The 72,089-nt window shown below is 35.3% G+C and overlaps 1 protein-coding gene and 1 long non-coding RNA gene across 3 annotated transcripts; one reads left to right on the top strand and one right to left on the bottom strand.

Moving 5' to 3' along the window:
• The first annotated feature begins 42,124 nt into the window (after positions 1-42,124).
• Positions 42,125-71,805, top strand: TMEM106B (transmembrane protein 106B). Of its 2 annotated transcripts, none has more exons than XM_072783984.1 (8): positions 42,125-42,211; positions 48,869-49,090; positions 52,501-52,564; positions 58,069-58,228; positions 63,443-63,583; positions 63,869-63,918; positions 65,015-65,068; positions 65,937-71,805. In XM_072783984.1, exons 1-8 carry the CDS (start codon positions 42,187-42,189, stop codon positions 66,073-66,075), a joined length of 855 nt encoding a protein of 284 aa, XP_072640085.1. In that variant the 5' UTR covers positions 42,125-42,186; the 3' UTR covers positions 66,076-71,805. The 2 variants fall into 2 exon arrangements, with proteins under 2 accessions (XP_072640085.1, XP_072640086.1); XM_072783985.1 differs by lacking the exon at positions 42,125-42,211 and adding an exon at positions 45,832-46,047.
• On the bottom strand, positions 44,727-45,826 carry LOC140608966 (uncharacterized). The gene is made up of 2 exons (XR_012010959.1): positions 45,729-45,826; positions 44,727-45,617 (listed from the first exon to the last, which is right to left on the bottom strand). It is a non-coding gene; the product is annotated as an uncharacterized lncRNA (long non-coding RNA).
• Positions 71,806-72,089: the final 284 nt, after the last annotated feature.

Genomic DNA, 72,089 nt, shown 5'->3' with positions numbered 1-72,089 from the left:
AAATGCCCCATAGAAAAGCACAAGAGTACATTTCAAACTTTAATTGAAAATTTAATGATTACTAATCACAAAACTATATTCTGTCTTTATCTTTTTATATTCCATTGTAAGAAATTACATAAGTGAAATACCCTCATGAAGTAATGAGTATCCCAAACTATAGCCCTTGTTTTCTCTGCCAGCTACGTCTCAACAATCATTTTTTACTCTCCAATATATTTAATGCAAAGAAATAGAAAATAGTGTGGCAGAAAAGTAAATAATTTGTTCTCCAAGTATGTTAACAGTGAGTATAAAAGTCAGATTTGTAATGCTATCCGACAGAGGCCAGAGACTCTGTCCATGGGAGATATGCTTGTGGTGACACAATCCATCATGTTGCCATTATTTGACAGTCACAGACAAGAAGAAATACCTAGGAATTACAAATGAATTTTCTCACTAGCAATTTATAGCAATTTGCAGAACATTGTAATTGGTACATTTTCTTCACATACGTTCCATATATTACAATTTTAAAAAGAAGCTGATTTTTGTAAGGTTGTTTTATTCAAGAAGATATTTACCAACAGAATAGTTTAATGTGTTAATGAATTGAGTCAAATAATTCTTCCCTCTTGTCTGAGCCAGTGTTTCTCTTCTTGAGCAATGGGTAGCTTAGATGATTGATAACAGAATCCACAACCTTTCACCTCCAAGTCACGTATTTAAATCTAACCTAGTTGAGCAATGAGAGACATTTGTTTCCATAGGCAGCTCATGAGAGGCTTGCGTGTAATGAATGGTTAGTCTCTATTTGCTTATTGGACTTGAATGATAGTTACCTGAATTAGAAATATTTTCTGCTCTGAGTAAACACCTAGATTATCATACTAATATTCATTTTCAAGGCCCTAAAGTTAATATATTATATTAATTGGTATTCAGTTTCTGACTAGAATTTTACTCTCTAAGGCAAAAATATCTTCAATATTTTCAATGTTCTAAATATTAAATAAGTATTATTTTAGATATTTAATAATTAAAACTTACACGTGGTATAATAATGAAGGAGAGCAGAATTGCCTACCCTAAAATGTCTTTTTGGCATAAGGATTGTATTAAGCTGATTATTTTAAACTGCAGACTGGAAAAGTTCTGTAAAACAAGAAACTACCCTTTTATGAGACATTTACATTTATAAGGGAAATCTCCATTGTTAGGATGTCTGCCTCTCTGTACTAGAAAGAAAAGGATGACTCTAAATTCCTAGAAACTCTTATCAATAGATCATGACCTGAGGCAAAATCCAGAGTCAGTTGCTTAACAGACTGGGCCACCCAGGCACCACCAGCTTTTGTAATATTTTAAATCCATTTGTTATTTGAGGAACTTAAAAGTAAACTCACAAAAGTATGTTTTCTGAAGACATCTCAAAATAAGGGAAATATCTTCCTCTATTAAACAAACATGTGATCCAATGAGTGAGTTAGTCAGAAGTGAGTCAGGTTAATTGGGGCCTCTTTACTAGAAGCTTTCAAAATATATGTAATGGTAGGGACGCCTGAGTGGTTCAACGGTTGAGTACCTGCCTTTGGCTCAGGATGTGATCCCAGATTCCCAGGCCTGAGTCCTGCATCAGGGTCCCTGCATGGAGCCTGCTTCTCCCTCTGCCTGTGTCTCTGCCTCTCTCTCTCTCTGTGTCTCTCATGAATAAAAAAATAAAATCTTTAAATAATATTTGTATGTAATGGAAGAAAAAGTTATTTGCACAGATAATTTTTAAAATATATGTTATCGGGGCAGCCCGGGGGGCTCAGTGGTTTAGCCCTGCCTTCAGCCCAGGGCCTGATTCTGGAGTCCCAGGATTAAGTCCCAGGTCAGGCTTCTTGCATGGAGCCTGCTCCTCCCTCTGCCTGTGTCTCTGCCTCTCTCTCTCTCTCTCTGTCTCTCAAGAATAAAGAAATAAAATATTTTAAAAAATAAATAAAATAAAATAAAATAAAGTATATGTTACCTGCAAGAGCCTCCTCTGTTCTTAATATAGTCTCTATACTCACCATACTGGTTAAGATTGTCATTAGAACTATTTTAAAATATTCCATTTGCCCCTCCTGGCACACAGTGGGGTAAGTATAATGCTTCCTTGACCCTATGGAAGCTATGTGTGGATATAAGACTTGCTTTTTCTTTTTTTTTCTTTTTTTTAAGATTTTATTTATTTATTCATGACAGACACAGAGATAGAAAGAGAGAGGCAGAGACACAGGCAGAGGGAGAAGCAGGCTCCATGCAGGGAACCTGAGGTGGGACTCGATCCCGAGTCTCCAGGATCACAACCTGGGCTGAAGGTGGCGCTAAACCGCTGGGCCACCTGGGCTGCCCATTACTTGCTTTTTCTAATAAAATGTGAGTGGAGATTACATGTGTCACCTTTCCCGCTGTTGCCATGATCACAGAAACATGAATCCACCAGATGCAGATCTTTCCTACCAACTTGCTTTGCACATGTACCACGTACAATAAATTTGTTTTTAAATATTAAGCACTTGAAATGTAGGGGCTATTCATTACCAGGGAATAATATGGCCTATCCTGACACATAACACAGATATCATATTTTGTCTCTAAGATTGTAAAGGCAGAGAAGCCTGAAGAGGACTAAAATATATAGCATAAGAACGTATCAAGGCAAAGCAAAAAAAAAGGGGGGGAGGGGGAGAATCAGAGCAAGATCTATGCAGGGAGAATTACATAAATTATTAGGAAGGAGGGCAGCCCAGGTGGCTCAGCGGTTTAGCGCTGCCTTCAGCTCAGAGTGATCCTGGAAACCTGGGGATCTAGTCCCACGTCAGGCTCCCTGCATGGAGCCTGCTTCTCCCTCTGCCTGTGTCTCTGCCTCTCTCTCTGTGTGTCTCTCATGAATTAATAAATAAAATCTTTAAAATAAAATAAAAAATAAAATAAAAAAATTATGAGGAAGGAGGCAAAATAAAGAGATCTTCATTGTCTAGCAAATGAGAAAAAGAGACATGAGAACTGATTCCTCCAGAGATTTTTAAAGATGTAAAAATATTATATCATATATAGTATATGACCTGTGCCCCTTTATTTATTTTTTTTTTGACCTGTGCCCCTTTAAAGCCTTCTCCTTTGTAGGGGCCAAGGGTAGGCCATCCCAAAATAGGCCACTTTGGCATAAACATGATTTTTAGCTAAAAGCAGTCCAAACCCAGCAGATTCAGAAAAAGTCCTTTACCTTCCCTTCAACTGCCTGCTTTATCAGGAAAAGAGCTATTAATAGAGATTCCTCTTTACCTAAGAAACTTATCTGTGTAGTAGGACACCTTTATTTTTCAAACATCACCTTTACCTTCCTGCTAATGGTTTTTTACCCCTTTGTATCTTCAGACCCCTACCCCTCTCCTTAGCTCATATAAGCATCATATTGCCTGACCGTCTTTGGAATTTCCATTTCTTTGTGGATTCCTCATACATACACTATTAAATTTGATTTTCTCCTTTTAATCTGTTTCATGTCCATTTGACTCTAAGTCCAGCCAGGACCTTGAAAGCTAGAGGAAATTCTTCCTCCCCAACACCTCTAATGGGACTTTAGTAAAATCTTTCTCTCACTATTCCTCTGCGAGTATATTCTCTTTGAGGGACTGGAAAAAAAAGTTTCAAGGTTACCACAGGAAAAAACAGAAGCTGCAATGGAAGGCAACCAACACAATTTCTTTCCTAGAAGATAAGTCAGAGTTGTATTTTATGTGGTTAGAAAATCTACAGCCTTTTGTTGTGAAGGATATTTAGGTATTCCCAAATACTGCTAATGCTAATATTGATTCAACCAATGATTGTGAATATGTGTTTTGGAACTACAGGAATAGGAAAAATGTGTGTGGTGGGAGGGGAGAAACCAAAGAGAAAAAAATGAAACCTCAGCTATGGAGGAATTCACTAGATACCTGCAACTGAAAATCAGGAAATATCACCATGTACTTGTTATTTAGAAATGAGGACTAGGGATACCTAGGTTGCTCAGTGGTTGGGTGTCTGTCTTTGGCTCAGGTCATGATTCTGGGTTTCTGGAATGGAGTCTCTCATCAGGCTCCCTACAGGGAGCCTGCTTCTCCCTCTGCCTATGTCTCTGCCTCTTTCTGTGTCTCTCATGAATAAATAAATAAGATCTTTAAAACAAAAGAGAGAGTATAGAAAAATCAATCAATCCTTCAAAAAGATATATTTGACAAAAATTGTATAAATAAAATTAAAGAAGCAAAATCTTGTTCACACTTTTTCTTTTTTTTTTTTTTTAAGATTTTATTTATTTATTCATGAGAGAGAGAGAGAGAGAGAGGCAGAGACACAGTCAGAGGGAGAAGCAGGCTCCATGCTGGGAGCCTGATGCAGGACTCGATCCCAGGACTCCAGGATCATGCCCTGGGCCAAAGGCAGGCGCTAAGCCACCCAGGGATCCCCTTGTTCACGCTTTTTCATTTTTAATCATCTAAATTTGTTTTGATGTCTTTAATTTGTTTAATGTTTAATATTGTTATTATCAAAGAAAATATGTGCTCATTTTATAAAACTTAGAAATTACAGAAAATTATCATTCTAATTTGGTTACACTTCCCTAGCCAATGTCCAAAGTTGAGCCACCCAGGGATGCCCTTGTTCATGCTTTTTCATTTTTAATCATCTAAATTTGTTTTGATGTCTTTAATTTGTTTAATGGTTAAGGTTGTTATTATCAAAGAAAATATGTGCTCATTTTATAAAACTTAGAAATTTCAGAAAATTATCATTTTAATTTGGTTACACTTCCCTAGCCAATGTCCAAAGTTGTTCTACCTCACACAGGAAATGATCCAAATGAATGAAGGAACCACTCACCTAAACATCACTGTTTTGCTTGAATACTGAGACTTTCTTCATCTCAGTCTCCACAGGACAAAATAAAGTGCCAGCCAAATAACTAATTATAAATTGAAAATATCCAATTGACAATTGAATGTAAGAGGAATCGATGAAGATTATCAGAGCACAGAGCAATGCATATTATTCAGAAAAGATTTGAAATGATTAAGGAAATCATTACCTGTGATGATTTACACAATTATATTCTAATGTGCCATTAGTCTACTCCATCGAAGGCTTTTTGATCAACCAATCTAGTAAAGAAAATAATCAAAAAAGGAAATGGCCAGTGGTAGATATTCTCCTCTTTTTTTCCCCTTGCTTTATTTCTTCCTCCCTCTTTCCCTCCCTCCCTTTTCTCCTTCCTTCCTCCTTTTTCTGCAAGGAGCAAGTGAGGGAAAGGTAATTCATAGTAAGTAAAAAGGTTTCTCTTCAGGAAACAGTCGTTTTAGGCTCAGGATTCAGCATAGAATCAATCTAACAGGGGTGGGAGTGGGGGGATTTACCAGGCACTTTTTCCAATGGCTATGACCTCCAGGACTTACCATTCTTGTTGATGTTGTTTTTTGACTTGTAGTTTTCTAATGTTTCCCACTCAATCGATTATTGCCTTTAGAAGTAATTTCATGGCTTTTAGAGTACTATAGCTTTATCTTTCTAACCTTCATGCTGCTGTGAAAGATTGGTCTCATTTCTTGTTAATTCTGATTCTTCTTTGAGGTTATGCTTTCCTTCTCCAAGGGAATCATCAGGCATCATTTTATTAGTCTTACACATCATGCCACCTCTGGGGAATTTGTACTAGCTAATTCATCTTTCCTGACAATTGCCAAAATAAATGGTAGCCAGAGCACTTGTTTTATTTCTGTGAACTTATTTTATTGCTCGCCACCTTTCACAGCAGTGAGCAGTCATAAAAACCAAATAGACAAGAATTTTCTTTTTTTCCAGGATTATATCTAATGGTCAGTTTTAAATCATTTTAGTTGCAAAACTTTTTAAAGAATAGTTTAACCCTACATTTTTTATCTGACATATTCATTTCTTCTTGTATTTGGCAACAAAGGGTAATGGAAGAAACAATTCACTAGTATTAGAGTCTGCATTCTGGTCCCAGCCCTATATATGACTCACACAATTTACCTAAGTCCTCCAAGCCTCAGTTTTATAATCTATAAAATAGAAGAACTGACCTCTGACGCCTGCTGAGGTTTTAAGAGACTGTATTTCCAGTAAGAAAAGATACTGTCCAATTGTCATATCTTTAAATACAAACAAGCTCACCTAAGAGTATATTTTACCTTCCGTTTATTAAAATGTGTCCAGAAGATAACATCTAAATGTCTCAGTTTCTCAAAGATCTGTCTTATTATGAAACACTCTTTTACATATACATAATTAACAGACCAGAATTACAGAAAGTTACAAAGTTTGGAATAAAGTAGTAATTAGATATTTTTTAATTCTTCCTACAAAATCCAGCCTTCAGAGCCTAAAATATTTACTATCTGGCCCTTATCAGAATAATTTTTCTAGCCCTTACAATTAATAAATAAATGAGAGAGAAAGGACTATAGGGGAGAAGAGTACATCACCCCAAAATGTGCCACTTTTGCATGTGGATTGCTCTGAGCCAAAGGCAAGTAGGACCCAGCAGACTCAGGAAAGATTTAGTTTCCCTTTTTAATCTCTCCTTTAACTTCCTATACCTGGAAGAGCTATTAACAGAGGTAACTTTTTATATCAGAAAGACTTTTCTGCATGGCACGGGAAACTTCTGTTTACCACACATTTGCTTTTCTCATTTTCCTATGAATTGTCTTCCTTCTCTTGGAAGCCCCAGTCCCCTATCCCCTTCTTCTTAGCTCAGATAATACAGAAGCCTCAATTAGCCTGATTATATGAGAGCCTCTCATGTCTTTCGGTGCTTTTATACTGTATGAAATTAAATTTATTTTTCTTCTGTAAATCTGTCTTTTGCCAAGTTAATTATTAGAGTAGTCAAAGAACTTAAAGGGAAGATGATAAAAGTTTTCTACTATTGCAGGATAAATCTTCCTTACCAAATTCCAAGGAGTAAATATAGAAGTGTAAGAAGTAGAAAATCACCATTAGAAGACAACAGTGATAAGATTCCCTGATGGGTGGCAAAACTTTAAGGTAAAACAAGATAGTTGCATAGTGTCAAAATACCCTGTCCCATACATATTGATTATTATGATCATTTTAACACATACACAAAATTTGTACATTCCTCCCTCCAGAGAATTGAGAGTTCAATTCCACTCTTTTTAGTGTGGACAGGATTTAATGACTCAGGTGGAAAGATAGGAAAAGAAAAAGATAGGAAAAAAGCGACTTCACAGTGAAGAAACCAGGTAGATACAATCTCAAACAAGTAATAAGATTAAGCTTACCCATCATTGTACGTATTGGCATCATGTGCTTTTGGTAGGATGTAGGGAGAAGGGCATTTCATCTAAGTAGTATTCTTCCCCAAGACATAGAATCCCAGTGTAATCATGAGAAAACATCAGTTGTGCCCAAATTGGGGAACATTCTATAAAATATCTAACCAGTTATCTTCAAAACTCTCAAGGTCTTAAAAAATATACCGTGAGGGACACCTGGGTGACTCAGCAGTTGAGTCTGTCTTTGGCTCAGGACATGATCCCAGAGTGCCAGGATCGAGTCCCGCATCGGGCTCCTCTGTAGAGCCTGCGTCTCCTTCTACCTATGTCTCTGCCTCTCTGTGTCTCTCATGAATAAATAAATAAATTTTAAAAATATATATACGTATATATGTGAGTATATATATATATATATATATATATATATACACACATATATATACTGAGAAAATGCTATAAACTGGTGGAAACTAAGAAATATGCCTCTTTTAAATGACCCTAAATTATTGATTCCATTCAAACATGTTTTCTGCAAGGCACCCAGAATGTACATCAGACATTCATTGGCATCTTACTGCTTATGACTGTGGGAGAATTTATTTAATAGCCAAAGTGCATAAACATGAGACTGTGTCTTTATAACATTACAGGATTATAAAGGTGTCAGGTTATAATGTGAGTCTGAGTTGAACACAGCATGCTGAAGCTAATGTATATTAATATATAAAACAATGTAGCTATGACTATTCCTTTTTTAAATAGGACATAAAATATGAGTATCATATGAGAAAAAGAAACACTGAATTGAGTTCCATTATGAAAAAGAGATAACTCTAAAAATTAGAACTTTTTTTTTAAGATTTTATTTTTTAAGTAATCTCTCCAATCCAACATATGGCTTAAATTTACAATCCCAAGATCAAGTGTTTCATGTTCTATCAACCGAGCCAGCCAGACACCCCTAGAACTTTGCTTCTAATTCTGCTGATTTTTCTTTCTTTTTTTTTTTTAAGATTTTATTTATTTATTCATGAGAGACACAGAGAGAGAGAGAGGCAGAGACACAGGCAGAGGGAGAAGCAGGCTCCACAAAAGGAGCCCAATGTGGGATTCGATCCCAGGACTCCAGGATCATGCCCTGGGCCAAAGGCAGGTGCTAAACCGCTAGCCACCCAGGGATCTTGATTTTTCTTTTAAAAATATCTATTATAAGAAAATGAAAGACAAAGTGTGGATAAATGTTTTATAATAATCTACTTCTATATGATAATACTTCTTGACAAAGTGATGATGTGCCTCAATGCTAAAAACCCTATGAAGTTAAAAAATAAACTCTTGAAATATACGTTTCATTATAATTGCATATACTAGTAAAATAATTTTTCCTAACAGCAGAATATGAGGAGGTATCTCTTTCCTTTCTGTTCTGTCTTAAAGAGAAAATAGGCCAAACATTACTAAAACATATTCAATTTTTTGTTAATAATTTCATTTTTTTTAAGATTTTATTTGTTTATTCATGAGAGACACACAGAGAGAGAGGCATAGACACAGGCAGAGGGAGAAGCAGGCTCCATACAGGCAGCCCGACATGGGACTTGATCCAGTGACTCCAGGATCATGCCCTGGGCCCAAGGCGGTGCTAAACAACTGAGCCACCCAGGCTGCCTTTGTTAATCATTTCTTATTGAATTTGAATCATACAAGAACAAAAGATGCCTTATACCCTGGACAAAGATATTTAAGTGTGAATTGCGTTACTTACACTGTAACAGATAAGAGAAATCTCTGGTTACTAGGGCAAATTATGGTTCTTTTAGGAAATTTACCCTAAAGCCCCTACTCAAAAAGCTGTATTGACTACCTGACTACCTTCATCCCAGTATGCTGACTTTGTTTATGGAATTGCATGTTTGCTAGTGAGTGACACTGACATTCAACAAGAACTTGGCACCAACCTAACTTGATCTCCATGGTCACTCATGATTCAGTCAAGCTAATTGTCGATCCCTTCAGCTGTGACCTCTTTGACAATGGGACACTTGAATAAAAGAGCCCTCTATTTCAGGTGCTTAGTGCGATGCCCCACTCATTTTCTTTCTTTCTTCTTTCATTTCTTTTGTTTTGCTTTTTTGATAGGAATATTTAAGTTCTCTCTTTGCAAATTTCAATCATACAATACAGGGTTATCAAATATTATCACCAGGTTTTATATTAGGTCTTCAGACTTTACTCAACTTACAGCTGGAGTTTATACCTTTTTACCAACTTCTCCCTATTTTCCTCATTCCTCAAGCCTGGGTAATCACTTTTCTACAAACAACCTGATTGAAAAAAAAAATGGTCAGAGGAGCTGAGTTTTCCAAAGTTTTCCCTTTGTATGTCTACAAATGGCCAAGAGGTATATGAAAAAGTATTCAATATCACTAATAATCAGAGGAATACAAATCAAAACCACAATGAGATTTCATCTCACAACGGTTAGAATGGCTATCATCAAAAATACAAGAGATACGGGAAGCCTGGGTGGCTTGGCAGTTGAGTGCCTGCTTTTGGCTCAGGTCATGATCCCGGAGTCCTGCGATCGAGTCCCACATCGGGCTCCCTGCATGGAGTTTGCCTCTCCCTCTGTCTGTGTTTCTGCCTCTCTCTGTGTCTCTCATGAAAAAAAAAAAAAAAAAAAAAGGAGGTAACAAGTGTTGGCAAATATATGGAAAAAGGGGAACCATTGTGTACACTTGGTGGGAATGTAAATTGGTGTAGCCACTTTGAAAACATATAGATTTCTAAAAAAAAAAAAAAAAAAAAAAAAAATAGAACTACCTTATGACAATTCAATTTCCAGGCATTTATCCAAAGAAAATTAAAAAATTCACTTAAAAACATACATGCACCCCCATGTTCACTGCAGTATTATTTACAATAGTAAAGATATGGAAACAACCTAAGTATCCATTGACGAATGAAGGAATAAAGAAAATGTGATATATTTATACTATGTAATATTATTCATAAAAAAGAATGAAATCTTGCCATGTATAACAACATGGATGGACCTTGAAGGCATTATGCTAAGTGAAGTAAGTTAGCAAAAGACAAATATATCATCTCACTTACAGGTAGAATAAAAAAAAAAAGTTCATAAATACAGAAATAAATTAGTAGTTTGGGCGCCAAAGTGGGGGGTGGGGAGGGATGATGAAATAGGCAAAAGGTGTCAAAAAGTACAAACTACCAGTTATAAAATAAATAAGTCATGGCGATATAATAATGTATAACATGGCAGAAAAAAAAAAACATGGCGACTATAGTTAATAATACTTATTGCAGATTTGAAAGTTGCTAGCAGTAATTCTTTTTTATTTTATTTTATTTTATTTGCTTATTCAGGAGAGACACAGACAGGCAGAGACATAGGCAGAGGGAAAAGCAAGTTCCCTGCAGGGAGCCTGATGCCTGACTCTATCCCAGCACCCCAGGATCATGACTGAGCCAAAGGCAGATGCTCAACTACTGAGCCCCCCCAGGTGTCCCAAGAGTAAGTCTTTAAAATTTCCTATCCCAAGAAAAATAAATTCTGTAGTAAAGTATGGCAACAGATATTAACTTAACTTATTGCAGTTATCTTTTTGCAATATATGCAAATACTGAATCATTATGTTGTACATCTGAAACTAACATAATATTGCATGTCAATTATACCTCAATAAAAATAAAGTTTAAAAAATAATTAAATAGAGGTGGCTGGGTGGCTCAGTCAGTTAAGTGATTCTTGATTTGAGCTCTAATCATGACCTTGGGGTCATGGTATTGATCCCCACATCAGGTTCCATGCTCAACACAGTCTGTTTGTCCTTCTCCTTCTGTTTCTCCTGCTGCTCTCTCTCAAATAAATAAAATCTTCACACAAACACACACACAATTAAACATGAGAATATTGTATAATTTGCCATTTTAAAATATATAAGAAAAGTTTCACAAAGATTTATACTTCAACTAAAAACCTATTTTGATTTCACCAAATTATAAACTAATGCAAATTTATCTCAAGTATTTTTAAATTTTAGTTCAAACCAATAAGGAAGCAAATTTTGATGGTAAAGTGACACTGTATTTCAATTTTTTGTTGTTGCTTATTCATAAATAATATTTAATTCAAAAATAATCACAATCCCCTTCATAGAATGCTGGAAAAGGATAAAGATTTGAATCTCATTGTTCACAAAATAAGAGAACAGAATAAGGGACTGCCAGAAGTAGCCCAGGTCAAGTAGAATGCAGGAAAATGTGGAGAAAGGATGCCCCCAGCTGTATATCCCTGACACTGCTGATAGAATAACACTTCTCCAAATAAGTGTCTCATTTTCAGATACAAAACCAAAAGTTACTTCTTTACAATAAGGGAGAAAGAATACATAAGTGGGCAAGCAGTGAGAGCTGCTATACTTCATTTGGTGGAAGGCAGGGGTGAATGGGAAACAAAAAACAATTGATAAGAGCAAAGCACATTCTATTTACTGACTTCTGCAACTCGAAGAGAGAGAATGAACTTTCTCTCCCAGTTATAGCTATATAAGAAATTACTTCAAACAACTATTTATTATCTTCAGAGATTCTGTACATCAGGAATTCAGACAGAGCATAGCAGAGATGACTGTTTTCTGCTCCACAGTATGCAGGTCTTTAGTGAGAAGGCTTCAAATTTGGGGGCAGGAATAATCTGAAGACACGTTCCCTCACATGTCTGGCAGTTGGTGCTGGTTCACAACAGTTAGAGGATATTATAATGGACATAAGAGTTCCTCTTGCCACAGCAATGAAAGACCAAAAAAGAACAAGGAATATGAAAGACATCTATGAAGAAAAATTTAAAGTTCTACCGTGGATATCAATCAATAGAAAATGCATACTATATTTCTGAGTTTAAAAAAAATTCTGAAGAATACAAAGATGTTAACTTTCCCTATGTTAATTATGATCTTAATGCGATGTCAACTAAAATAAAAAACATAAAGCAAGCTGATTCTAAGGAAAATGGCATTAGCTGTTCCACAAGTTTTGATTGAATTTGGATCACATTTGCCACCTCCACTACTGGCCCAAGCCACCTTTATCTTTCATTTGGGTTACTGAAATAGTGTAACTGGACTGTCTGCTTCCACCTTTGCATCCTCTCCCTCATTCCTCTCCACCCATTAGTCAAGTCTCTAAAATAGTGTTCCTTTGATAATATCAATCATATCCTAACCTCTCATTCGCCTGCTCCAATGGCTCTCCTGCATATTTAGAGTAATCCAAAATTCTTAACATAGTCCACTAGGCATTCTAGTACCTGAATCTTTCTCTGATCACATTTCCTACCAGTGCCCTACTTATTCAGTCTCCTATTTTTTCTGTTTTTTTCTCTTTTCTCCAGTCATATTCCAGAAATATGCTTTTCAAGCTCCTGCCTATCAGACTTTGCACTCCTCGTTCCATCTGCCAGCCGTGCTCTATGGACTCACATTCATTCCTCCTCAGAGAAACTGTCTTTGACACTCCAAGAAAAACACAGTTATGTATACTATTTTATTTTCTTCATATCATAGATTGATTTGTTTGGGGGATTGTTAGCTTTCTCCACTAGGAGGTGCATTTCCACAAAAATAGAAATTCCTGACCACTTAAAATCTGAACAGCAAGTGCTCAGTAAATATTGAAATGAATAAGTATAGTCAGAATCATGCTGAAAATTAGCATATCATAAAAACAACAATGTAACCCTAAGTCAGCATAACATAAAGAGTTCAACCAAAATGAAATATACTAAAAGGACCAGAAATTGATCAAATACAATGCAATTTACTATAAAAGAGAAAAAAATGCAAATTAGGAGAAAGATTGTTTCATAATTATTGGCATTCCAATAAATTAATATCCATTTTTTACAATAAAATAAAATTAAACAGAAGTCTTACCTTACAACTTAAACTCCAGATGAATTAAATATTTAAATATAAAAAAAGATACCGAGAAATACTAAAAAACCCATGGTATAATTTAAAAAATCATCTCAGAAATAGGGTGAGTCTTAAAGCTATGGCATGAAGCCCAGAATCCAATTTTAAATGTTGAAGACTTTGAAAAAAAAATTAAATGTTTTTATTTTAAAGATCACTTTTAAAAAAGCAAAAGAGGGAAAAAGAGTTGCAATTGGTATCACACACAAATTGGCAAATTTTCTCAACATATGATCAGTTCTGATAAATAAGAAAATAATAAACAACCAGTAGAAAAATGAGCAAAATTTATGAATAGATATCATTGAATTAAATAATTCTTAAATAGGAGTGCCTGGGTGGCTCAGTTGGTTAAGCATTTGCCTCTGGCTTAGGTCATAATCCCAAGGTCCTGGGATCAAGCCCTACACAGAGCCCCACATGGAGCCCTGCATCTGGCTCCCTGATCGAAGGGAAGTCTGCTTCTCCCTCAGCCTCTCCACCCCTATTTGTGCGTGCTTTCTCTCTCTCTCAAAAGAATAAATTAAAATCTTAAAACAATAATTCTTAAATACATGAAAATATGTTCAATAGCACTCAGAGAATGCAATTCAGCTGACAATGACATGTTATTATTTACCTATATCATTGGCAAGCATTTAAAAAAAAAGTTATCACACTGACAGGGTAGGTATAAGATATATTAGGCAAACTCATATACTACTATTGGAAATATAAATTGTAATACCTTCTATGAAGAATGTATTAGTTATCTATTGCTACATAACAAATTGCCCTAAAACCCAGAGGTTTAAAAGAGCAATAAACATTTATTTTCTCTGACAATTTATCTGGGTCAGAAATTTGGGAGCAGTTTAGGTTGGGCAGTTCTGACTCAGAGTCCCTTGTGAGGCTGCAACCTGGATGTTAGACAGGGCTGTAGTCACCTTAAAGCTGGATTAGAGCTGGATGATCCATTTTTAAAGTGGCTCACATAACTGGCTAGTAAGTTGGTGCTGGTTGTTGATGAGAATCCTCAGATCCTCTATATGTAACCTCTCCCTGGGATACTTGAGAGTTCTCATGACCTGGTAACTGGATTCCCCTAGAGCCAGAGATTTAAAAAAAAAAAAAAAAAGACAGGGTAGTAACTGCTACATCTTTTATGTCCTAGACTCTGTAGTCACATATCATTTCCCTAATATCCTATTTGTCACATAGGTCGGCACTGTTCAATGTGGAAGGGGGCTACACAGGAGTATATATTTCAGGAGTAAAAGATAACTGGGGACCATTTTTGGAGACTTGTTATCACAGGGAAACAAGTTGGAAAACATTTTTCAAAATGAAAATTTCGCATAAATCCTGAAACTAAAGTCCCACTTCTAGTTATCCTTTAGATATGCACTCAGATGTATAAAAGAATATATTCATCTCAGCACTGAAAATTGAAATAACCTGAATACTTATCAATAGGGATATTTTTAAATAAGTCATAATCCATCCATAATGTAATATACATGTGTTTAAAGGAATAGGATGCCTTGGATAGGATCCACAAGAAAGAAGGAAGGGAAAAAGGAAGTGATGATTGGGGTGACCAGAGGGGTAAATTTATTTTTCAATGAGTACTCTTCTTTACCTTTAGTATTTTATAACCAAGTACAAGAATTATCTACTTTGAAAAAGTGGGGGGGGAGGGATACATAACTGCTAAGTAGTTTTTGTAAAACTACTTATCCCCCCAAAAATGTGAGTTGGGCTCCACGGAGCCTTCAGGACTTTTTATTTTGTCTTTTTGTGACATATTAATCAATTTACTATCACCATCATCTTTATTTGGACTTTCTTTTTTTTTTAAGAATTTATTTATTTATTCATGAGAGACACAGAGAGAGAGAGAGAGAGAGAGAGAGGCACAGAGACACAGGCAGAGAGAGAAGCAGGCTCCATACAGGGAGCCTGACACAGGACTCGATCCAAGGTCTCCAGGATCATGCCCTGGGCCAAAGGCGGTACTAAACTGCTGAGCCACTCGGGCTGCCCTTACTTGGACTTTCAACCCAATTCTTCTCTGAGATTTCAACTTGAGTGAACAGATTACCTGGCTTATTTTGTATTCTCCAACACACAATATTAAACACAGAGAAAGTACTCAATGCATATTTGTTTAAGTCAAGTGTCTTAACCTGAGCACTGCTAACATTTTAGCCAGATAATTCTTTGTTAGAAGAGGCTGTCTTGTGCACTGTAGGATGGCTAGCAGCATTCCTGGCCTCTGTCTACTAGATGCCAGTAGTACTCTCTAAATTATGACAAACAAAAATGTCTCCAGACATTGCCAAATGGTTCCTTAAAGGGAAGAATGATCCCTAGTTGAGAGCCATTGGTTTAAAGTAATGACGTATCCAATCTTAAGATGTAGTTACAGAATTTGAAAACAGATTTTTAAGCAAGATTTAGTATATATTTTCTACTATAATATAAAAATTTGGTAATATACTATTGGTGTAAGTGAATGAAAAGAAATAATATAATACATTATATACTAAACACTAAACAAAAATTAGCATTTAATCCTTGTCATCCTATTTAATTATTCCTTATTTTATATCCAGAATTGACCTTGCATAGGAAAGTAAAGACTTCAGAATTTAGTGAAGCAGTATGGTTTGTAACATGATGAATGATGACCTATATGTGAAATACATCATTTTCAGCTCCCTTTCTTCTACATGACTGTAATATTAGAAAAAAAAATTGATTACCAGTACACCCAGGGTATGATTTGGAGTAAATACTCCATTCTTTGATGCAAATCACTTCGTCAAATAGGGATTAAATTATATAAAGATTAATTATTCTAGCCAAAGACTTAGTTCTGGATGATTTCTTTTAATTGATAACCAATGGTTTACAAACTAGAAATTATCATCTGTGAAATTGGATATAGAGCCTCATAGTGAGAATGATAGACAGAGTTACACTGAGGATATTTAAGATAGATCATTGTCATCTCACAAACAGCATTATGGGGGATAAAGGCCTCCATAACTCCAGTAAAGAATTTTTTTTTTAAAGATTTTTATTTATTTAATTACTTGATAGAGAAAGAGAGCACAAGCAGAGGAAGCAGCAGAGGGATAGGGAGAAGCAGACTCTCCACTGGGCTGGGAGCCAGAGTCAAGGCCCAATCCCAGGACTCTGGGATCATGACCTGAGCCAAAGGCAGACATCTAACTGACTGAGCCACCCAGGTAATCCATGAGTAAAGGTATTAATAAATCTTTCCTTATCTTTAAGATTGTCATTTTGTCACTGAAAGTCTTTCTAGTATTAAGAACATTTCCTATCTTTTCTATTCAACTTATTTTCCCCCTTTTGTATTACTTCTATCAAAAGGAGAGAAAGGAAAGAAGAAAGATTGTTTGGGTGGCTCACTTGGTTAAATATCTAACTCTTGATCTCAGGTCAGATCTTGATCTCAGAATCGTGAGTTCAAGCCCCACATTGGGATCCACACTGGGCATGGAGTCTATTAAAAAAAAAAAGAAAGAAAGAAAGAAAAGAATGAAGGGAAGGGGGACAAGAAGGGGGAAAAAAGAAGAACGGAAGGAAATTTTTCTATGATAGAATTAAATTGCCAGAGATTTATAGTCCAAGAGATAAAAATTAAACTAGTGGCCTAAATTTGTATTTTTCTGTCTTCTAATTCCACCAAAACACAATTTAGCTAACATCTATAAAGCCCACTTCTGGAAAATACTCAAGAAATTTAGTTCTCTAAAACTATTTCCATATTGTAGTTTTTAATTTAAAGGCATTTTAGCTTTTGAAAAATATTTCTTGAAATGCTAACCTGACTAGAGCACAAAGTTTGAACATTAGGTACAATTTTTAATTCTCATTTCATCTTGTTTACACCATTACCGTATAATAGTCTTCTATTTAAAACAAAACATAAGTGAAGAGTAAGATATCTGGTCACTTATTTTATATGAGCATAGAAAATAATTACAGCATACTATTATGTATTATTTATTTATTTAAAAAGCTATCAGTTTTACATCTTGACTGTTTATAGAGCAAGACAAAGGCATTATAGAACCATCCTGTCAATGTAGGCCATTTGTATAATAACTAGAAATTTACATAGAATCCACAATCCAGTAGTATGAATGGTCATTTATCATACTTTAAAGACAAAATAATCAGGAAGGAAAATGCTTTGTGTGCTTTCAGGTATAAATATTATATCTTCTTTGTGAGATAAATGTTATTTCACAGTAAATAATAATGGCTACAGCATGATTAACCTCATATGAATTGATCTTAGAATTTTGACAGAGGTAAATATGTTTATATTAATGAAGCTAAATCTAAGATTTGTCTAGTAATTTCAATTTTTTTTTTTTAAGAAAAAAAAAAAACATAGGGACACCTGGGTGGCTCAGTGGCTGAGCGGCTGCCTTCAGCCCAGGGTGTCACCCTGGAGTCCCGGGATCAAGTCCCACATCGGGCTCCCTGCATGGAGCCTGCTTCTCTCTCTGCCTATGTCTCTGTCTCTCTCTGTGTCTCTCATGAATGAATAAATAAAATATTTTTAAAAAAATAAAAATTAACATATAGTATTATTCATTGGACCTTCAAAGACAAATACTCTTGGTATGATAAATATCCATTTTCTGATATAATTTCTTTTATAATAATTTGAGCCAAATGAAAGAAATTGCAGATATTGCAATTTCATATAATTCAACCCAACTACATGAGCAAGAAAACTAAGGAATTGAAATAAGAGAAAGAAAGAAAATGTAAAGAAGAAAGCTGGTTTAGTAAAGATAAACAATTCTCTAATTGTGTCATATTCAAATTATTCTAAATAAAAGCTGAGGAAAATCACAAAAAAATTCGCATCCAAATGACTTTGAAAAATTTACACAAAACATTGGTCTAAACAACCAAGGAACATGTGACATGTAAATTTTATACTTTGACTTTGTGTCATTATCAGGTATCTAATGGATGAGAGATTAATAAAACATTCTACTCAACACTGAATAGTTAAGCATAATGAATGGATAATTCTGATTATAATTATTTTTTTTAAAGATTCTATTTATTTATTCATAGACACAGAGAGAGAGAGGCAGAGACACATACAGATGGAGAAGCAGGCTCCATGCAGGGAGCCCGATGTGGGACTCCATCCCAGGTCACCATGATCATGCCCTGAGCTGAAGGCATGCGCTAAACCACTGAGCCACCTGAGCTGCCCAATACTAGATGTTTTAAATGACTGTCTCCATCTCCATTTCTTTTCCCAAAATGATGACAAAAGACATGGGTGGCTAGAGAGTGAGGCTCCTTGTGGCAATAAAAGGCAGGTAGTTCTTAGCTAATGAATTTATTATATAATTTTTCCGGAAAAAAAAATTTTCTGGAATATTTTCTTCAATTATTCTCTCTAATTTGACGTTTGCTTCTTCATGCTACCTCTGTTTGACTTGTTTTTGTCACAGAAAGTAACAAAATTATAAATACTTTTATTTGTATATGTAATAAGCTATTTTTTGATACTTTAGAATTTCTGGTCATAAGTGGCTGTATGTTGCATACTGTTTGTTATAAAATATTCAATAGAAACTTGATATTAATTCCTGATGTTAAAAAAAGCATATACTTGAGTTGAATATGATCAAAGACACTGATTCCAAAGAAACCATTTCTTATATTTTTACTTGTGAATGTCTAAACTTGTTTAAGAAAAAGAAAAGGAGTCACCCTGTGTTTTGAAGGTCATCAGCTAATGAATATTACTGTTTGAATTTTCTTCTTAAAAAGATTCATAGAATAGGATAGTATGATATTTAGATCATGAACCTGTTTATAATCAAAAGTATACAGAAAATTTTGTTTTGATCAGCATTGTCAGTTTTATTTCTAATATAATGAAATGTTTTCTTGAGAAAAAAAATAATTATCCTTTGCAGATAAGCTTTCTCTTTTGTGTATTAGACACACACACACACACACACACACAATCCAGCTTTAGTATAATGGATCAGAGCTGAGTGGTGTGTACTGACTCAGAAATAAGGAATGACGTTGCTGCAATGCATACCATATTTGCTTAGATGGTGTTTTGAGAACCAACTCAAGTCATGTCTTTTCCTTCATAACAGCCAGCAAAGCTATAAAAATAGGGGCTCAACAATAACTAAATTTTCATCTAGGAAATGCAATTAATGGCCTTATTCATCCACAATTTTAAGATTCTTCTACCCTGCAACTACCCAAAGGGTGATTGGTGCCATTTCCATGTTTTTTGCCTTCTTTCCACTACACCCAATAAATGGATTGTTTTGCATTCCTCCTAAGTGATGTTAAAGAGTTCTTAATTCACATGAACAACGTTGTTGAACTAAAAAGAATTGGAATAGACTGTCTATAATTAACTGCTACAAGTTGCCCACAACAGATAAATGCATAAATGTATGAGAAGTTTTACAGAGTAGGGAAAAAAAGAAGAGGAGTGAGAGAGCAAATTGTGATTAAAGAAACGGAATTCAGGGGGCATACCTTGGTTTCCAGAGCTACAAATGAAGTTGTGATACTTTTAAAGATGTTAGCAAAACAAACAAAAATACTTTAGCAAAACAAAGAACCTAGCATAATAGCAGAAACTATAAAGATAATTTAAGACAGCTGGAACCAAAGAACAAAGACCACCTCAAAATAATATTTCTATTTTTTGTCAATGTCTAAGGTACTGTACTAAAAGTATGCATGAGTTCCTCACCTTTGTTTTCATCATTAATTTCTAAAGTTAGCAACAACTTTTCAATAGTATTTGAAATTGCATTTATTCTTTGAAAGTTACTGAATTCCAGAATAAAGTGGTCATTTCACACATAATTTTGTTGTCCAAGTAAGGCTGAATTTAAAACAAGTCATATAGTCTCCCTTAGCATGAAAGTTCTAAACTTTCTGGTGTATATAAAATTAAAAATAAAGAGTCAATAATACTTAAGATAAATATTACATGTGATTAATAACCCAAGTATATGATTTTCTACCAAATCTATTCATCATTATCTTGTTAAGCAGGCCAGTTCTTTAATAATTTGGAATTTTATTTTTTTTAAAATTCTGGGTTTTTAGCAGATTTACCACAACCTTCAAGTATTTGAGTTAGCAGAGAATTTATTATGCTAGTTTCCATAAATATCAGTTATATGTATGTTTTCACATGTCAGACACAAACATATCTCAGACTCTCAGTTTTACACTAGATGTCTTCTTATGGATACCACAAACATGCAGGAATTCAGCTTTTATATCGTTTTCCACACTGATCTGAACAGATAATTCCAGATAAATACTTTAAAATCAGAGGAAACATCCAAAAAATGGAAAAAAGTATATTTCTTTAAGTCATGTATTTCACTTGAAATACATGAGTTTAAGAAGTTCTAGCAGTTCTCCAAATGATAATATGCTTCCTAAAACCAGAGAAAAAATTCGTGTAATACATATAAATGTATGTATTGCATTTCCCAAAATTTAAAATAATGTTCTTAAATGCAATTTTATGTATGTTTACCAGTTTCCTTTATTCTAGTTACAAAAAATTATTTGAAGTGTACTTTACCTTCAGATAAAAAAATATAGCATACCAGTTACAAATTAATTATTCTTCAATTTCAGCTTTATATTTTTAATATTGAATGGTAACTACTAATCTAAGGGAAGAATGAGTTAACTAAAATTTTATACTGATGGGTACATAACTATCAAACATAATTAAATATTTTTATGTTGGGAAACTAAATTCCATTCCACAATCAAATAATTATAAAGAAAAATCCAAGTTATATAATAATACATGACTAAAAGTTATCATGTGAAACTACCATTATGCTGACTTGACTAATTTTATGTGGTCTCCTCCAGCTTAATGTACATATAAATCATTTAAAAGAATGTGTCAAAATGCACATTCTGACTCTGTAGGTCTAGATGTAGTCTGAAATTCTAACAAGTTCCAGTGATGCTGATGCTTATAGATCATGGAACACATTGAATAAGAAAGGGAAGATTTTAGGAAATTCCTCACACACTATATCATAACTATAATAAATGTCATCCTTTTACAGGCCATGCTAACCTCCTAAATATTAATCTGACTTAGCATTTTTTACTGGACACAAAGTGATTATCCAACTCGCACTTCTTCCAGTGACTTTAGTACTAATACCATTTCCCATTCACCTCCACCCCTGTCAAAGGCTATCAGTCCAGTTAGAAACATTTGATCCATGAAGACAATAAGATTCTTTCTGGATGACTACTTTTTTAAAAGATTTTATTTATTTATTCATGAGAGACACAGAAAGAAAGAGAGAGAGAGAGGCACAGACCTAGGCAGAGGAAGAACCAGGCTCCATGCAAGGAGCCTGATGCAGGACTCCATCCCAGATCCCAGGATCATACCCTGAGCCACAGGCAGACGCTCAACCACTGAGCCACCCAGCTGTCCCTTTCTGGATGACTATTAAAGTTTAGTCACTTTTGAGATGCCTGGGTGGCTCAGCAGTTGAGGGTTTACCTTTAACTCTGGGTATGATCCCCCTGGCCCCTCCAGTCGAGTCCCACATCAGGCTCCCCACAGGGAGCCTGCTTCTCCCTCTGCCTATGTTTCTGTCTCTCTCTCTCTCTCTGTGTCTCTCATGAATGGATGAATAAACATCTTAAAAAAAAAAGCTTAGTCACTTTAATGGAAGCCCCTCAATACAATCTTATGTTTCTGATACTGAGATCCTTGGAGCTGCCTTTCTGAAGTTTGATCAATTCATTTTAATCTGAGTTAACTTCAATACGTATCCAATAAATCCTCCTCTGAATTTAAGTTAGTCAAAGCTGACGTGTCTCTTGAAACTCAATAAACCTCAATAAAACAATCTATCAGAGTAAGAATCAAAATATAATTATTATGAACATTGCCTCTACTGAACACCATAAAAAAATAAGTGTCAAAAAAAATGTGTCATTGTGCTACAGAGTAGCTACTAGGTGCATGACTATTTAAATAAATTAAAATTAAAGAAAATTTAAAATTCAATTCCACTGTTGCACTAGTCACACATTAGGTGTTCTATGCCTTTATGTGACTTATGGCTATCATATTAGTGCAGATAAAGGACCATTTCCATCATTGCAGAAAGTTCTGTAGGAAAGCATTATCTAGAGACTGACATCAAATAAATTGATTGGGGTTTGTGGGTATAGCTAAGTTTAGAATAAGATTACTTAAACATGCTAAAAAAATTCCTCGGGGATCCCTGGGTAGCTCAGCAGTTTGGCGCCTGCCTTTGGTCTAGGGCATGAACCTGGAGTCCCGGGATCAAGTCCCCTGTCTGGCTCCCGGCATGGAGCCTGCTTCTCCCTCCTCCTGTGTCTCTGCCCCTCTCTCTCTCTCTCTCTCTCTGTCTCTGTCTCTCTCTCTCTCTCATAAATTAAATAAATAAATAAATAAATAAATAAATAAATAAATAAATCTTTAAAAAAATAAAAATAAAACAATTCCTCCATTGGACATCATACAAAGAATGAATTCATAAACTATATCTCTAAGTTCTACTTTCTCTTTTCAGAAGGAAACTTCATAAACTGTCCATTCTTCTATGAATGCTATAATACTCTTGCCCCTATTTCCAGTAGCCAGTATGCTTATCCTAAATTTAGGATGACTCTAGCCAGTATGCTTATCCTAAATTTAGTCATTAACAAACCATATAGAGTTACTATTTGATAAAACTAATTTAAAAAAAAAAAAAAACTAATTTTCAGGGCAGCCCAGGTGGCTCAGGGGTTTAGCGCTGCCTTCATTCCAAGGGCTGATCCCGGAGACCCGGGATCAAGTCTCATGTCTGACTCCCTGCATAGAGCCTACTTCTCCCTCTGCCTCTGTCTGTGCCTCTCTCTCTCTCTCTCTGTCTGTGTCTCTCATGAATAAATAAATAAAATATTTTTTAAAAAAACTAATTTTCATTAACATGATAAAAATTAAGTCTAAACTGAGAATTATACTATATGTTGGCAAATTGAATTTAAATAAAATACAAAACAAAACACAGTTAAAAAAATAAACTGGGAATTATAAATGAAAAAAGAAAGTATTAAAGTATTGGATCAGAAATACTAATTAATTCATTATGCATATTCATAATAAGTACAATATGCTAAAATACTTATATAAGTAAAATATGCTCAGATGAGGCCATTCTCGAAGAATCTAAATCTTTTTTTTTAATTGTTTTTTATTATTTATTTACGATAGGCACACAGTGAGAGAGAGAGGCAGAGGGAGAAGCAGGCTCCATGCACCGGGAGCCCGACGTGGGATTCGATCCCAGGTCTCCAGGATCGCGCCCTGGGCCAAAGGCAGGTGCTAAACCACTGCGCCACCCAGGGATCCCAGCCATTCTTGAAGAATGTAAAACAAATCAGTCTTATAGAGTCACTGCAGACCAATGAGGAGAGTTCAAAGGTCATTCACTTTCCATTGGCTAGCCAATGATGTCTTTCACTGAAAGTACAAGGTATCACTGTAGTATTTTATTTTACCTAATTCTAAAGTCATATGTCATTATATATTTCTACATTACACAGTAAAAGTAAAATATTATGTTGTTAATGTTTGAGACTAAATATTTACCCTACCATTCCCCTAGTAGGCACATACTCATTAAAGTGTAATGTTAACCTTGTAAAGGGAATAAGGCTTATATGCGTACATATATACATAGACCCATGAATCTGGATTCAGACACTTTTGTCTGAATCTTCAGCCCTGTCCCTTCCAGCCACCGTTTTCTCCCTATATGAGAAGATATAAGGATGAAGGTCGCCACTCTTTTTTGGCTTTTCTTGTTTTCAAATGATACCGAATCTAAGAGGTAATAATCAATTCTAAAAAATATCCTTATTAATTAAATAACCAAATTATAATCTTTACCCATGTATAAACATATCTTTATAAGAAAACCCAGAATATTCTGAGGTAAACTTACTGTGAAGACAACACTTACAAGCTGATGTGTTCTCTAACAAACAAAGCAACTTTTTTCCATATGACATTTTATATGCAAGATGGTACCTTTATTCTGAGTCTTATGATGAAAATATATTGACCATTTAATAGATTTCTAAATAGATCATTTAATATCTGTACCAAAGTATGGGTAATACTTAGAACATAAAAAATTCTGACTTTGGAATTTAATTATTTAAGCTTTTGAATATTGCAGGAAAGTTTTTAGAGTGCAGAAAATAAATTAACTAGTTGATAAAAGCAGTATGCTAATGAGACTTTGATGCCTGTATATATCAGTTAATTTCCATCTTTTTCATTACTTTTAAATCTGAAAACTGTGTTTGTGTGTGTATATATAATATGTGTATGTATGTTGTGTATGAGAGAGAAAAAGAGAGACTAAATTAATGCAAATGATCCCTATATCAGAAAGAACTGCTATGAGTACATGTGTTACTCACAATGGATCGATATTATTATTTATTTGAAAATGACACTTAATCATATTGCTTGTTAATTAAGTTACAATATCTCTAAATCTGGAGTCTATTATTATCTCCATTATATCAAAAACAATTCTATAATTGATAAATAATTTTGGTGGGGCTTACCAGCAGATTTACCGGTACTGATTTCAGGAATTAAATCAACCCACTCAATTGAATGAAGTTCAATTCCATATAATTGGCCTGTGCTCTCCTAACTCAAAAAACAACACTCATTAAACTGCAATACATCTGATTACTTTATACAACAAAAGCAACATACATCTAACTGATAGAGCAGCTGTGGTGAAACAAAATACTCTCTTCCCTTTTGGAGACCATTAGAAAGCTAAAGCTGATAGATGAGTCAAATCCACAGGGGAAACTCTAATAGAACAGTAAAACAATATAGATAGTATAGTACTCCTCTGCAGAATTATGATCCTGTTAAAGGAAATTTCTCTCTAGAACAGTCCTCAATGACTCCTACACCCGTTCATATTAGAATACCTATAATGTGTGACACATGGAAAGTAAATCTGTTTCAAGTATGCATGGTCAGATTAAAAGACTATACTTCGCCATTATTTAAGTGTTCCATTTCTCTTTTTAAAGTTAAAACATATGTCATGATGTTACCATTAGCGTTTCATATTTATACTATTCTGCCTTTTCCCAATAAAATTATTTATCACTGTCTATACTTTCTACTTACCACTGATATAAATTTTATTTCAAATTGATGTTAATATGAGTAAGGAAATATTATTTAGTTGTACTATCATTACTACTACTTATAATGTTTGCAAATATCCATGGTAAATCAATGAAAGGACACCTTCAAAGCATTTCTACTGCAACAAATGTGACTTTTATTAATGTAACTTTTAAATGTTTTGATATAAATTAACATGTGAATATAGATGTAAATGTTTTAAGAGAATATTTCAGATCAATCGATGAAAACATGTTGATATATAGTTGGTGAGCTACAGAACAAGAAGATGAGGGTTTAAAGAGAAGAGGCTCACAGAGTGGAAGTTCATCGACAGAGCAGTAGAAAACTAAGAAATATAAATTACAATTACATGGAAAATAAATAAACAAATAAATAAATAACCATTACATGAATCCTTAACCTTAAATGCTTTTCCACTGGGAGGTAGAGGAAACAAAGGGGAAAAAATCTTTTTTTTATTTATTTATTTTTTTATTTATTTATGATAGTCACAGAGAGAGAGAGAGAGAGAGAGAGAGAGAGGCAGAGACATAGGCAGAGGGAGAAGCAGGCTCCATGCACCGGGAGCCTGACGTGGGATTCGATCCTGGGTCTCCAGGATCCCACCCTGGGCCAAAGGCAGGCGCCAAACCGCTGCGCCACCCAGGGATCCCAGGGGAAAAAATCTTTACCAGACTTTGGGTATTCCAAATAAAAAAAGGAAGATCTTTTTGCTGTCTCTGTAATACAGGTGCTATCTATCAATATAGCACTATAGTCAGGCCATGTGGTCCACTTTAGTTAGTGTCCTCCTAAGTGACTATTAATTAGCATGTTATTATATAATAAGTCTCCTTATCATTCCCAAGTTTATAGTTGGTTCCTTACTTTCTTCTTTCCTTGGAGTATGCTTCATGAGTCTTCTGAAGAAGTTCCAATGCTTACAAGCGCTCAGAGCAGTAACGTGTTTGTTGGCAGCAAGTTTTAGTAACTGGCAGGGAGGGAGTAGACAATAAATGAGCCAACACAAATGAGGATCATAAGTAATAATGAAACACTAATAATAATGAGTGGAGTAGTTTTCCGTATCTCAGGCTTTAGCATCATTTAACTGAGAAAAATATATATGTTTTAAATTGTAGTAAGAAATATTCCTCTCTTTAGTATGTATTTATTCATACAACAACTAATTGTTCACCTATGATATTTCTGGAAATGTGGTCTGGGATAAAATTACTTTTCAAACTTCATGATGAACGTGAATTTTAGCTCCCTTGCCTTTTTCACTTATACAGGATAGGTACCTCTGACTTCAACCTGTGAAAAACTTTTAAAAGGTGAATGAAACACTGAAATAAAAGAAAAGTATACACATAACTTAAAAGCACAGGAAGAAATCTTCAACATTGTAATTTGGAAAACAGCCTTGTATACTTACAAGGCTTATATTTTTGCTTTGAAACAACACATGGTCTGCCCATTTGCCACACCTAAGAAATGTCTAGGCTACCCACATATCTTGTTAACAATTTCTTAGATTTACAACCACCATGCTGATCAAAAATGCTTTCCGAACGTATTTTGTCAAAATGAAATTAGTTTTACTATTATGTGAGAAAATATTAATTTGGGATAGAGCTGAAAGTATTATTTCTCACCTAGATTCTATATGAGGTTCCAATATGGAAAACAGGTCAGTGGAACTTAAGGAATGATTTGTGCCAAGAGAGAAAAAAATAATCTTATATATTATCAATTATATAATGAGGTTTGCAGGCAATTATTATAAACCATATCATCCATTGGCACTTGGGTCTTAATATTTAAAAAGCAACCCTTCCGTTTGTTTTTTCTTTAAGACAATACTTAAAAAAAAAAGACTATACTTAAGTCACCTGTTTTCAGATAACTGTGGACAAAAATTTTGAGGTTCAATAATCTATATAACTATGTTAAGAATTATTTGTAAGTAATGTAACTGATATCAGCATGAAATAGTTTAGAACTAATACTCCAGGGGCTATTTTTATTACACAAAATATCATGGTTAATATATTTCTGCTCTTTTCAGCTATATTCTTTCATTCAAAATAAGTGAATTCTGTACCCCACTTGTGAGTAAACCACTTAGGCAGTTGTCCAGGGAACAAAGAACATCCATAAAAGAAAAAGAGAGGTACAATGCATTTTCCCTAAAAAGAAAAATAAACTGTCTCTAGAAATATAAAACTGGCACTAAGCATTTTAAAAAATACGAAAAATGTCAACCTTCACAAAAATTATAACTAATAAGCACAATGCTAAAAACAGATTTTGAAGACTTGGAATAAGAATTTTAAAAATATATAAGCCAATAAAGAACATAAGCATTGAGAAACACAGCAGAATCTCTAACAGACTTGGAAATCACTAGACATGAATCCAGACTTGATTAAAAAGGTGACATTCTGACAAATACCAGGGTGAATTTTATTGCAATTTCTCAGTGAAAAAGGAATATGAAAACCCAATGTCTTTTGCACATAATTATGTTCCCAGTTGATTGCATACTAAATTTTATATAGTTCTCATTCTATAGTGATGTCAGTGATTCTACACATAAACATTAAGTGTTCATAGAGTCCTAATAAAAGAATCCTCCCAGGCATACTTGCAACAATGACCTCTATGTAATTGGCCAAGTTCTGGTGCCAGGAGTACAAAAAAACAAATAAGAACATTCTCACAGATAATTGTTTTTAGCAAGGCTTATTTTTGTTTGGGTGTTCTACTTATTACATATGCATGCCTGATCTCTTGCAAAACTAAAGCTTTATAAGAATGTCAAGGTTAGAAGTGAGGTTCTGTAATTTTCCATTAGTCATCAGGTGGTAGATTTAAACAGCAGATTGTGACTTTCAATTGGTTTACTTGGCTGGTGCCAAAGCCTATTCAAATGTTCCCTGCTTGTTGTTTACTTTTGTATTTGTGACTCAAAGTATTGCTGCCAAGTATTCTATGAGTTCTCCAAAATATTTTAATGCAAATGGGTTGGAAATGTCATCAGGACAATTATATTAAAGAAAAAGGTCAAATAAATCCACAAGCAAATGGGAAGGGGGGGGCACTTTCACATAGATCATTAATTCTTAATAATGAAGATAATGAAAGTAAGGCACTGATAAAATACTATGTATTTAACATTAGCTGAGAAATAATGATTAAGCAGTAAAACCATAAAACTGTGATTGGAAGATGACAAGCACATTCCAAGCAGAAAACAGAGCAGAAATGAAAGCACAGTGGTAGGAAGAATAAGACAGAAAAGGCAAGAGAGCAAGGACTGCAGAGTCTTCACAGTGTTTGTACTTGGATTTTTTGCAGAAGCCATCAGTATCCTGTTAAATAGCCATCCCAGGCAGCGGTCAAGTCCATATGCCCAAGGTCAGATACCAAGGGGGCTAAATTTTGCAACAAATGTGACTAGACAAACTAAAGGGCACACTTGTGTGAAATTATTGGCCTGCTCAGCAGGACCAATTCTAATTCCTTTTTTCTAGTATCTGACAACATTCTCTATCTCCTTCTTTAAAGTGCAAATGGCATGTTGCTATTAACATCTGATATCAACTCCTTAAAGCCACTGTCAACTTTGGTTTACAAGATTCAATCTATATCTGCTGTCTGTTTCAAAATTCTGAGTATCACAAGCCTATTTTATATCTCATTGTAGTCTCTTTGTCTAACCAAATCTTAAATACAAATCAGAAAACAACTAATAGTAAATATGCAAGAGACTTTAAGGCATATAATAAATCATCATTTTTATGACATTTACTCTATGTATTGAATTTAAAAGTTTCATCTAAATTATTTATGATCAGATCAGGCCAGGTATATAGGAGAATATGCATCTATTCAAATATAGTCAAAGCATCAAATCCCACTTATTATTCACCCTCATTATTTTAATTTACCTTGTATAAATTAATATATTTCAAAATTATAGTATGCGATGTTAACCTTTATTTCAAAACCAACATATGGTTTCTCTATTTCATGAAGTAGCTTGTGGAGACAGTATAGTGATTGATAAAAATATTTAGACACAAGAAGGAACTTTAAAGTTCACGCAGATACCAAAGGTCAGAAGAGGCAATAGTTTCAAAATCCAGGAAAACAGTTTGGGCAACTGAGATAAGAAAATGAAGCAAAAAGACTGGGTAACGCAGGCCAGACAAAGGCAAACTTTCATACAATAGGAATTTAGAGCCAAACTCTGAATATTTATGGGAATTATATGATCCAACATCACACAGGGCCTCAAACTAATAAATTTATGATAGATTTATGAACTTATTGTTTGATAGGAAAAATATGAAATATTGAGCCTCAAAAATTAAAAGATAAGACAAGGGCACCTGGTTGGTTCAGTCCATTACATCCAACTCTGATTTCAACTCAGGTCATGATCTCGGGGTCCTGAGATCAAGCTCTACCTTGGGCTTCTTGCTTAGCAGGAAGTCAGCCTGGGATTCTCTCCCTCTCTCTTTTCCTCTCCTTCCGCCTCTGACCCTCGCCCCACTTGATTCCCTAAACAAATAAATAAATAAAATCTTAGAAAAAAAAATAAAAGGAAAGAAAGACAAGACAAATAGGTACCTCTAGCCTGGAAGATAAAGTAAGGTGAAGAGAAGGAAAACCATGCCTAATACTTTGCCTTTTTTTAAGCATGAATTTTAAGTTTCTTATTAAAGTATAAAACATTTTTAAAAAGACGATCCTAAGTGTTTAGTTGCAATTACATGCAACCCTTTAACTACCCCCAAAACATGATAAAGAATATTTATATAGGACATTTATAAGAAAATTTACATAGAACATTTATATAATTCCAAAAAGTTCCTTTATATCCACTTACCTTTCCATTTCTATCACCTCCTGAGGCAACCATTTGCAGATTTCTATAACTATATATTAGTTTTGTCTTTCCTTGGAATTTACGTAAATGAATCATTGTATGTATTCCTTTTTTGCATATAGATTCTCTTTTTCTTTTCATGTAGATTCTCTTATACAACAAATGTTCTTGAGATTCATCCATGTTGTTTGTATCAATAGTTTATTCTTTTTTGCTGATTAGTATTCTATTATACAAATGTACAAATGTTTATCATTTGGTTTACCCTATTAATGGATATTTGTTGGGGTTTTTTTATTTTCAAGTATTAACCTTAAAAGAATACGCCTCTATAAATATTTATATTTGATGGCTCTGTAGATAGCTGTCACAAGACAGATGTATGTTTAACTTTATAAGAAACTCACAGATAGGGGTGCCTGGGTGGCTCAGTAGATTTTTTTTTTTTTTTTTTTTTTTTTTTTTTTTTTTTTTTTTTTTTTTTTGGTGGCTCAGTAGATTAAGCATCTGCCATTATCTCAGGTTATGATTCCAGGGTCCTGAGATCCAGCCCCACATTGGGCTCCCTGCTCAACAGGAAGCCTGCTTCTCCCTGTCCTCCTGGCTCATGTTCTCTCTTGCTATCTGTCTCTCTCTCACAAATAAAATCTTTAAAAAAGAAATTAAACACACAGATAGTTGTCCAAAGAATTTATTTTGTACATTCCTACTAACAATTTATCAACATTTTATTTTTTTAAATATTTTAAAATTGGGACGCCTGGGTGGCTCAGTGGCTGAGCTTCTACCATTGGCTAAGGGCATGATCCTGAGATCTGGGATCAAGTCCCACATCAGGCTCCTCTTAGGGAGCCTGCTTCTTCCTCTGCCTGTGTCTCTGACTCCCTCTCTGTGTCTCTCATGAAAAAATAAATAAAATCTTTAAAAAAAAAAGATTTTAAAATTTACTTTATTTTATTTTTTTTTAAGATTTTATTTATTTATTCATGATAGTCACACAGAGAGAGAGAGGCAGAGACATAGGCAGAGGGAGAAGCAGGCTCCATGCAGGGAGCCCGATGTGGGATTCGATCCCGGGTCTCCAGGATCGCGGCCTGGGCCAAAGGCAGACGCCAAACCGCTGCGCCACCCAGGGATCCTAAAATTTATTTTAGAGAGTGAGTGTGCAAGTGGGGGGAGCAGAAGGGAAGAGACTCTTCAAGCATACTCCCCACTGAGCGTGGAACCTGACACAGCGCTCAATCCCACGACCCATGAGATGATGGCCTGAGCCGAAATCAAGAGTTGGGTGCTCAATCAACTGAACCACTCAGGCGCCCCGCAGCTTATGAACTTTTTAGTTATTCCATATACTCACCAACAGAGTTCCTATGTACCCCCAACAATATTAATATTTTACATTAGTATGATAACTGTTGTAATTAATAAGCCAATATTGATGCAGTTGATATTGTCAGGATTTTTGTTTTTGTTTTTGGACCTCTAAGTAGATGGCAAGCAGTGTATCATTGTAGCTTTAGTTTGCATTTCCTGATGACTAATGATATTTATTATCTTTTCACTTTCCAATCGCCCATTACTATATACACTTTTGCAAGACATCTGCCATGTCTTTTGCCTTTTTAATTGGCTGTTTTGTCTTTTTACTGTTGATTTGTAAAAGTTTCATATGTTCATCTTTTGTCAGATAATTGTATTTCCCAGTCCATAACTTGCCTATTTGATGGTGTACTTGGTAAGAAGAAAACCTTAATTTTGATAAAGAACAACCAATATATCATTATTTTCCTTTCGTAGTTCTAATAAATTTTTTAATGTATATTTAATATTTAATTTAATAAAATCTTATAATAAACCTTTTCCTGCTCTAAGTTAGTAAGAAGACAGTACCAGAGAATTCCCATGTACCCTACACCCAATATCCCATGGTACATTTGTTATAATTAATGAACCAATATTGATACATGTATCAAACTTTATTCTCATTCTGTTAGTCTTTACCTAAGGTACTTTTTCTGTTTCAGCCTCCCATTCAGGACACAGTATTTCATTTAGTTGTCATGTTTCCTCAGGTTCCACTTGGCTGTGACAGTTTCTTAGACTTCCATTGTTATCAGAGACCTTCATTGTTTTGAGGAGTACCAGCGAGGTATTTTGTAAAATGTCCTTCAGTTAAGATTGTCTTTTTGGTTTTCTCATGATTAGATTGAGTGTAATGGCTAGATCACAGTATCAAAATTCAGTCAAACATTATTCTGGATATTTCTGTGAGGGCATTTGCGAAAGAAATTTACACTTAAACAGTGGATTTGTGTAAAGCAGATTGTAAGCCTCAATCAGTTGAAGGCCTGAATAAAATAAAAGATGGCTCTCTCCAGAGCAAGAAGGAATTTGGCCAGCAGATAGTCTTCAGACTTGAACTGTAGCACTGATTCTTTCTTGGTTCCCAACTGTCTTTCTCTCCTTCAATATCAATATAGATACAGACGGACCTGTTGGTTTTGTTTCTCTAGAGAATCCTGACCAATGCACTGCAGTTATAGGTTCTGGGGACAAAGACTTTAGAAGTGCCCTTCTCATCTCATTATACAAAGAGTATATACTATCAGCATGACTTATCACCATTCATATTAACTTTGCCTGGCTCAGGTAGTCTGGGTTAGATTTCTCAAATGCAAAGTTACTATTTCTCCCCTTTCTACACTGTATTCTTTGGAAGGAAATCATCAGGGATGCCTGGGTGGCTCAGCGTTTGAGCATCTGTCTTTGGCTCAGGGCATGATCCCAAGATTCTGGGATCATGTCCCACATCAGGCTCCCTGGATGGAGCCTGCTTCTCCCTCTGTCTGTATCTCTGCCTCTTTGTCTCTCATGAATAAATAAATAAAATCTTAAAAAAAAAAACTTTTTACCTCATGTAAAACCTATCTCACTACTATCTCGTGTAGTTTTGTCTTTTCCAGAATGCCATGTAATTGGAATCATGTAGCAAGACTTTTCAGATGGTTTATTTTTTTTCTATATAAACATCCAGTGGTTCCAGATTAAAAGACTATTCCTTTCACTATTGAGTTGACTTTGTGGGAAATTAATTGACCATGGGTTGATTAATGCATGAGTCTACTTCTAAACTTGCTGTGATGTTCTATTGATTTTATTTGTCTATCCTTATGGCAATGATACATTATCTTAATTACATTAACTTTATAGCTTGAAATGTGAAATTACAAGTCATTCAATTCTGTTGTTATTCAGCAAGATTGTATTGGTTCTTCTAAGTCCCTCCACTTGCATATAAAATATAGAATCTGATTGTTGATTTTATCAAAAAAAGACTTCTGGGACTTTGATTTGGATTGAATTGAATCTATAGTCCAATTTGAAGGAAAATAATATCTTAAAATTGAATCTTTTAATTTATGATAATAGTATCTGTTTCAGTCTTCATTAATTTCTCCCTTAAATATTTTGTAGATTTTAGTATAGATATCTTGCATGAGTTTTACTAGATTTGTTTCTATGTATTTAATTTTTAAATGCAATTATAAATGGTATTTTTTACTTTTTTATTTGTCGATTGTCATTACTAGCCTATATCATTACAATTTGATTTCTGTATATTTACCTTCTGTCCTAAGCACTTATTAAAACAATTTATTATGTCTAGTTATCTTTTTTTGGACCCATATGGTATTCTACATACCAAAATCCTGTTTTTTACAGTTTTATTTATAAACATTATGCATTTCAATCTTTTTCATGTTTTACTGCACTGGCTAGAAATTACAATAAAATGCTGATGAAATGTTAATGAGAACAGACATCCTTGCCTTGTTCCTGATGTTAGTGGAAAGTTACTTATCAATTTGCCATCATATATGATTCTATCCTCATTTGGTGAAATTTTTATAATGAATGAATATTGAAAAACTAGTCAACTACTTTTTCTGCATTTATTTAGGTGATTACATGATTTTTATTTTGTGATTTTGTGAATGAGCTTCAATGTTAGCCACTAGCATTATTCTTTTATGTATTTCTGTATTGAATCTGCTAATATTAACAAATTTGAATCTATGATCATGAGAAGGGGTATGGAGGTATAACTTTCCTTTTAGATACTATATTTACTAGGCTTTGATGGGAATTGTTCCTTCCCGTTTTTTTGTTTGTTTGTTTTAAAGAACTTATTTAATATTGGTTTTATTTCTTCTTCTTTTTTTTTTTTAAGGTTTTATTTGTTTATTCATGAGAGACACAGAGAGAGGGAGAAAGGCAGAGGCACAGGCAGAGAGAACGGCAGGCTCCACGCAGGGAGCCCGACGTGGGACTCGATGCTGGGTCTCCAGGATCGCGCCCTGGGCCAAAGGCAGGCGCCAAACCGCTGCGCCACCCAGGGATCCCGTACTTCATTAATTTCTATTTTTATATGTATTATTTCTTTTCTTCTTAAGTTGGGTTTAGTTTTATCTTTTCTAATGTAAAAGCTATACCTCCTCCTTCTTTTCTAATACAGGCAATTAGTGTTATAAATTTCCATTTACACCGATTTTGGATGCACCCTACCAATTTTGATACATTGTGTTTTCATCATCATAGAGTTTAAAGTATTTTTCATTTTTCTTGTGATTTCTTCTGTGATTCATGGGTTATTTTTGAAGAGAATTACTTAATTTCTAAGTATTCTGCCCTTTTCCAAATATTTTTGTCACTTATTTCTAATCTGTGGTCATAGAACATGTATTATTTGTTCCTGTTACTTTGAAATTTATTGAGACTTTTTTATGTGCTAGCATATAATTGGTCTATCTTGCTGAATGTTCTTTGTGCAGTTAAAAGGAATTTGTACTTTTGATTGATGGATTTCATATTCTGTTAACTTCATTGGATCAAGTTATACAGTGTTATTCAAATCTTCTTTTCTTGATTTTCTTTTTATTGTTCTTTTAATTATTTATTCTAGATTTGTTTATTTCATCATTTAATTGTATCATATATCGTTTTGTGGCTTTGCTGCATACCTACTGAGACTTATATCTTCTTAAACAATGACTTTTGCCACCATGGATTTGTCTTTTTTTTTTTAAGACTTTATTTATATATTCATGAGAGACACAGAGAGAGAGTCAGAGGAAGAAGTAGGTTCCCTGCAGGAAGCCTGATGTGAAACTTGGTCCTAGGACCCCCAGTTACCACCTGAGCCAAAGGTAACTCTCAACCACTGAGCCACTCAGGTGCCCCTATCATGGTGAGTTTAAAAACCCTTTCAGAAATGTCCAACAAATGGGGCATTTTTGTGTTTGCCTCTATTAAGTTTCCTTTTGATCCAGGCTCACATTTTCTTTTGCCTTCACACATCTCATAATTTTTATCGAATGCTAGATATTAAAAAAGGAAGAGTAAATAGTATTTGCCCTAAAAAATATCTTGCCACTTTTTCTATCAGACTTCTTGTTTGGAAGTTTGAGTCTATTAACTCTTTAGATTTGCTGAGTCTGGACTTTGTTTAAGCTTTAATTAGATTCAGTCCATTTCCTTAAAATGTGCTTGGGTTCTCAGCACAGGCAAAACCCTGGAAATTACTTTGTACATGATAGCTCACCCACTAAACTATCTGCTACTCTTTTAGCTCAAAAACCCAGCTTCCAGTATGTCCAAGAGTTGTTCTCTTTATTCCTCAGTCTTGCCTGTCTTTCAGTGTCTGCATATAATTGTCTCCATCCTGTTCCCCTGCTCCCAGTCTTCAGAGGGCTGCTGCAATACACTTAATGAAAGCCTGGAATCCTCAAAGGGACTGCTCCCATCAATCCTACCTCACTCCCTCCCTTTCACATACTATGTTTGAAAATTTTAACCTTTGGAGTTAGAGATAGGGTGGGTGCAGACTTACTCAGACTGGAGCTCCATGAGACTGTCATTTATCATTCCAATCCACACACAACCATTAAACATTTGGCTGGTCTCCCTTTATCTCTGTTTATGGTGCATTCATGTAGTATAAAGGTACTTTACGTGTCATAAACTGTTCTGTGTAGGCAATGAAAGAAGTTGTTGCCTTTTGTATTAAAATTTATTAAAGTTTGTGTCCTCAGGTCTCTGACCAGCTTTTTGTTTGCTTGTTAGTTTTTAACTGACTTTTAAAATTCTCTCTGTTTTTTTGCTGGTGAAGAGGACCAAAAGTTTTCTCTTGCAACTTCCTAAGTCCTAATTGGGCTCTGTATTTTTCTTATTTTATAACCCTTTCAGAACCCTCCTCCAGGGTTTCTGGATTCAGTTCTCCACTTTGCCACAGTGGTGGTGATCACTTACTAAAAACTGAAAATACTTCATTTCTCCCCTAACCACTTAATTTTACTGATTGTTCTTCCTTGCATTCAGGTTGTAAAAAGCTAGTTGGCCCCCTGTGACTCATATGTGTCCTTGCTTCTTATTTCCGGAGTCTCTCACTCCAGTCATGTTTCCCTTCTTTTCTATCTATGCATAACTGGGTCTCCCTGGACTTTGAGAACAAGACTGACCTTTGTTAGGACATATATAAGTTGAATTTAACCCTAAGGCTTTTAGTTATCGTTAAGCTCAATTCTTGGACAAGTACTTACCACAGATGTATTGCCCAGACATTTTGCCTAGATCCTTAACTTGCATTATGTTGGCTCTCTCACTCTATTTTAAGGATTGCTTCTTTCTGAAACCTTTTTTTTTTTTTTTTTAAATACTAACCATCCTGTCTAACCCTAAATCTGAAAATGTTACTTCCCAGCTGTGTTTAACTTTTGGACTTGACTAGTTGCCCAACTGAGCACATAAAACTTGTTATTATTATTCTCTAACTTCTTCTATAGCTATGGTCACTGAAGAAAAAAAAATTGTCATTTCCCCTTCCCTCTATTTACCAAAACTCCAACTTGAATAGTCTCAATGTCTTCCAAATAACTTATTAGATTTGTTGTCTCACCTGGATTGCTGTTCTGATTATTTATTTATTTTTAGATTTTATTTATTTATTCATGAGAGACACAGAGAGATAGGCAGAGACGTAGGCAGAGGGAGAGGCAGGCTCTATGAAGGGACCCCAATGCAGGACTCGATCCCAGGACCCCAGGATCATGCCTTGAGCCAAAGTAAACACTCAGCCACTGAGCCACTCAGGTGCTCCTGATTATTTGATTTAATATATAACCTCCAAAATGAATATGGGAGATAATAATTAGGATATCAATACTATGAGAATATATTATTTGAATTTTAAATAATCTTGACCTTGGAAAACATATGGCTATATATATATTTTTTAGTATAGTGGGCTTCTTCTATTCTTTGATTACCAGGAGCTATTAGTAATTTAATGATCATCTTCATCTATCAGCTATCTCATTGTTCTCATTCCACCAGTTTGTCAGGAAATAAAATATATAAAACAAATCATGAAATTTCGAATTATGTGACTCTATTCCTCAGCAACATCACTGATTTTAAGTTTAAAAACTCTTTTCTCTGAGGCATCTGGGTGGTTCAGTTGATTGAGTGTCCTACTCTTGGACTCTTGGTTTTGGCTCAGGTCATGGTCTCAGGGTCATGGGATTGAGCACCAATTTGGGCTCTGCACTCAGTAGGAGTCTGCTTGAGATTCTCTCTCTCCTCTGCCCTTCCCCCCTTTCTCATAAATAAATAAATCTATAAAAATAAATTACAAAATTAAAAACTCCTTTCTCCAAATTCTATATTTAGCTCCTTCCATAGTCTCTCAGGAAACACTCAGTGATAACCAAATCCTGTTGATTTTATTTCCCAATTATTGCTACCTATTCATCTTCTCTGTTTACCAGGCATTATTACCTTTATTCTGGATCCTTCTCATACTTATATAGTGTACTTAATGATTAGCATTAAGTCATAATTCTAAATTAGCATTAAGTCATAACTCCTTAAGCCCTAACTCCAAAATGACTAATTTTCTTTCTCAGTGTTCAGCCTAATTTCATTTTCTAATTTGTCCTCACATGCAGTTTATGCTATTTTCATCAGATGTTTATAGTTAAATAAACCATACTCTTTTATAGCTCAAGGCTTGTGTACATGTTTGTTTGTTTGTTTGTTTTGCGTGTAATCCATTTCCAGTTTTACTCAGCTAATTTCTTCTCAAATATGTCCTCCTCTAGAAATTCTTTACTAATCCCTAAGTCTGAACCAAATGCTATTTCTGTATGCCTCCTGTGCAAATTTTTATCATAGCATTTATCACATTATAATTGTTGATTTACTTAACTCTCTTCCCCACTAGGCTCTAAGTAATATTGATGAGTTCAATGCCATTGAAATTAAGAACTTCTGCTCTTTCAAAGGCACAGTTAAGAGAATGAAAGAACCACCACAGACTGGGAGAAATTTTTGCACACCACATCTGATGCAGAATCCATACTTGTATTTAGAATTAAAAACTTATAACTCAGTAAAAATAAAATAATGATAAAAAATGGACAGAATTCTGAACAGACACTTCACCAAAGATGCTATAAGGATGGCAAATAAGTACCTGAGAACATGTTCAACATCAGTAACCCTTAAAAAATGCAAATTAAAACCATAAGAAACCAGTACTGACCTATTTAAATGCCTAAAATTAACAAGAATGACCATTCTAGGAATTGACAAAGTTATGGATCAAGGAAAGTCTTAAACACTAACAGTGAGAATATAAAATGATAGAGCCACTTTGGGAAACAGTTTGGCAGTTTTTAAAACTTCAAACTTAAACCTATCACAGATGTTCTACTCCTATGTATACACTTCAAAGAAATGTAAGCAACATGTCTTAGAAAGACTTGTACATGAATGGTCACAGCAGCTTTGCTTATAACAGCCAGAAAGTTGAAAGTAACCGAAATATCCATCAACAAGTGAATAAATTGTGGTACATATTTATAAGGGAATACTTAGTAATAAAAAGGGATGGACTATGGTACTTGGAACAAGTTGCATAAATCTCAAAATAAGTGCACTGAATGAAAAAAATCTAGGAAAAGAAGAGTATATAATGTTTGATTCCATTAATGAAAAATTCAGAAGATACAAGCTAATCTATAATGAAAGAAAGTATATCAGTGGAAGAAGAGCAAGATGGAATTATAAGACACAATGAAATTTTTGTGGATGTGAATATATTCATTATTTTGATTATGGTTAATGGTTTCACAAGTACATGCATATGTTCAAACTTCTCAAGTTGTATACTTTAAACATGTACAGTTAATGGTATGCCAATTATACCCCAATAATACTTTAAAGAAATAAAAAATAAATTAAAAATCTCCTACACATTCCTAACTTTATCAAGGGAATCTTAATAAATCTTTTAGTGGTACTTAGATAGCATTCTTCTATTATTCATATACATTATTTCATTGTTTTGTTGATTTACTCCTTTACGTCACTAAATTATAGGCAATATAGAGGGGAAAGACATTATTTTTGAGATTGATTTCTTAGAGCTAAAATAGGTCTTTTCAGAAAACACACATTGTTTCTGTTCAAAGTAGAACACTGACTTGAATGGACATTGTCTTGTACTGATGCCCAACACCCTCTTCTTATGCTAATATTTGTCATCATTATTAATTACTGGTGTTTGAAATTTGAAGACTAATCTGGAGATCAGCAGAATTGAACATGTAATATTTCACACTGAAAGTTAAGAACTTTGAGAATTGAAATTAAAATGTTAAATACATATATTCTGACATATCTTGTAGGTATGCCAGCTTCTACATGTCTCCTCTGTCTTAAATCTAAAACGAAGTCATCCTATGCATGTGGTTGCATGTGGTTCATAAAATTCCCCAAAATCTTTGCTAGGGGTCCCATGTCGGAAAAATGTAACAAATAATAAGGTTAACAGCCCAAGCCATACCAAACTGTCATAATTTAGGAGTCTTAGTGTGGAGAGGCTTTCGAACTCAGTGTTTAAAAAAAAAAAAAAAGAAAAAGCACGATGAAAATTAAAGGAAAGTTCAGGGTTAGCACGAAAATCTCAATAGATATTAAGGTAAAGTATAAATGATATTTTCTCTCTTAAACTAAAGCTTTTTTGCTCTTTGTCAGCAAAAAATCCTAAGAACTCTAGGGTAGTTTTGTGTTATTGTATGGAGCTGTGTTGTCTAAAAGAATATGTCCTGGCCACATGTGGCTATTAAGAAGTTGAAATGTGGCTAATCTAAATTGAATCAGGAAAATTTAAGACTTCATATGAGTAAAATATCTCATTATTATCTTTATTATATGTTGAAATAATGTCTTGGACATATTGGGTTATTACAATTCTATTTTTTTATTTTTTCTAACATGGCTACTAGAAAACGCAAAATTTCATATATGGCTTGCATTTGTTGCTCCATTATATTTTTGTGGGGCAGCACTGAATATACAGAATAAACAGTTTCATCCAGTGCTTGAACTGATAATTGGCATCTCTGAGGAAGAATTTCCGTATTTTTATTAGTCCCTTTAAGTTCTAATCATTCTATTTTGAATAGAGGAACAAAAGAGAAAGGATTCTAAAATTTTGATAACAGTATCACTGCATTCCAAAAGGGTTGGAAGGATATTGCTGTTTGTGAACAGATATTAAGGGGAGGTCTTGTATCACCACATTCCAAAAGGGTTGGAAGGATATTGCTGTTTGTGAACAAATATTAAGGGGAGGTCTTGTTATAAAAAAATAAGTCTCCAGGCTAGTTTCAAAAGAGAGAGGTTGAGATAAAGATAGCATCGAACTGGTCTGTATAAGAGAAATTCTCCATTTTCATCTGCAGCAGCTTGAGAAAAAGGGATTCTGGTACTTAGAATTTAGGAAAAGCTCAATAGAGAGTCAGAGGAGGCCCCCAGGGAAGAGATGGACAATTGGGCTCAGGAAGAAAGGGGATCACTATGTGACTCTTGGCATAAAATGAACTTTAAACTTGAATAAAGATCAGCGTGGTACTGTTTTGTTTCCTTTTTTTGTGCTTAAGTCCCTTTTTATTTCTACAAGTCTTTGGTAATCTGTTTGTTGTCCATACAGCTTTCTGTTCATTGATTGTAAAATGATGGAAAGGAGCCGTGTTTAAACACATGGCAGAGGTATATGGAGAGCAAAGAAGCATCCAGAAGCAGTGATTAGATAGCACAAAGTGATCAAGATTTGAGCCAGGAGCAAAGCACATAAAATAATGACAGTCAATTACCAACAGAGTCGTAAGCCCTTCTCAGAAATATTTAGAAAAACTGGGGAATGCACTCCTTTGAAGAAAAGGTATAAGGGAACAGAAGTAACATGAGTTCTCTCCTTGATGAGTAGACTACACCAGGTGGAGTTGTCACACAAAGGAAACTTTATTTACAGCAACTAAGGAGATCACTGAATAACTCCCAAAGCCATGACTCCAGAAGTGGGTTAAGTGGGTTTCTTTTATCTAGGGTAAGGATGAATCTTCAGAAATGGAAGCTTTGTCATTCATTTACAAGGAAAAGTGGGCATAGCATTGTGCAACCATTCTTGGAAAACATGCTTATACACCCTATGTTTAACATAACAATAGTCTGTTATGTTAATAAAGCTTGTGCTCCTCCTGGGGCGGAGACTTTGATACAATTAGCAGAGGTAACTACTGGACAAGGAGAAGGGACTATCAGTGTACTCAAAGAGCAGTTATAAACTGGATGCATCTTGGGCTCCTTCTTTCAGGTAAGAAATGCAGGGCCTGGCTTACTTTTGAAACAACACAGGACTTCGGGGTAGTTTTACCACTCTTTTATTGTCTTTGATATGGTTTGGCTATGTCTCAGCTTTTAGAGATGTTAGTTTTTACATTCTCTTTGTTTCCTTAAAATCATTAACTATTGAGGTTTTTGCTTTTTATTTGTAATTCTGACACCTAGGAAGTTCTGTAAGAAGTGTGTTAGGGCAAGTTGAGGCAGTAATATCACAGGAAATAGCTGAGGACCTAAAATGACTTCTCTTTCTGAGGACCCCTACCTCTGCCTCCTTACAGGAGAAGGTTCAGGTTATTTCTTACCTTTTTTAAAGATTTTATTTTATTTATTCATGAGAGACACACAGAGAGAGGCAGAGTCACAGGCAGAGGGAGAAGCAGGCTCCATGCAGGGAGGCCGACGTGGGACTCGATCCTGGGTCTCCAGGATCAGACCCTGGGCTGAAGGCGGCGCTAAACTGCCGGGCTGCCGGGTTCAGGTATTTCATTTGCTTATTAATGTAAAGGGTGACTCTAGAAGACCAGGTAACTAGTTGTTGCAGGGTTTTTTCCTTTGGAGACCATGGTTCTTTGCTGCTTTGAAGAATGAAGAGGCAGACCAGAGAAAAGTGGTGGGCAGCAAAGCAAGGTTTATGGAGTGACAGCAAAATGATAGTACAAAGCTCCCGAGGGAGGGGACCCAAGAGGGTAGCAATAGGACTTTCTAACTCTATGGGTTATTATGGGCTTGTTAGTGGGCTGTTTTAATCAGATTAACCTTCCCTGTGCCTGTAATCCAATCAGGTTTTTGTCACCTGTCACTTGGGAAACGATGGAGGGCTCCTTCTAGGGTGGTATAAATTTCTTTTAAGGGTGGTTCCATTTAGGGTGGGGCCCCCTGTTCTTGCCTGGCTGCCTTCCAACTATCCTTCATGATAGGGAGTTATGTTGGGTAATTATACATGTGGAATGAATACTCAGGAATCTTTAGCTTCTCACCTACTTCCAATTCCTATTTCAGACTTAATATGCAATGAGAAAATATAACTCTAACTACAGGTTCTAACTAGGTTTTTAAAAACACTATTTCAAGGTCAGAGTGATGAAGTTTTGGAATACAGGTGAGGTCTGGAGCCGACGACCAAGGAAGAATTCTTGAGACAACTTTGGTGCAAAAATGGTGGTTTTATTAAGGGATGGAGAAAGGATCTGTGGGCAGGAAGAGCTTCTGGCCTGAGCTTGTGAGGAATGGCTGATTATATACCCAGGAGTTTAGGGGAGGTAAGCAAAAGGGAGATTCCAAAAGGATTTTCATATGCTAAGTACCTTACGAGATACTGGAGGCTTTCCATTGTCAAATTGAAGACTGCTTTTCCCTCTAGCAAGGCATTAGCATTAGCCTCGTGAGGAATGCCACACATATCCCACCCAGGGGTGGGGTGAGGTGGTGGCTGTCGTTTGTGGGTTATCAGCTGTGCTTTGTCCTCAGCTAGCCCTGTTCTCCCATCCAGAGGATAACTAGATGTGGAAATGATGCACTCTCTATATAGGAGCTCCCTTAAAACTTTAAATGTTCAAGTAATTTTTTTTCACTCATTCTCATATGACATTTACTGTATTATATTAGAAGATTATATGCTTAGGGCATTTGTATTTTTTACAATGACAATCCACAAAACACCAAACCTACTTGGACATCTTTCCACCATTCCTCACCTTGGTGGCCACTGAAGCAACTCTGAAGAACCCCTATAACCAGAATCATGGGTGTCTCATTTCATAAGTGAAAATTAAAACCTATTCCTTTAAATGTTAAACTCGATTTAAATAATTTTTTAATAGGACATTTAAAAAACCATAAAAAGAAGACTGTTCAGAGTTTTCTGAAAAGAAATGAGGGGTCACCTAGTATTGATATACCATGATTGAATCCTGCCTCTGTATTTCTAATTCATAATTATCATTTCCCAAAGCCACTTTTGAAAACAAGGAGAAATAATGGCTAGCAGATACAACACCATTACTGGGACTACTGATTTAGGTCTAAATACAGCCATCTTTATCTAATTGGGTTTTATAACCTATTTTTTTTTTGCCATCCTTAATTATTTTACAGCTAGGGTTTTTACTCTAGTCTTAATGGACAGACTTCAAGAAAAACTTTGAGCTCTTTGAAAATGTATACAAAATACTGTTGTGTATCTCTGTTTTCCATTGGGAGGGGGAGGGTCCCCAAGATTATGATTTGTTGAAACCAAGCTATTTATTTTGAAAACTCAAATAATGTTAGTGGAAGACGCCATTCCCTGCCCTCTTCCTTCACCTTCGGAAGATTTGGCTAAACAAGAGGGGCTGAAAATGATTTGATCAATGTCCCATTGTTGGGCATTTAGGTTAAATGAACACACTTTGTACAGAAATCTTTTTTAGAGTTCTCATTAGTTTTAAGATAAATTCCAAAGGGTAAGATTGCTGCACCAAAGGATGAGAAAATTAAAGTCCCAAAAATTAGTTTACTTAATTTATTTTTAGTAATCTTTACACCCAAGGTGGCTCTGTAACTCAGGACCTTGAAATCGAGTCCCATCTTGCTTCTATTCAGCCAGCCAGGTGCCCCCACCCCAATTTTTTTTAGGTGCCCCCAAATTTTAATAGTCTTAATACATGTTATGAGATTGCATGTTCACCAACATTGTGAAGACTTAGCTGTAGTAACTTTAAATCTTCAAAAAAAAAAATTGTGTATTTTTTTGACTTGTATTTCTTACTTTCACGTATCTTCATATTCCACCAGCGAAACAAACCGGTCCTGCCCAAAGAGAAATAAAATTCCATTCCTTCCTTCCGTCCTTCCTTCCCAGGTATGCGGTGACCATGATGGTAACAGCAGCTAACATTCATGAAACGTTAAAATTTCTCTGCAGGCAACAGAGTCTAGTCTGCGCTTGACAGGTATTTTCTGGATCTCACTCAATCCTTAAAACTTAATCCTTAAAACAACTCCGTATTGTTATTCCAAACGAGACAGCCCAGCCTTTGAGACACTAGCCTCCAGGCCCGGCGACGATCGGAAGCACCGGGGTTCGGGCTGGGCTCCCACCGCGGTCACTCACCTGGGACTTAGGGGACCAGGGGGTGGAGGACGGTGACCTACGCGCAAAACCAGCAACACCAGACCAACCAGGAACAAAAGACAGGGCTCCTGCCGCACTTAGCTTCCTTCTACCAAGTCAAAGCTTCTAAATTTTAAAGGATGTGACTTTTTGGCTGCCCGACGCCTGTCTACCAACCAGTTGATCCCATTCCCAGCGTCGCGAGCGTCAGCGACGACCGGCAAAGCTGCTCAGCTGAGGGTTGAGGCAGAGTCTTTTTTTTTTTCCTTTTGCTAAAGGAAAAAGCCTGATAGGAAGAAAAAAAAAAAAAAAGGTTAATACTATTTTTAAATTTTCGAGGGCTAGGACGACTATTTTTTTTTAACCTCTGGGTCTTGGGAGACCAAGGCAACAGAACGTGCAGGGTGAACAAACTAGAGCCGCCGCGGCGCTTCCGGGCTGTAGCGAAGGGTCAGAAGGACGCATGCGTGGGGCCCGCGCCTGGGTCACCCACCTACGAAGGCGCTGTGCGCAGGCGCGGACGCAGGTTGCAGCAGCGCCCGGCCTCAGCTGATGCCGTCCTCTGGCCGCCCCTCCCCCGCCCCGTATCCGCGGCGGCCGGGCGCCTGCAGGCCTGTCGCTCCAGCCCCAGCGGTCGCGACCGCCGACCCCGTGACACTGTCCTCGGGCCTCTGCGCGCGGGAGCAGCTCCGGACGGCGCAGCGCCCCGCGTGACGGTGAGCGACCCTGGACGAGCAGCGCCCCCTCCCCCCCGTCCCTCGTGCGGAGCGGAGCGGAGCAGAGCAGCGGCGCCCTGGGAAGAGCCGAGACGGACGGGGGTGGGGGTAGGGGTGGGGGGGGGGAGAGGAGAGGCCGCAGGGGAGCCGGGCCCGCCCGCCACCACAGAGGCGCTTTCAGGGTTGGGTGATGGCGGTGTTGTGTCACCTCCTACCCGGACCCAGCCTCCTGCCCAGGGGGCTCCAGGCTCTGGCCCGAGCCCGGAGCGCAGGGTTGATTCCAGGCCCTCACACCTTGCGCGGTCAGGGGGCCTGGTGTTGCTGTTGTGGAGCTGTCTTGCAGGCTTGCCTTGCCCTTTCACCTCTCCGGAGTAGTCTGTGCGCCGAGTTTTGTTTATGTAGCTTATGAAAGGTGATGGCTTACTTCGTTATCACAGAAGATCATGACCCTTTTAAATTGGATGGAGTGCTGTACTTCTTTTTTTTTTTTTTTTTTTTTTTAAATCTCTCTACGCTGCCTTAGATCCATGTTGGGTTTTCAGTAAGAGATTGTGAGGAAAAACATGGATTACAGGGAAGAGAAGGGGGCATAGCACCTCCTCATAAACACACCGGCGAGTCTCCAGGAATAAAAGTGGTAAATGTTTCTTCCCTGTGAGGAAAATCCGGTGGGGGCGGGGGGGCGGGGATACGAAGTACCTGACAAAAGTCTGGTGCCTGTCAGCTAGCCTTGCTGAAACAAACACCTGTCAGAGGCCGAGTCATCAAAACAACAGATAGGAATAGAAAACAGGCCCATGCTGAGAGCCACTTGATCTTGATCTTGCCTTCTGTGTCTCCCCTCACCCTCCACCAAAGCATTCTGGTGCGGTGCACCTTACACGCCGGTTGTGTTCACTGAGATCCCAAAAAGGATGCCTGAGACCTCACTACTGAGGCCTCCCATCCCTGTTCAGCTGATATTCCATATAGGTCAGTGTGTGGGAACAGTGATGTTAATTCACCCCTCAACTATCTGTGATTGGCAAGGGTTCGTTTGGCTTGGATTTATTTATTTGTTTTTTTTTTTTTTTTTTTTTTTTTTTTTTTTTTTTTTTTTTTTGCTTGGGTTTAATGTCATTGAGACAAACCAAGAGAAGAAGAAGATAATGCATTTGTGGAAATTACAAAATCATTTATGTTTTTAAACTTATATGGACAATGTGTGTAGTTTGTTTTTTAATGGTAAAATTGTGAAAGTAAGCATCTTCATTCTACAATTTTAAATTTGTCTCCTAGTTGTATAATTTTTTATCCTGCTATATACACTATGTTTCAATGATACCAACACTTAGATGGCATGCCAATATTAAAAAAACTTTTCTTCATATGATAGTGTGACTTGAATGACTGAGTTTTCCTTACTCAAATCAATGAGAATTTTTAAAAGAAATGTTTATCTCTTCATATAAATGTCTATAATTATTTTTAGGAACTGGTAAAAGATACATGATCAAATTTAGAAAGAGAAGAAATGTTATTTTTAAATTATGCTTTCCTTCTTTATTAATTTTCCCTCCGAATATCAGCAGATTGGATTATGACTTTTCATCCTTAAAATTGTGTTACTCAACTGCAGTGCTATTGCATTACCTACATGCAAGGATTATTTTAGTATAGGCGTGGTGTATGTATAAGTACTACTACTTATTCTTACTTGGTTTCCCGTTATTTTTAGATACTATCATTAAAATTTTGAAATTAATGTTCTAAATTTTGTTTTTTATATTGGTGAATTATATTAAATATTTTGGAATACTAATTTCATAATTTTAACTGCCAGCAGTTGAATGAAAATAATCTGCATGATTGGTTTTTTTAGTTTTTGTTGCAAATGTTTAAACGTTAAGGCTAGAAATGTGAGAATGAGAAGAATTGTGGATTTTATTTATCACAAAGGGGAATGAATTTTATAAGGCTAAAAAATACTACTTTGAACTTATAACCAGGGGTTAGGGGCCCAAGAGAACCTGGCTCCAGGAGTCCCAAACACACCAGGTTCAACCACTCACCACTGACAAAATCCAAAAGCAAAGAGAGGAGTGGTGGTGAAACAAAGGAATTTAGTTCAGTGAGGCCAGCATGGGGAAGACAGCGGACTAACATTTCAAAAAACTGTCTCAAGTGCAGAAAATACTTCTGAGTTTATATAAGGAAAATGTGGGGAAAAGGTGGGTGGGTACATGCAGGTGGGCAGTAAAGGTTAGGTTAGATCCGTCATTGTCTTGCATTAGTCAAGCTGCCTCTTACTGCTTGAGGTGTTAGTTTTGCTTCCCTCCATAGGGATGCTTTACCCTCAGGGTCTTTTGCCTGAGTTAAGAGATAAACTGGAAGGAAGAATTTAATTAGAAAGTATAGCCTGAGGTCTATCTGGAGGTAGTTGTAGTCTTTTAGATTTACCTGGCTATACATATAATAGGTAATCATAATCTGTTTAAACCAATTTTAGCATTTAGCACTAATTGGTTTAAAGATAGAATGTTTTTGTTTTATTTATTCTAAGAAAAGTGAAGGCCCCTTTCTTTTCAGAGAACCCTTAGGGAAGTGTAGACTTCTCATCATAAGTCTGATATATCATTTTATAATTTTTTGTTGGAAGAACACTTTGGACTCCTGGCTCCCTTGTTTCAGACATTACTTTCATTAAATATAATTCTAATCAAAAGTAATTTGAATATTCCCTTGTAGTTTGCTCTATATTAATTAGATTGGTATAAAAATCCCACAGTATTGATGTATACTTTTTTCCCTAAAATTTACTGTAAGATTTTTCTTCTTTTAGACATGGGAAAGTCTTTTTCTCAGTTGCCTTTGCATTCAAATAAAGAAGATGCTTATGATGGAGTCACATCAACTGAAAGTATGAGGAATGGACTGGTTAATAATGAAGTCCATAATGAAGATGGGAGAGGTGGAGATGTCTCTCAGTTTCCATATGTGGAATTTACAGGAAGAGATAGTGTCACTTGCCCCACTTGTCAAGGAACGGGAAGAATTCCTAGAGGTATGTGTTGCTGTGTTGTTTTTCCTTTAAAGAGTAATTCCAGGCTTTCGCACAAGTAATATAAAATCCATAGATCTAAGCACAGTCCTTTGTTTTAAAACTCTTTTAGGATTAAAGTCAAAACCATGTATTGCCTTCAGTTAAAGGGACACAGAGAAACAAACATAAACATTTAGAAAAAAAATACACAGGTTAAGGTTCCTAAAGAAGTCATGAAAACCACCCGTCTACCGCTAGTATTTTTTCTTTCCCACCTGCAATAGCAGATACGTACTATCACTTGACTGAAACATTTTAGAACTATTTGGCATCAGTAGGGGGTCATAATCACATGTTGGGCTTTAGGAACAATTTTAAGTAGTTTGGTGACCTAATATTTTTATTCATGAACTAAAGAATAGTAAGAAGCCAGTCATGCCCTAATTAGTCATTCTTAAGAGGAACTACACGAAGAGGGATGGTAAATGAAGATGAGCAATATGGGGGAAAAATCAGTTTGTGGTATATCATAGGGAAATCCAGAAGGGAATAATCTTCATGTGCTGTTTGTAGGCTAGACAAATTTTAGTAAAAGTGGCCACAATGGAAATAATAAAAATACCTTGTGCTAATCTTGTTTTGTTCTTGGTTGAAGTTGATAGGGAGCCCTGGAGAAACCATGAGGGAAGGACAACGTGACAATAGAATATACACCAGTTTCTAATAACGCCCTGGGTTGGGGAAGTTTATATATAGAGAGAGTTGGCCTTTTGAATGTGATGGTTTTATCTTTGCAGGGGTAAATAGCTGTTGGAGAATGAAAGGATTTTTCTAAGTGAAGGGATTAGTGCCTCAGGCTCAGAGGAGAGAAAAAAGGACTATTTTAGCAACTGGATGAGTTTTTGAGGTATAGCCAATAGGCTTTTTGGTAGCCTGGAAGTGGATAGGAAATCAAGGATGACTCCGGAAAGTATTATTGTCTGAACAGCTGGAAGAATGGAAGTAGCTAGCTCTTTATTAGAATGGAGAAAAGATTTGAGTGTATGTGTATGTTCTGGGAGAGATCAGGAGCTCTATTTTACAGATATAATTCTGGAGATGCATATTTGACATCTAAGTGGATATATTCAGTAGGTAGGTAGTTACAATAAGTGCCTGGAATTCAAGTACAAGGCCTCTGCTATAGTCATCAGAATATAGGTGGTACTTAAAGCTGAGTTGGATGAGAGTACCAAGCAATCAGTGTAAATTAAAAAGACACTGTAGTGCTGAACCATAGGGCTCTGTGACATTTCAAAGTCAGTGATATGATAAAGATTTAGCAAAGACAATGAAAAAGCAGCCAAAGGAGAAGGAGGAAATTCTAGTGTGTCTGGTGTCCTGGAAATAAATGTAGGAAGTGTACTAAGGAGAAGAGACTAGGGAGTGAGGGGAGTGGATCAGCGGTTTGGCACCTGCCTTTGACCAAGGGCGTGATCCTGGGGACCCGGGTTTGAGTCCCGCATAGGGCTCCCTGCGTGGGGCCTGCTTCTCCCTCTGCCTGTGTCTCAGCCTGGGTCTCTCATGAGTAGATAAGTAAAATTAAAAAAAAAAAAAAAAAAAAAGAGAGAGAGAGAGTAAGGAACTGTTAGATGCTACCAACAGATCAGATAATATAAGGACTGAGAACCGACCATTGGATTTGATGATATAGATACAGAGTAGTGGACACCTTTAAAAGAACAGCTTGGCAAGTTGCATAAGCATGTATAGCATATACAGAGTGGGATCAAGAGAGCACAGGAGGAGTGAAGTTATATAGTAAAAAAATTTTTTGAGTTTTACTATATATATACATATATATAGTATATATATAGTATAGTATATATATAATAGCATATATAGTATGTATAATAGTATATATATAAAGAAGAAGAGTGGTGGTAGCTGGAGGGAGCTATGAGGCCAGGAGAGGGAATTTTTTTTAAAGATGGAGTGAATAATATGTTTGCTGATGAGGAAAAACAATGGTTAATGCAGGAGATGGGAGAATTATTAGATGTAGTGCACAAGTTTAGGTGACTGCTCTTACAGAGGAGCACCTACAGTTTACTCTTTGTAAAAGGAGAAAAGGTAGTATATAGATACAGAAATAGGTGGGTGGATGTGGTAGTGGTAGCTTGTGAAAGTTCTTTCTTGTTTACCACATCATGGGCTAAGAGTGAGGATATGGAAGGAGCTATTGGCAACTTGAAGCAAGAGGTGAAATTACAGAATTGTGATTTTGGAGAGGCAAGTTGAGAGTGTGAACTAGGGAGTATTGTATGATGGTTGACATCATTAAAGGCCGCTTGAGATTATTGATCTAAACAAGGCCAGTGAGCAGAGTTGCATATTTTTCTCTATCCACATTTATCCATATGGATATCAGCATATTAGCTAAAAGATTTCTTTTAGGGCAGCCCTGGTGGCGCAGCGGTTTGGCGCCGCCTGCAGTCAGGGGAGTGATCCTGGAGACCCGGTATCGAGTCCCACATCAGGCTCCCTGCCTGCATGGTGCCTGCTTCTCCCTCTGCCTGTGTCTCTGCCTCTCTCTCTAGCTGTGTCTCTATGAATAAATAAATTTAAAAAAGAAAAAAAAAAAGATTTCTTTTAAGCAGGATTGTAGTTTAGCCAAATGAATACCCCCAAACAAGACAGGATACATGTACATACAGAGAGAAAAATATATATTATAACATATATTTACATGTGGGTGTGGGGAGGTAGTGTGTGTACATGAGGGGAGAATTGGTAGAAGGGGCATGGAGGAATAATGGAAGCATTATAGGAAGCTTAAAATAATTTGACTATAGTGGTTTAAGAGTTAGTACAAAGAGCCACATTTCTGATAAGATTGAAAAATTGTTTATTAAAGATCTATTTATGCATTTAAGTATATGGATATAGCCCAACCTAAGAAATAAAAGATGGATTTTAAATTGAGTTACTGTAGATAGTGTGTGGCCTGTATGAGTTGTGGAAGCCTCATTTTGTATGCTCTCTTAAAGCATGAGACTTGTTATATGTCAGATTTGGTTTTCAAGGGGCATAGTTTAGTAACCTCTAGAGAATTTTAGGACATTAAGGTAGCAATATTTCTTCTGTTCTTATCCAGATAACCAAATCAGAATCTACGTGGAAAATAGTTGAAAGAAGTCTTGGTAAATTCAGATCTACCAAAAGCTGGGACTTTCAGTAAACAGATTACTCTTTCTCATTCTTTGTATTATTTGTAGTCATAGCTAGACATCAAACTATGAAAAATATGTTATCTGTTTGGAACTCTGTGTCTACTAGATAAGTTTTGAAAATTTCGAGAGCAATTTACCAGAGAGATAAGATGAGACCCAGATTTTGGTAGAAAGCCACTGTATGTTATGTTAATAAATTTCTAAACCTTTTACTTTTAGGGCAAGAAAACCAGCTTGTGGCATTGATTCCATATAGTGATCAGAGATTAAGGCCAAGAAGGACGTAAGTGATAAAAAAAAATAGCAAAATTTTTGAGTATTTTTTGCTTTTCAAATTACATATAATTACTCTAATTAACAGTATTAAAATGAAAAATGCTATCAGGTTGTTAAATTATGCCATCAGATGCTTCATATCATTAAAAAAAGGATTTCTGATTTGGGGTAACGTCTTCAAAGCAGCTTAGTCTGAATCTTCTCAGATCTATTTACTAAAACAGACAAACCTAGAATAGCAGTAGGAAACACAGAAACATTTTCATCAAAAAATGGGTGTTAAGGTTCTCCTACTCATCCCAGAATAAAAATGGAGCAAGGGTCAAAGCATGTTAGCAGCTGTGTAGAATTTGTGAAGGGAACGAAGAATTGCTGAAGGTCCTGAGAACCCTGATATACAAAGCAAATGTTCTGATACATAATTCCCAAAAGAAGAGGATCCCACACAGAGCACTTCCAGCAAATGCTTCTGGATAACCTGTCAAAATGGGAGGACTCTTGGTGTTATATACCTTGGAAAAGAGTGTAGAAAAGGCTACAGAGATACACTAACGGGCCTTAAGAAGATCAGAAGGTACTAGACCACCTTGATCTCTCAAAGACCTTGGGAAAACACCAAAAACTCTTTCAAAAGGACAGACATATCCTAAGGAAAAGCCTGCTAGGGATTGAATCCATTTTGTCCAAAGAAAGAATAGGGAAAAAAGAAAAGTTTCAAAAACTAAAGAGAGAGGATCCCTGGGTGGCACAGCGGTTTGCCGTCTGCCTTTGGCCCAGGGCGTGATCCTGGAGATCTGGGGTCGAATCCCACGTTGGGCTCCCGGTGCATGGAGCCTGCTTCTGTCTCTGCCTGTGTCTCTGCCTGTCTTTCTCCCTCTCTCTCTCTCTCTCTCTCTGTGTGACTGTCATAAATAAATAAAAATTAAAAAAAAAAAAAAAAAACTAAAGAGAGAATCTCAGAATTATAGAAGTGTTTATACATCTTAAAAAAAAGGGGATCCCTGGGTGGCACAGCGGTTTAGCACCTGCCTTTGGCTCAGGCCGCGATCCTGGAGACCCGGGATCGAATCCCACATCGGGCTCCCGGTGCATGGAGCCTGCTTCTCCCTCTGCCTGTGTCTCTGCCTCTCTCTCTCTCTCTCTTTCTCTGTGACTATCATAAATAAAAATTAAAAAAAAAAAAAAAAAAAAAGAACAACTTTGTATTCCAATAGGAGTTTTGAGCAGTGAAGCTAGGAAGGCCACCCTGGCCCATCCTTATCATCTAAAATGCAAGTTTCTGTTAAAGGTACAAAAACATGTCCTTTAAACATGAGCAACAAAAAAGTATTGCAATGAAGCATCATACAAAGACAGTTAAAAAAAAGTGGGGATCCCTGGGCGGCTCAGTGCTTGAGCGTCTGCTTTCGGACCAGGGCATGATCCTGGAGACCCGGAATCGAGTCCCACATCAGGCTCCCTGCATGGAGCCTGCTTCTCCCTCTGCTGTGTTGTGTCTCTGCCTCTCTCGTGAATAAATAAAATCTTAAAAAAAAAAAAATGAACTGAAACAAAATGCTGACCCATAGTAGAAGCATATCAGGAGACATGAAAACTGGAACTTAATATTGTAAATTATTCTAAAAGAAATTAAGAAAACTATGGAAGCTATGAAAGAATTGCAGGAGTTGGAAATAGAAAAGCTCAGAAATGAGATGACTAAACAACATGAGGACATGGAAAACCTATGTACTTTGAATTAGAAAAAATTAATTTCAGAAATGAAACCAAGGAAATGAAAACTGGTAGAACACAAGTGCAAATTGTAAAGTATGGCAAAGGAAGTAGAAGTTACAAAGGAGGAAATGAAAACACAGTTAATGAAAAGTAAGATAAAACGGTATAGAACACAAAGAAGATTGAACACACATGTTATTGAAGCCTCTGAAGAAAAATCAAAGGAATCAAACTGAACAAATACTAAACATTCAGTTCAAGAACACTTCTCTAAAGTAAAACAAGACATGAACTTCAAAATATTCTACCCATCCTAGTGAAATGACTGGACTTTGAAGGTTAAAAAAAGAAAGAAAAAAAACCTCGATAAAACCAGGCAAAAGGATCAATTAATTTATAAGGGACAGAAAATCAGATTAGCATGCTTCTTGACTGCAGTGCTCCAAACAAGTAACCAGTAGAGCAGAATATTTAAACATTCATAAAGGGGTGCCTGGGTGGCTCAGTCAGTTTAGTGTCTGCCTTCAGCTCAGATCATGCCTCAGGGTCCTGGGATCGAGTTCTGCATCGGGCTCCCTGGTCAACAAGGAGTCTGCTTCTCCCTCTGTCCCTCTCCCCAGCTTGTGGTCTCTCTCTCAAATAAATAAAACCTTTGAAAATAAATATCTATGGAAGGAAAATGAACCAGGGATTTTTAAGTCTATAGTAGATGGTTATGAATATTCAAGAAATTAGGCTTAATTCCTCTAAATCTTAGGATGAAAAACCTTTTCTGCATTTGATTCAAAATCCAGTGAGGAAAGAAAAGATGGAATTCATCTTACAGAGCATAGATTAACTTTTATAAGATGAAAACAAAAACCTTAATTAAAGCCAGAATATAAATGGCAAGCTGGGAGTGATGTCTGTACATTATCACAGATATTATGAATGACTAGTCCACAAGAAAGAAATACAGATGTCTTTTAAGCATGGGAAAAGATGTTCAGTCTTATAAGAGAAAAACAGATTAAAACAACATTGAAATACCACTTCTTATCTACCAGATTAGCCAGAACTCCAAATTTTGACAGTGTTTTGTCGGCAGTACTGTCTGAAATGAGCACACACATACCTTGTTAGTAAAGGGGGATTTGGCATTACCTAGGAAAATTACATATACATTGACCCTTTGGCTCAGGAATTCTACTTTGAAATTTTTTTTCTAAGGATAATTGTCAGATATAGTCAGTGGCTTTTGTGAAAGTTATCCACTGTGCCAATGTTTGTAATAGCAAAAGACTAGAAATAATGTAAATGGCCAGTGATGAGGTTCTAGTAGAATAAGTTATGCTACATCTATACGATGATGAAATGAGGGAGAACTCTATATTGTACTACTGTCGATATCCAAAGTACGTTTTTATCTGAATAAACACATACATACAGAGAAGGAGAGAGAAACAGTGGAATGATAAACCAAAGACTTCTAAAACAATTACTCTGAGAGTTTGGGAGGGAACTAGGAAGGGGGAACAGGTAAGCAAGTGAGATCTCTGTATGTATATGTATTTATATTGTTTGGACTTTAGAAATACATTTTTTTAAAAAGAGAACTTAAAAGTTGAAATCAGAAGGAAAAAGAAAAATTCCTAAAAACTGAAACAAATGATTCTAACTGAATTCCAGTTCGTGGCATAACCACAGATCAAAGAATCACTTTTTTTAAAAGATTTTATTTATTTGTCAGAGAGAGACTGTGCACAAGCATGGGGAGCATCAGGCAGTGGGAGAAGCAGGCTCCCCACGAGCAAGGAGCCCAATGAGGGACTTGATCCCAGGACCATGGGATCATGACCTGAGCCAAAGGCAGACGCCACCTAGGCATCCCTGAGAGAATCACTTTTAAGTGACTTGACAGTATTTCATTTTGACTGTCAATGTCTAGTAAGACATGTTCTAAATGACAAAGACAACTAAAAACAAAAGTTTAAACTGCACTCAATAGCTACATTATTAGAAGTAATGTTAGTATCATTTTGAAACTGATACATAAAGCAGATAGTTATGTACTAATGCCATTAGGGAATAAGATTCTTTGCATAAAAACAAAGGGCTACAAATACAAAATCAAATAAATTTGATTTTTTACTTCTGACCAAGATGGAATCCTCATAGGCACTAGATTTATTTTTCTGTATAAAACAACTAAAAAACCAGACAGATAAATGAAACCATATTTTTGGACAATAGGCATCAGTCAGTACAGGACAGTGGTATTTGAGAAAGGAAAAACAAATAAGGTAAGTCCTACAATCGTATCACATTAGTGTCTAGGGAAAAATACCAGACCACAGCACAATGGAAAGAGCCCAGACAGAGTTTAGCAGTGCCCCTAAACTGAGGAGATAAATGGTAATGGGAATCTAGGAGGCCAAGACCAGACTTAATAGGACATAGTACTACTAGGCAGTAGAGAGCCACACTGGGTATTCCTTGAGTGTTTAGCTGAGTACTGGTCAGTGTATGTGTATAAGGAAAGTATTTGAGACTGAAGGAAGAACCATGCAAAACAGGACAGAGGGAACAATCCTCAGAGCCCACATAGGGCTAGGGATAGTTTCCACCAATCACTATGGAAAATTTCATAATTCATAGGGAATTGTGTAGAGTACTCAGGATTATTTCCACAGTAACAGAAAAAACAGTAGATTAAAAGCTGTAATGCTCATGCTTAACAAAACCCAAGAGCAGACCTTAAAAGGTTCAAATTGTTTTCAAGAAACTCAACTCTACCCCATACAAAACTCAAGAATATATGCAGGAATACTAAAATATCCAACACTCAACATGGTAAAATACATGAGTCGGCATCCAATTAAAAATTACCAAGCATGGAAAGAAGATGAAAGATGTGGCCCATAATGAGGAGAGTTCACTTATAGAAACAGACCAATAAATGACATAAAGTGACATGCAAGACATAGAAAGAAACAAAGGTGCTGCTGTGGAGTTATTTGTTGGAGAAATCAGGAAAATTGTATTTTGAAACCCTAGTTTGGAGGGTAAACTTGAGGATGGAGGCGGATCCCTGGAGATTGGAAATAAAGAGCGAGAAAAAGAAGAGCTAGATTTCAAGGGGAATTTGAAAAATAGTAAAGGCATAGAAAGTTTATTTTTTTCTTGTCTTATATCTGCATAATATTACTCCTTTCCTGATTTTCAAAAAAACAGTTTAACAACATCATCAAAGCAGAGTTGATTAATGTCAACAGTATTTTTAAAACTGGAGTACATAAATACTTTGGAATGAGAGATTCAAAGTGTTAGTGCGACTTGGTGAGATTGATGAGGCATGTGGTTATGTCATTATGTTTTTAAGGATTTCACAGGTTCTGATGAGCCGTCACTTTAGGGAATTATATAATGGCAAAACCCACATGTGAAAATTCTGCTTTAGTGAATTCAGAAGGGAGAGAAGGGAGTCTTGAAGTCTATTTTTTTATGAAGTTCCTCAGCTTAATTAATTATAGTGTATAGCCTGGTTTAGGAATTACTGTAGTAAATATTCTACCTACGATAGCCCTGAAATCCCAGTCTCCAAAATGGTACATATGTCTTTTAAGGAGGACATTTTAACACTTAATAGACCAAACCCAATCCTACTAAATATTTTTATAATACAAAAAGTTGGTAAAATTGTACATCTACTGCAAGTATAATAGGGAAAATTCAAGTTGAAAATATCTTCTCTAAATGTTTTTATTATGTACTTTTTGATGCACATGTATTTCAGTACTTCATTTTTCTTTTCAGAAAGCTGTATGTGATGGCTTCTGTGTTTGTTTGTCTGCTCCTTTCTGGATTGGCTGTATTTTTCCTTTTCCCTCGCTCTATTGACGTGAAATACATTGGCGTAAAATCAGCATACGTCAGTTATGATGTTCAAAAGCGTACAGTATATTTAAATATCACGGTAAGTACAAATTTACGTTAAATATTTTACTATATTCCTTTATGATATTAAGTATGCCTTTGTCCCTTTAGAGAATATTAAATGTGGCACTGGTCAGTTTGCTTCTGTGTGTCTGCTATTGATCTTTATCATTTCTGGTTCTGCTGAAAATGGCAAATAGTACTGGCAATTGTGTATACAAGAATCATTTAAGCATTTGAAGTTGCCTTTAAGATGGTAAAATGAACAATCTTGGGCAAAAAAATATTAACAGTTTGTTCACTTTTCAACATTTGACTTCAACTAGCTTCTAGCAAAGTGTTAAAATAATTGATTCTATAAATGTTATAAATATACCATTTTCTTTTCCTTGTATTTGGTGGAGTACAGTTTTTGTTTTTTGTTTTTTGGGTTTTTTTTGTTTTTTTTTTTGTCATTTTACCAGACTATTCCTTTATGGTCTTGAAAGATAAAGTATAGATGACTGTTTGATTTCTCTTATAAATTAGTGAGTGGGAAAATATCCACAGTATTTTCCTGGACAGTGGTGTTTCAGTACTCTACAGCCTCCCTACTCCTGAAAGCAACAAACAAAACCTCAGAGAAGGTCTGCCTATTTAACTGTTAACATTTGTTTGAAAAGAAGCATGGTTTGGAAACCACTAAATAATTAAAAAGGAAAATGTGTATTGGTCATGCCACAAGGGTGCATCTGTGTGGCAGTGGTTTGTTGGGAAGAGCAATATTGGACTCTAGTTGGTTTTCCTTGCAGGGGTGGTTCATATCCTTGAGGTAGAAATAGAGATACCTCTGGTTGTAGTTGTGAGGAGAGAGGTTTGGAGGGACAGGAGTATAGGGGAATGGTATGTTAAAATGGAATTGCTCATTAATTACAGGAGAAAAAGAACTCTCCTGGGTCCATTTATCCTCATTACTTACCACCAAAAGTTGTTAATCTCCTGGCTTAAAAAAACAACTGCATCTATGGAAAAAAATGTGCATAAAACAACATAATGCTAATTATAAATCATTTCATATGACTGGTGAATAATTGTTGACTATTTTCTCACTCTATTTATTTTTTAAGATTTTATTGATTTATTCATGAGAGACACAGAGAGAGGGAGGCAGACATAGGCAGAGGGAAAAGCAGGCTCCATTCAGGGATTCCAGTGTGGGACTTGGTCCCCGGACTCCAGGATCACGACCTGAGCCAAAGGCAACAGCTGAGCCACCCAGGCGTCCCATATTTTCTCGCGTCCCATATTTTCTCACTTTAACAGTCATCTGGAATGAGAATTGTATTTTTCTTTTTGTACAGCGTTTAAGGCAGTGGCCAGATTTTTCTTTTGGCCAACCTCTGAAACTTGTTTTAGTATCAAATATTATAAATTCATAATAAAAGATTAAAAAGTCCTATGATGTTCCATTCTAAATATAAATATATTTAGATGTAAATATACTTTATTTTCAGTAAATATTCAGGAATTCCCACTTTTTGGGATGCTAACACTTAGAACGTATGAACATTAAATAAGAAATAATATTATTATATAAGATAAACATTAAGCTTGACTGGATTACCATCAGATGAGGTTGAGTTTTCCATAGGTTCTCTATCAGTATTTTGAAAAGTGGATTATATAGTACTGCGTTTGTTTCTTAAAATGAATATACATTAGTACTGCTTACTCTGCTTTAATAACTTTTGTCTTTCTGCTTATGAACATATTAATCATTGTAATACATTTGAAAAATACTGTGATGTATATTTTTATTTCTACCTAGATCTAACTATAAATATATACATATATTTGCTAATAATGCATGTATATATTTGCATACTTATATGCATTTAGAAATGTAGTCAGGTATTTTCATAATGTATATAAGGGATACACACGTGTATAAGTGTATACACATGCACAGTTTACCTTAAGTGAAATCTCACTAAATTTTCCCATATTAAGTGCTTTCATGTAGTCTTTTATATGGATGTATTACAATTTACTCAACCATTTCTTAGTAGATGTTTAATTTTGCTATTATAAATATTCAGAAAACATCTTTGTACTTAAACTTTGTTACCATTTCAGGTTACTTCTATAGGATAGATTGCTAAGTGTAAATTTGCTAACTAAAGATCACAGATCATTTAAGACCTTTGATAATAAGTCATCATTACCTAAAAGTTTATTTTAAGATTTTATTTATTCATGAGAAAGAGAGAGAGAGAAAGAGGCAGAGACACAGGCAGAGGGAGAAGCAGGTTCCATGCAGGGAGCCCGATGTGGGACTCGATCCGGGGTCTCCAGGATCACACCCTGGGCTGAAGGCTGTGGTAAACCGCTGAGCCACCCAGGCTGCCCTACTTAAAAGTTTACGACTGTGATCTCTTGACTTACAGATTAAGTGGATTCTCACTGCTCTCAGCAACAAAATGTCTGATAATGCTAAACTTTCTGTCTTGGGTTTTTTTTTTTTTTTTTTTTTGGCTGTTGTTTTTTGTTATCTTTTTAATCTTCGGTACATTAGAGGAACTACTTTAGGGACGCCTGGGTGTCTCAGTGGTTGAGCATCTGCCTTCAGCTCAGGGCGTGATCCCGGGGTCCTGGGATCAAGTCCCACATCGGGCTCCTTGCATGGAGCCTGTTTCTCCCTCTGCCTATGTCTCTGCCTCTCTCTCTCTGTATGTCTCATGAATAAATAAAATCTTTAAAAAAAAATCTTCAATACATCTTTTTCTAATTCTTGTAGTTTTATTCTCAACCTGTTTTGCATCATTGATCCCTTCACTATTCTACTGAAAGCTATGGACACTTCAGAGAAAGAAACATACCAGCATTATTTTGCATGTGCAAAGGATTCCAAGATTCTTCTGAATCCCCTTTGGCGTGTATCAGAAAGTCTATTGACTTCAGATTAACAACCCTTTCCTGTAGCGTTTAGAAATTAAATTGACATGGGTAATAAGAGCCAAGTAAATGAAACTATATATTTAGATAAAGGTTATTTCTACTATTATGGGATTTAAAAATTCTCTATATTTATAACTATAAATTAGTGCAAAAATGGGGTCACAAAATCACTGCTAGCATATTCTTTTTTTTTTTTTTTTTTTAAGACTTTATTGAGAGAGAAAGCTAGCAAACCAACGGTGGTGGGAGAGGGAGGGGTAGAGAGAATGAGAAGAGCAGACTCTCTGCTGAGCAGGGAGCCCAAAAGCAAGCTAGTGGGGCTCCATCTCAGAACTCCAGGATCATGAGCTGAGCCCAAGGCAGACACTTAATTGACTGAACCACTTAGGTGCCCCTACCATGTTCTTTTTTTTAATCCTTGTTTACTGAGACTGTTGTTTCTTTCCATTTACTCCATATGGCATTGTTCTACCTTTTTCCATATTCATATTAATTTATAAGCTCACATTTAGCTTTTTTTTAGTTTAATACTTATTTTCAAAGAATAATATTTTGTACATATTTTATACATGTTGGTTTTCTCACCTGTTAATACTTTGTAGAAATCTCTCCTAATTTTCTGGTTTAGAGTTAATCTCTTCTTTCCAGTGGGCCACATAATATTCCATGTAATGATTTAATGCTATTCGGCCATTTTTGTGAATGGGCATTCACTTTGTTTTCAGTTTTTTTGTTTGTTTGTTTAGGATGTTACTGTCATTAACATCCTAATATTTTTATTTCTTTAGAATAAATGCTCAAAAGTAGGATTGATAGGTCACAGGATATACATTATTTTTATTTTAGTGGATATTGCTAGTTTCCTTATTTGAATGGTTGCAAGACTTCACATGTTTTCCAGGAATGTAAAAATAGACCCTTTTGCTCATATCCCTGTCAGGAATAGAATTTGTTGCTTTCTACAAGTTTTACTAGTGTAATGTATCTAAAGCAATATTCTGTACTAAATTCAACTTTTTCTCAACCATAAATGAATTTGAGAATTTTTAAGTGTTTCTTGGCCATTTATATTTGTACTCTTTTGATTTGTTTACTCATGCTTTGCTTTTTTTTTTCCTCTTAAGGCTTTGTTTTTTTGTTTTGTTTTGTTTTGATTTTTTTTTTAAGATTTTATTTATTTATTCATGAGAGCCACTGAGAGAGAGACAGGCAGAGGGAGAAGCAGGCTCCATGCAGGGCAGAGGGAGAAGCAGGCTCCATGCAGGGAACCCGACGTAGGACTCGATCCCGGGTCTCCAGGATCAGGCCCTGGGCTGAAGGCAGCGCTGAACCGCTGAGCCACCCGGGCTGCCCTCTTTTTTGGTTTATAAGGACCTTTTGTGTAGATGATAACCATTACAATCTGCCTTACAAATATTTATCATTTAGTTTCTGTTGATATCTTCGTGATGACTATTCTGGATGTTTTATTTGTTATTTTTTGTCTCTTGATTTAACATTTTTTCATTGGTCATTTTCTAAAATAATTTAAGATAATCATTATGAATTAGAATTGCAGAAGTTGCCCCAGCTATTAAGTATAGAAATATATAGCTCCATTTTTTTGCAACAGACTTTGAATGTATCACATTTCTTCCTCAAAGTGACCCAGTTAGAATCTCTACTCAGAAGTTAAAATCCAATTTCTTTTAAACAAAATTTATTTAAAGTATTATTTAACATTTTAAATGGTCATCTTTGTGTTTAGTAGACTAGGAAGTAGCTTATTAATATTGACTGTGAAGATATTTATATATTAACATTTATCAAAAACTTAGGTGAAACTTAAATTTTTAATAGAATTTTTGCTAAGACTACAAATAGATTTTCTAACATTCATTTTTCTATATTCCTGTACAATACACTTTTTGGACTTTTTATTGTGTTTATTATCAGCATATTATATACATAGTACTCACCATAAAACCAAATAAGCAGTTCCTTTAATGTCCTTTGATATTTTTGGCAATACTTTTCTTCCTCCTAATAACTGAAGCATGGCCACAGCTGAAGTCTTTATTTTTTTGAGGTCATTTAAAAAATTTATTTATTTTTAATTTATTCATGGGAGACAGAGAGAGAGGCCAAGACCTAGCAGAGGGAGAAGCAGGATCTCTGTGGGGAGCCTGATGCCGGACTCCATCCTCCATCCCAGGACCCCAGGATCATAACCTGAGCCAAAGGCAGACACTCAACCACTGAGCCACCCCAGTGCCCCTAAAATTAATTCTGAGTACATATTTGTTATGTTTATACATTTTTTATCTTTCTTTTGCAGAACACACTAAATATAACAAACAATAACTACTATTCTGTTGAAGTTGAAAACATCACTGCACAAGTTCAATTTTCAAAAACAGTTATTGGAAAGGCACGCTTAAACAACATAACCAATATTGGCCCACTGGATATGAAACAAGTAAGCTTCCATCATGAAATACTTTGGAGGAGTTAAATGAATCTTGACTTTGTCTATCATATTAACTTGAGTCAAGGGGAGGTGGGGAGATTTCCTTAAAAAAAAAACAAAAAAACAAAAAACTGACCTTGACATGTGTCCCGTCCATGTATAAGAGAAAGTCTTAGAATCAACTTTGCAAAAGGAGAAATTTCTAAACCTTGAGATTATGTATGAAATGTGTCTGCAATACTTGACTCTTTGATCCTCTTTCCAGTTGGCTTATTTTCATTTTTTGCTTTTCAGATTGATTATACAGTACCTACTATCATAGCAGAGGAAATGAGTTATATGTAGTAAGTTTTGATTTTTAATCATTTTCTCATTAAATTATAAAGTATGAAGAATAAAGTATATGGACATGGAAACCACATTTGGAATAATCCTGTTGGCCTCTGATTGTTTCTGTTCTCTTTGCCCTTGTCAACATACATAATATTTATGTACATTATGTACCTATATACTTAATATTTGTTTTTTACTTATTTATTTTTCAGAATTAAGATATTCTTACATATTTTAGTATTTGTTGACTTTTTAGTGTAAGAGAACTAAAAAAAAATACTAGTAATTTATAATACTCTATTATTGGTTTGAAATTCTCAGGCTTTTCAGTTGAATCTAACTGATTATTGACTCTTATTGACTCTTACTGAGTAAAAAAAAGGGATAAGGGACGCCTGGTGGCTCAGCGGTTAAGCATCTGCCTTCAGCTCAGGGCGTGATCCCGGAGTCCCGGAATCCAGTCCCATATCGGGCTCCTTGCATAGAGCCTGCTTCTCCTGAGTCTGCCTCTCTCTGTGTCTCTCATAAGTAAATAAAATCTTAAAAAAAAAAGAAAAAAGATACATTTTTATCACCTTTATACCAGGCTTACATAGAATTTCTAAGTAGTAGACTGTTTACTAAAATTTCAAAAAGTGAGTAAAAAGTAGCAATAATTTGTAGCCTGGGTTAAATAGCTCTACAAGTTCTATAGTAGGAAAGCATGTCTGTTTTTAGAATAAAAAGTCATGAAGATACTTAACCATTATTTGAGCTATAGAAAGTTTTGAGTCAATAAATGCTTTTATCTTTTTTTTTTTTTTTAAGATTTATTTGTTTATTTTAGAAAGAGAGAGAGCACTCAAGGTGGGGAGGGGGAAGATGGGGGAGAAGGAGAAGCAGACTCCCTTCTGGCAGGGAGCCCGATGGTGGGCTGGATCCCAGGACCCTGAGTTAATGACCTGAGCTGAAATCAAGTCAGATGCTTAATCAACTGAGCCACCCAGGCACTCCACTTATATCTTCTTTATAGTATCTCTATTAGTTGTAACACAGGAGGAATCATAATTAAATAATTTTAAATTTATAATATAGCTTGCATTTATTCACATTTTTTCTTTTTAACAGTGATTTCTGTACACTGATGTCCATCAAAGTGCATAACATAGTACTCATGATGCAGTAAGTATGAATTTTTTTTGAGGTATTTCTTTGTTAAATTAAGATGTATAACATTGGCTTATAGCATATGCAACGCCTTTACAAATATCAGTTCAATTGAATTTTGAACCCTATAAAAGTTCTATGAGGTGAGTAAATATTCCACTTTACAAATGATGAAAAGAGGAGCTCAAGGAAGCAATGAAGGATGACATGGCCACTAAGCAGTGAATCTGGACCTTGCAAGAATGCTGGAAAATGAGGAGGGGGTTGGGACAGAGAGGAGGACTGCCTGTAGTAAATAATCCTTAAAAGTAATGAGAAATACTGTTACTGGTTTGAAAGATGGGTATTATTCAAAGCCATTAAAAAATTGTAGGTTATAGGTTTGGTGTTTGGGTCATTAGCTGACATCTAAATAATCCTTTTCCTGTGATAAGAGAACTATATGATTTTTTTTAAGATTTTATTTATTTATTTGAGAAATAGAGGAGGGAGAAATAATCTGAAGCAGACTCTGCTGAGCACATAGCCCGATGGAGTGCTCAATCCCATGACCATGAGATCATAACCTGAGCCAAAACCAAAAGTTGGATGCTTAACTGAGCCACCCAGCCACTTCTATAATTATTTTGAAGAGTGAAATGAATGTATTTTTATTTCATGATAAGTGTTCTGGAAACATATTTTGCTTTGTATAATTATTTGAGCAAGGCTTGCTAAACCAGCATTTATGTTTTCTATTAGGGAAATAGTCCCCAAGAGGTCCACATCCACAAAATTATCATTAATCAGTCTCTGAAGAAAATTTTGATATATAGAAGTATTCTCAGTTTAGGAAACGTTTTATATATATATATTTTTTTTTTTTCGTTGTTTTCTTTTTTAGAGTTACTGTGACAACAACATACTTCGGACACTCTGAACAGATATCCCAGGAGAGGTACCAGTATGTTGACTGTGGAAGGAACACAACTTATCAGTTGGGGCAATCTGAGTATCTAAATGTACTTCAGCCACAACAGTAAAAACCGAAAGAGATGCCACTGGAGAAGAAATCCCTATTGATATTTTTCTGAACTCGGAAGGATGAGGTACTTACTTCCTGATAGAAGATCTTCAATTGAACAAACCTAAAGTTTACACTTCCATTTTAGGGGTACAGTTAAAATTGTGTGGACTTGTACATTATACTCTGTGTTCATATCTGTACCAGGATCTTTTACTTGAATCTAAATTTGCTGATTTTCTTCCCCCTCCTCCCCTAATGGGGACATTGAGACTTCCCAGGTAGGACAACAAATAATTATCTATAATTCACAGCTTCAGTGACTACTGGAAACATAATTTTGATGATGAACATAATTGGAGAAACTTTATTTCTGGATGTTTTTATAGAATATTACCGAGAACCTGTTATTCATGAAAGACTTTTAAAAAATAACTTTTTTTCTGTTTTACAAATTCCCATTGCTACATAGTAGTATTTCAGGATATTTTAGCTTTTAGCTAAACATTTGTAGTTTTTCATTTGTTGAAAATCTACTCATTTGCACATTTTGACAGTCTTATTTCAAGCTAGTACTTGCATAACACTAGAAACCAAAATAATCTTTGCAAAGTTCTGTACCTAAAAATTTTTTAAAGCCCCGTTTCACATGTCTTTCCATGTAAGTAAGTTTTGTGAAATTTTTGTGTAGTCTTCAAACATAGTTAATGTACAATATTGTAAATAAACTTTGCATGGCTTTTATACAGCTTTAATAAATATCAAAGTACAGTTTCAACAAAGTAAGTCGCTCATAAAAATAAACAGGAGAATGAAATTCAGAAACTTACAGAATGTGAATATGGTTCCAATTACATATGGGATCAGGCATAAAATAGTTTTGAAATAAAGTATTTTGATTCTCCACTTTTTTTTAAATATTGCTTTGCATACTAAGAAGTTGTAGAGATACTTTTCACAACTATTAGGTATGTAAGTCACCCATGTCATCCATTTTATACCTGTTTTAAGGAGGAAATTATGTCTTTGGTAGAAATTATCCAAGAAATTTTGTCATTAAGCGATGGTGGCTATATCAAAATTAAGAGCTGTATTATCCTTTTAAAAAATTAATCACTTTGCACTTCACATGGATATCATGCCTCTAGTGGTTACATTTTAAAATTTTCAAATTTTTATTTGGATTTTATTTAAAATTGTTTTCAAGTATAAATTACTTTTTCACATCGTTGTTTTATATCTTCAATACCATTTTCCATTCGGGCTTCTTGCCTTTTCACTTATCAGGTTCTGATTACCTTGTAAATACGTACCACTGAGGGTAGGGGCCGACTGTGATACCAAAAAAATAAAATAAAATAAAATACGTGGCTTGAGATGAATTTCTTTCTGGTTCCTAGTGACAGAAGTCAGGTCTCCCCCTCCCCCCCAAAAAAGTGCCTAACTTATATCTGAAACATACCTAGTATCAGTCAGACTCCAGCTATAACAAACAAGCTTTGTCTAACTATTTAGAGTGAATGAAGCCTCCTTTCTGCCTTGAAACACTCAGGTCTCTCCTTAGCTTTCATATTTTCTCCACCTTTTCCTGAGTGAACATTTTAAATGGGTGGAATGCGCAAACTTTTTTTTTTTTTTTAACTGCTTGTCTTACCTTAATCCATTGCGAACTCATCCATCTTCACTGTTAAAAGTCACCCCATCATATTTGTTACAGACTCACTGTCAAATCCAGTCTTAATATGTTTTTCTTCTGCTGTGTTTTTTGACTACTCCCATTCTCCTTGAAACTACACGCCTCTAATATATTGATTCTATTTGTATTTTTCAAATCCCTTGCATTTCATTTTCCCTGTCTTTTGACATCTTTACATGAGTATTATTTAGATCCTCTTTTGCCTCAAAATTTCTAATTCTGTAACCTTTAATTAACCATCTGTTAGGGCTTCCAAGTCTTTCTATATACCTGACTGGTCACCTGTCTACCTAGAGATAATAGTATTTCAGTGACACTGTGGAAAATCATAAAATGTTTGAAAAACTTTTTAATCATATTCTGTTTTCTTGTCCTTGAGTCCTGTGTACTTCAAAATCACCATTTTTTTCAAAATCATCCTTCAGATATGCCTCCTTCAAAAATCAATCCTGATTTATTTTTCTGCTCTGTATCTTTTAACCTTGGAAAGGTATGTAGTGTAAATTAAATGGAATTTTCTATTGATTTGTGGTTCTGATATCCTTTTAGAGTGCATGCATAGTGTCTGCTGAAGAGATAGAAAAATGAGGGAACATTTACTTTTAGTGACTTAGTTTTAAATATTTTGTCTTCATTTTTTTGTCTTCGTTTTTTTAATTAAAAATTCTTTATTATACCTACATTCCATGAAGTATAAGGTAGAAAAACCTAGAATTTAAAATAAGTGCAAATCAACAGTAGAGGAAAAGAGGATCACCTGTTACTGCTTTCAGAGAGGTTTAAGTAACTTGCCAGAATAAGCCTGGAACAGAGTAGGCTGTAAGTTAATAAAATTACAAAAACACATTCAGGTGAAACAAAATTATAGCCATTAAAAAAAAAATAGGGAAGAATGAATGAGCATTGTTCAGTGAATTTTTTTCTTGCATAATGGTAGGGTAGATATTGTTATGTGTTTTTGATTTTTTTTTTTAACTGCTCTTGGATCTTATTCAAAGGATATGGTAAAGATGTTAAATTTTTTTCCTGATACTCAAGAATAATTTTTTTCTTGAATTACACTTTTAATAGACTGGTCGTTCTAACCAAATGCAATATTATAACAAGTCTCTGTGTATTGATATTATATCTGATACTATGGTCTTCTAGAGCTCTTTCATAATGTTTTTCTTACATAATTTTCTTATATAATTTCCCTGGTCCTGTGAGTCAAAGGATGGCAGGATCCTCATCTTTTAGAAGAGGAAGGAGATAGATGCATAGGGAAGTTATGGGACTTGAAGAAGATTACTTACTTAGTAAATAGTTATATTGGGCCCAGATCTAGTTTTTCTGTTTCCTTTGTGGGTGCTCTGTCATTTAAAATAGAGTCCATTAGGAAGCCCTGTTGACTCAGGTTAGTATGAAAAAACTCAGAGAAAACATTTACTTAGTTAATAGTGACAATCAAAATAATATTGATGGACTAAGATTTGGGTACTTTTAAAGTTAGTACCGTACCTGAAATAATTCTAAATGAAAAATGAGCACTTGTACAATATTTTGGTATAGCATAAACTATAGCTGATTTTTTTCTGTTAGAATTTATACTCCTTGATCATTCCAATAAATATATGACTGATACGTTGTCAGAGTAGGCTATTTATAAATAATAGAGATTAATGTATTTGAGATTAGAAATAAGAACAGTGTGAAAATATTAAATACCGAATAAATTGCTTGAAATTGCTAAATAACCGTCTTTAATATAGTATATGACATGTAAATGATTGGTTTTATTTATGAGCAGTTTTTCATGCTTTTTTTTTTTCTTTTTTAAGCCAGTGAGGTAATTACTTTCTCTTAAGAGTTCATGACAAAACAAAATTCAATTTAGATCTTCTGAATTATAGTTTGGAAGTGATACAGTGCAGTGTTAGAAGGAAAATGATTGCCAAAACACAAAAACTATCATTACTGCAATATAATTCTGAATGTTTTGATGTAGGTTATATCCTCAATTTTTTAAAACTTCCTTAATTCTTTATATAATGATTATATTTCATTTTGGAAAATAGTTTGTTAGGTGCTTGACCCCCAAAGTAAGTCACTGCTCAATATAACAACATTTATTAGTTATTTACTGTGTCATATACTGTAGTAATCTCTTATGTGCATTATCTGATTATTACTCAGAAGAGCCCTCTAAGGTTGATACTGACAATGCCTCATTTTATATCTGAGGAGATTGAGTTCTAGAGAAGTTAAGAAATATACATAAGGTTGGAAGTGGCAGATTTGAAATTCAAAACGTGTCTGATTGACTCAAAAACATCATTGCTCTTAAAATTAGCATATCTTCTTTCCAGCCTTTGAGAATGTTTTATTTGTAAAAATGTATTGATTATTGCACTTAATATATAAGATTTTGAGGGTTTTGCTAGTATTTTCAAAAATACTATTAGTATACTTTATTATTTTGTAGATCTTTGGTATGATAAAAATCGTTTCTCAATGAATTTTAAAATTTTTAAATTCATACTTATCTGTTATACAGGATTTTTTTTTTAAAGAAAATTTTAAATTTACAAATATACATCAGACTTCTTTGGTGAGCAGTGTGAATTGAATTTCAAGTTATTAGGTTGCAAACCAAAGGTTATTTACCATTGTGTCATGATTTTTAGGTCATAGTATCTGGAAGCAGCAACTACATGACTCAAATACATCTAAGAATAATTAAATTTTATTTCTCTTTTTCATAAAATCAGATTTTAAATGAGATGTTTATCTGAAACGTTTATTTTAAGGAAAATATATGTGTTTGAGAAGATGGGGTTAAAAGACTTGAACATTATTTCTTTAAAAAAAATTATTTTTACATGAAAACAATATATTTGTGATGTGCTTAAATCAAAAATTTTATTCTATATCCCAGATCTTATTTCAAAGTAAAAATTTTCACTTAGCTGAAATTTCTGATTAGAACCAACATTTGTGTATTTTTGTGCTTAGTGAGAATGTAAATTTCACAGTGGATTTTTGAAATTTATCCTTACTTTGGATAAAAGCAAGTGATATATTTATAAAATTACTATAGGGATAAATTAAAAATGATAATTTCCATTAAAAAAACTAGTATAATTATGTTTATAGTTCTTTTTACACAAGTTTAGCACAGAGTCTAAATTAAATATCTGTATTGACCCTAAAACTATTCCATAAATTAATTTAACAAATATATGGCAAGTTTTTCATAGCTAAATAGCTCTTCTAGAAGGAAATTGTTGCCTTCTGTTTAATTACATTAATTGAAATGTGTTTAAGAGAAATGTTTTCAGCATATTTTGTATACTAAAAAACAAAAAGGGTTAGTATTGGGCCAATGGCCAAGAGGTAATATTACTACCATGTAGACTATTATTGTTCAAACTGTCCCACTTCCCCCAGAATTTTAGAAACTAGAAGTCTGGGAGATAATGTATCAGCTGTGGTTGGGTGATTCTAAAGTGTTGTAAGTATATTCATCTTTTAATTATTGTGTAAGATGGAACAAATGCCAAGTTGCAAAATATGCATAATTTTGTTATGTAATGGTTTGTTTTAGGCATAAAATACCAGCAAGCTATGCCTTGTGTTCTGTCTTATATTTCCTTATAGAACTATATTAAGTAAGATTTTTGGAAAATAATTTAAAATGCTTGCTGACTTGACCTGATCGGTCAGATACTTGAATGATGGCATTACTGGATAGATTCTAATCCATGATTCTACTTGTGGAATAAAGCATAATATAGAATGAAAGACTATGTTTGGGCACTTACTCTTTGCTAATATTATGTGTTAGCCTCCATCATAACACCATAACACGCTGAATTTCCAAGTTGAGCAGTTCTATAATTGTAATTATTGTTGCTGTTCATGTAACAAAACATGCTTATATTAGTAAAAGGAATAGAAGTGCTCCCAAATGCTATTTTTTTAATTACTTGTAACTGTTGCTCTTGTAATTGTGTTTGACAAAATAAAATTTGTAAACATTTTAGCATGAAAAATAAAATTTGTATCAGGCAAGTATCTTGGTCTTACTTTTGAAATTCCCTTGACAAAAACAAATCAATGTAGATATTGAAAGTCGTTTAGCTCAGAGCTCTCAAGTCCTTTCAGTTCTTTCCTGAATTCCACTTTTGCATCATCCTTGATTTATTTTTCTTCATCCATTTGGCTTCCATTCTGTTGTCAAATTCTGTTTTATGTCTGTAATATCTCTGGAATCTGTCTCATATTTGAAATCTCTGTTGCTATTACTCCCTAACTTGTTTACTGAAGAAAGCCCATTTCCTTGCTACTGGTATTGA

Source organism: Canis lupus, chromosome 18, assembly GCF_048164855.1.
Source record: "Canis lupus baileyi chromosome 18, mCanLup2.hap1, whole genome shotgun sequence".
NCBI lineage: Eukaryota > Metazoa > Chordata > Mammalia > Carnivora > Canidae > Canis > Canis lupus.
The sequence above is the reverse complement of the archived record's forward strand: the minus strand, read 5'-3'. Positions and strand labels throughout refer to the sequence as shown.

What these genes read in the sequence shown, in the direction of transcription:
- TMEM106B (XM_072783984.1), top strand. Translation starts at nt 42,187, where the DNA reads ATGCATCTTGGGCTCCTTCTTTCAG. An exon ending in AGATTAAGGCCAAGAAGGAC is followed by an intron (nt 52,565 to 58,068) that starts GTAAGTGATAAA and finishes TTTTCTTTTCAG; the next exon opens with AAAGCTGTATGTGATGGCTT. An exon ending in GCCCACTGGATATGAAACAA is followed by an intron (nt 63,584 to 63,868) that starts GTAAGCTTCCAT and finishes TTTGCTTTTCAG; the next exon opens with ATTGATTATACAGTACCTAC.